Genomic DNA, 72,089 nt, shown 5'->3' with positions numbered 1-72,089 from the left:
GAACACGATGCCATATGGTTAATCGTTGACCGACTTACCAAGTCTTCCCACTTCCAAGCCATCAAGATGACCAATTCATTGGACAAGTTGGCAACGATGTATATCCGGTAGATAGTCAGATTGCATGGGGTTCCAGTGACAGTAGTATCCGATAGGTATCCCAGGTTCACTTCTCGGTTTTGGAATAGCTTCCAGCAAGCTATGAGCATCAAAGTTGTCTCTTAGTACTGCCTTCCATCCCCAGACTGATGGACAATCAGAGAGGACAATTCGTACGCTTGAGGATATGCTCTGAGCTTGTGTCCTTGACTCCGAGGGCCATTGGGACGACCATCTACCCCTGATAGAGTTTTCCTACAACAACAGCTACCAAGCAAGCATCGGCATGGCTCCATATGAAGCATTATATGGGCGCCCATGCAGATCACTGATTTGTTAGGAGGAAGTGGGCGATAGAAGATTGTTCAGCCCGGAGTTGGTAGAGGAGACCACATCCAAGATAGTTAAAATCAAGAAGAACATTCAAACAGCTCAGAGCAGACAGAAGAGTTATGCAGATACCCGAAGGAGAGACCTAGCATTTGAGAAAGGCGACCGGGTGTTTCTTAAGGTCACTCCTTTCAAAGGAATTAGTAGGTTCAGCAGGAGGGGAAAATTAAATCCCCGATATATTGGACCCTTTGAGATCTTAGACAGGATTGATACTGCTGCCTACAGACTAGCACTGCCTCCAGAGCTCTCCAGAGTCCACAACGTGTTCCACGTATCTATGCTACGTAAGTACAACCCGGACCCTTCTCATGTCTTGGCTCATGAACCACTTCCACTCCAAGAAGACTTGTCTTATGAAGAAGTACTAATCGGTATCACGGACCGAAAGAGCAGAATACTCCGCAACCGGGAAATATCATTTGTAAAGGTCGTGTGGCAGAACCACACGCCCAGGGAGGCTACTTGGGAGCTAGAATCAGAATTTAGAGCCTAGTATCCCCATTTGTTCGACCAAGAGTAAGAAGCAAATTTAGGGGACCAAATTTCTTTAAAGGGGGGAGAGTTGTAACACCCAAATAAAAATAAAAAATTTTATTTTATTTATTTTTATTTTTATTTATTTGTTTGATTTTTTTATTTAATTTAATTTAATGAAAATAAAAATAATAATAGTGATAAAATTGGGTAAAAATATTATTTGGATTTAATTGAAATTGATTCTGGGAAAAATGGGTGAAAATTTGGATTCTGATGGTATTTTTTTTAAAAAAATCGGAAATCGGGAGTCAAAACGCAATTTAGAAAAGTTGTGCCACGTCAGCAGCCATGTCAGCGGCCCGGTCAGTAGCCCCGGCCAACCAGGACGCGCCGCGTGGTAAGGCAACGCTGACCAGGGAACGGGCCACGTGGGTGATCCGCGTGCGCGCGATCAGACGGTCCAGATCCGTTCCCGCGCACACGGACGACCCAGATTCACGCGCACGGACGGCCCAGATTCAATCAGGCACGGATGACCCAGATTGCATCGCGATGAACGGCCCAGATTTAATCTCAATTAAATCGCGATCGAACGGTCCAGATTTAATCTTGATGGACGGTTGAGATTAAAAGGCAAAGGGTATAAATAACCCCACCCACACCTGACCACAAAAACCCTAGCCGCCAGTGCCTTGCCTGAGAAGAAGAACCAGACGCCAGAGGAGACGGCCGCCGCCACCCGCCGCCGCACCGAGGAAGTTTCCGACCACCGATCAAGGTAAATTTTCTCCCCCTTGCTCGTTTTTCGATGCTGAGTCCGCCTATGGCCAAATCGGAGCCAAACCACTGGCCAAACGGCCGGAAAACCCAGCCGAAATCCAGCAACATCGCCGCACCCCTCCTCAGTTTTTGCCTCCGATGAGGCCCTTCCCGGCCTCCGTTTGATGTAAATTTTATACCACTGTGATCACCGTTCTTTTTTCTACAGGTTGATCAGAGCCAAATATCAAAACGCGACTCACGCCGGAGGAGCCGCCATACCCGAGAGCATCGCCGCCGGTAAGTTTCAGTTTTTTGTGATTTTTCGGTCCACCGATGGCCCTAGGGTTGTTTAATCGCAGGGACCGATGCAAGTGTGGCCGAATTCGGCCGAAAACGGCCAACCCGAGGTGAATCGCTGCCATACCGGAATTGTGATATTGGCCGAAAGGGGCCCTAGGTCTAATTTGGGATTTTTTGGGACACGTGCAAGTACCAGTAGTGCGTTCCAGTTTCCCGAAAAAAATTTTGAAAAAATTAGGGACAGCCTGTAGGCGCACTATAGAGTCAAATTCTGACCCCGAAATAAGTAAGGACCCCTCACCCTATTTCCTATCACGGTATTAAAGCTAAATAAATAATTAAACTATACTGTGTGACTTTATAGATGCATAATTGATTTAGGGTTGCCAATAGAGCCCGAGTATGATACTGTGTTGGTCTGTTATTATTTGATTTAATTTCCAGTATTAAATGCAGTATGATGTTTGATGTAATTATATTATGGTCTCGTATGCATGAACTATGTTTCTTTTATTATGATTTGTATTATGGTGAACCCGGTACTGTATTGTCTTATTTGGTGTCAATTACTGGTTTATATATTTTGTATGATTGGATGATTGAGATTAAGGAAAAAGGTAAAAAGGTTATGTGAATTGATAAATGGATAATGTGGACAGCCTGACTAGATATCCTGGGAGATGGTGGACGGACCGGGTCCGTAGGGAACCCTACCAGGAACGTGGTCTCTCATACCGGACGGGGTATGGAGACCTTATGTGTTTTGGCGCCCATACCAGATGGGGTATGGGGACAACCCGTTTCACCCTCATACCGGACGGGGTATTGAGGTTCATGGTTTTGGCGCCCATACCGGACGGGGTGTGGGGACGGCCCTGGAATCAGGTTGTGAATGTTAATGGTTCATGTGTAGAGGGGACCCCCTATGGATCCCCAGGGATACTAGTAGGCTGGTAAAAGAGAAAATCTGTTTCCTGATGATTGAAATGTAAAGGTGTGATATATGTTGTGTTACAAAGTGTATATGATTTCATGATATTGTAAGTTTATTATTTTCATATGTTATTTTCATGGATCTCGCTGAGGTAAGTGGACAGTAAATGATTTTATTATTGATAAAAAAAATTTGTTATAAATTATGCTCTATTGGTCATTTTGTTTTATACCCACATTTACTTCCGTGACGGTGAGATAGTGTGATGTCTTTACTGGGCTGGTGTAGCTCATTCCTTATTTAACCATTTCAGATCAGGGAGATGTTGTTCCCGAGCCCGTTCCGCAGGAAGACGGCGAAGGGGACGCCTAAAGACTTCATAGTTATATTTATAGTTCTTATCTCGAGTATCTCTTTTAGTTAGTTTGTTCTTTCATAATTTGAGTACGTTTTGGTTATTGTGTAAGGGATGTTAATCAAAATTTTTATTACGCTTCCGCATTTGATATTTTTAATACATATATCTCATTTAAATCTCCGAGGCCGTTACAGAACCAGTCGCCGGAGAAGGGAGATGACCGTCATCCGCCGCCGCGCTGGAACCACCTCTAACCGCCCAAAAATGTAAAAAAATTTTTATCCGCTCGAAATTTGATTAAAAGCACCGTCATGATCAAATTAGAGCAAAAAGAACAATGGGTGAGCTGGAAACTGTGGGCAAAGCCCAACGACGCCACCGCAGGCAAAACCCCCCTTCTCGTTTCTCGATTCGTGCAATTTTTTCACAATTGTGTTAATTGTTCTTTTTTCTACAAGTTAACCAAAGAAAAACGTCTAGCTGCGAAGGTGAGCCGGTGGAGCCGCTGCAACTAAAAATTTCACAACCGGTAAGTTTCTATTTTTTAACTTTTTCCGGCCAATCGAAGCCCCATAACGTATTTTCTCACAAAGATGAGTATAAAACTAGTTGAAAACAGTCAGATTGAGGCAAACCATTGCCGCAAGCAGCAGTGCCGTTGCTGGAGCATGACAGTACCGCCATACCGGAATCCCAAAATTGGCTGAAAAAATATTTTTAACATAGATTTTAGATTTTTGAAGTATCCTTAGGTACGTGAAGCGTGTTTTAATCTCTGCAGAAAAATTCAGGGAACGAAGGGACAACCAGTGGGTGTAGTAGAAAGTTCGGTATTTCGGACATCGATTCGAGTAAGAATCCCTTATCTTATTCTTTGTTATGAAATTGAAGGTTAATAATCGATAATATAGTATTTTGTGTAATTTAAAAAATTTTAAAAATAATTACACGTTACTAATGGAGGCGGAACTTGTTAGTTCTTTATTTGTTATGTTTAACTGATTGTTAAATTTACAGTTTTAAATATATGATGATATACTGAAATGGTTAAATGATTCAGTTGTGCTTTCTTGATATATATATTGCTTATCCTGCGTGATTTACGGTTGATTTGTGAAATTAAAAATTAATATGCAAATAGAAAATGATTTGGTCATGTGAATTAATAAATTGTAGTCTTACTGGATATCCTGAAAGATGGTGGACGAACCGGGTACATAGAGAACCCTATCGTGAACGTTGCCTCATACTAGACGGGGTATCGAGGAATAGTATTTTTAGCGCTAATACCGGACAGTGCATGGAGACAACCCGATTCACCCTCATACTGGACAGGTATTGAGAGATGGTATTTTTGGTACTCATATCAGACGGGGTATAGGACGACCAGTTAGTTGACAATGTTGGATATTGGTTCACGCATAGTGGGACATCCCTATAGACCCCTTGGGATACCGATAGACAAATAAAAAGGGAATATTATTGTTCTTACTCACTCGAGTATGATATTAGTATGTTAATTGAGTTATTGTCTTTATATGTGGATTTTGAAAATCTCACAACAGTAAATATATGCAGTATATGATTTTCCTTATGATAAATGAATTTACTTAAATCAATAGCTTTATTGGTTATTTTTATAATTTTTACCAACTTTCTGTTTCTGTATCGGTGAGTAGTGTGATATTCTTACTGGTTTAGTATAACTCACACTTTCATTAACTATTTCAGATTAAGATGACTAAAATTCAGATTCCGATCAATAAGAGGGTTGTAAATAGTTCACCACCCGGACTCCCTTAAAAAATTAGTGAAAGTCGTCCTACAATGTTCTGTTATTTATCTTTTACTTATTTTTTTTTATTTTTTTTTATTTTTCTAGAAGAAACATTCTCGTAGTTCTATTGGGCACTCTAAATTATTATGTAAGAAATGTAATCCCTAAACTCTACTATTTTACTTTCGTATTTAATTTATGACCTTTTTTTTTTTAAATTCCGGACTTTTTACACACACACACACATACATATATATATATATATATGCATACATTACACACACATAGGTCATATGGGTCCAAATTGTGTGCGAGCGTGCACACATGTACAATTATAGAAATGAAGGGCATATAGGTGGAACTTTACACGTGCGCATATGCATGTGAGAGTATAAATATATATATATACACATAGAGAGAGAGAGAGAGAGGGCATATGGGTATAGAAAAATTGATTTGATTTTGTGTAGATATTTCACATTGGAAACTAAGGAGATTGCTTCTAATTGTGGGTGAAGATGTGAATGAATGGGACAGTGAAGCAGAAGGAATGGACTAAGGGATCTTTAATTTGAAAATTTATTTATGACATTCAAAGACTGAGTTTGGGATATTTTTATTTTTATGTTTTTAATTTTTATGTAATTAGAAAGCAAAATATAACATGGGATTTAATTATTCTTTGAAATTATTTTATTAATAACAAAAATTTTCTCTAGTGTTTAGAAAAGTTAACAATTTTCTTCTTAAAAATTATTAATCAACAAATATATAATCTTTTTAATAATTTTAAAAAGTTTAAAACTATTTACATTAATATATATAATTAATAGCATATATGTGTGTAGATTTTCCCAAATAAATAGTTTATAAGAATTCAATTAAAAAAAATAATGATCCATTAAGAAGGAAATTTTATATTCGTGAGGGGACATTAATATGGTTTGGAAATTTCATAAAGAAATGTAGGCATGAATTATAGGAAACATTTATATTCAAGAATATACGTATCATCTATGTCCTCAAACAAATAAGTAAAATATTAATTAATTATGCGTATATTTATTACGTGTATTCAAAGATCTTTGACTATCTGCTCTCGCCGACCTGAGACATACGCATGCTGCACATACATACATATAGATAATGTCATGATGCATGTCCATTCACACTTCCTTTATATATATATAAATTGATTCAGCACAACGAAACAATATATATCCAAATTAATTTCATAACTACAATTTATTCGGACAATTTGAAACACGTGACGCCAGCTTCTTACTGCTTGACTCCGAGACTTTATATATATATATATATATATATATTATGTATAACTTCCCTAGACCATGGTTAGTTGCCTAGTGAAAAATTATAACTTTATACTTGCCCACAGAATCCAAAGAGTCAACCCAACCCCTGTATGATTTACTCCTTCAGTGGGTAAAAATTAACTTTTCCTAAAAGTGGTGCGTTAAAAAAGTAACTGCTGACTATTTGAACCACCACTAATTAATTAACGAACCATTTTAATATTATTCTAAAATAAATTTATTAATTTTCTTTATGTTCTTGCTTCAACAAGCGGCGACCGAGGTGACATCATGTGAGGTGACATGACGTAATACTGTTCCTCGTACACCCGATTCCTAGACGAGAAGCTCAGCCGCAAATTCATCGTTCCTCTTTTCTTATTTGTCGTCGCCGCCGCAGCTGCTTCTCTTTCTTTCGCTCTGCAGACAAAAGCTTGGATTCTCTGCAGCGCGACATCCATGGTTTCCTCTTCCATGTTCGCGAAGCAAACCCTAAACCACCCCGGCTCCGCCACGTGGAACGAAGATCCCGGCGACACGTTCAGCTTCACGTCGTTGACGATGGTCCGCCACAGCTTCATTTCTGCATCAAACGACGTTGGATCTTCCAGGAGCCTCCGCAGGTCCATCCACACAAAAAGTCCGGCATTGCTTTTCAAGCACTTTATCCCCACTTGCTCCAGCCCTCTGGTGAGTTTATGGTGTCTTCTCGCCAGCCTCTTCGAGCTTTCCCGGAGGAAGTAATCGACGAACTCGTCGTCGGACAGCAGTGTCGCCAGGAAATATTGAGTCTGTGACGAGACCAACCCAAAGCTCGACATCCGCCGGCCGCAGCTTAATACGACGTCGTTGTAGGAATACACAATGCCTACCCGGAAACCGGGGAGACCCATATCTTTGGACAAGCTGTAGATGATGTGGATAAGGTCGCGGTTAACGTCCATTTCTTGGATGATCTCCGCGATGCTGACGAACTCCGGGGAGCTGAAGACGGTGGCGGCATAGATTTCGTCGCAGACCAGGTGGATGGTCTTGTCGTTGACGAAGTTGACCAAGCTCTGGAGTGTTTGTGAGTCTAAGGTGGTGCCTAGCGGATTCGAGGGGTTGGTGATGATCAAACCTTTGACATTGATGTTGGCTTCTTGAGCTTTCTGGTACGCAGCCTCTACGGCTTCCCGTGTTACTGTAAAATTGTTTGAGCTGCTGCATTGCACTGGAATTATCTGTACGCCGGTTCGCCATCTCAGGTCCCTATTGAATCTGTAAAAATTTGAATTAAAAGATTTTATTAGTATATTTAATTTATAATAAAATTATCTTTTAGCTTAGCAATGAACACCTACTTATATATGTACTTTTATCCAATTAAAAAAATAAAAATAAAAAACATTTTTCCAATATAGTATACAAACAGACACAGACACACAAATATATATAAATTATGTATTTTTCCGATTTAATACTAATTGATTAGGCTCAATTGGATAGGGAACATTTAGTATGTAGAAATCCACCTAGAAATTTCGTGGGTCATATTACTTATGAAAAATCTAAGACCAGCTACATATAAAAATTGAAGGTTGATTAAATTCTGGTAAAAGTTTGGGACTTGTAAAACAAAATTAGAATATGCGCATAAAATTTTGAAATTGTCCCGAGTAGCCTCAGTTGATCCAAGCATATACACCTATATATATATATATATGTAATAGTGCAGCAGATAATGCTTTGAATTTTAAGAATGGGTTTACTATTCTGAATGGAATAAAAATTTGACGTTCAAAGGTCAAATGGCAAATTAATTAAGTCCTCCAAATAAATTACTTTTCATATTTAACTAAGTACTTATATATACTACGTGGAATTAATAATTAAAGTAGGAAATCAAGATTATTTTAAGTTATTATTAATTAATTAGAACGTGGGATTAATAATTAAAGTTAGAAAAAGGATATAATTTTGATTTCAGACTAATCTAAAATTGCTTTGCTTCAAGGAAATTGATGAATTCCTGAAATCAGTGGTCCAAAATAGATTTGAGTTTGACCTAACGTATTGAATCAAGCAGAGAACTGATGCTATTGAGACCTCCAATTTCAGAGATTATGACTAATCTCTAAGTAGCTAGGCATGTTTTTCCAGATATTACTAAATCCTATTAATGTATGTTGAAACTTCTTTTCAATGCTTTCTAATTAAGAGACAGAAACAAGACAGCTAGGTTTCTTTCGGTAATTTCCTTTTCCAGACACTAACTTTATTCATAAAAATATTCTTCAAACTATGGATATATATATATACATAACACACACCAATCTGTATTTTTTATGATGAATATATTTATACTCTAAAAAATTAAATAGAACGTACAAATATTGAGCTTCATAAAAGTCTAGTTATGCATGTCATGTCCAAATATCAGTTAAAAGCACTTAAGATATCTCACTAATAAATACCACAGTTTAATATATGTGTGTGTGTGTGTGTGTGTATATTAAACTATATATATATATATATATATCAAACTGTAGGATTTCGTTTCTCACCAAAGGAAAAAAAAAAAAACTGTAGTTGTAAAGATGATCATATTGATAATTTGTAGGAAAAAGAAGGTCAGGCATTGAAGTCATGAAGGGTATCATCAAATAAAAAAGTGCGTAGAAGATGAAATTATTATATATATATATATATATATATATTTTTTCTGAAAGTAAGATAACTTTATTAACGAATAGTAGGGTTACAAACCAAAGACAGAGCTCATCAACCAAGAAGATGATATTAATTAATAGTAAAAATACCCGCCATGGAATGGTTGATATTTTATTTTTTCTTTTAGAAAATTCAAAATTATTATGTATATTTTATTTTATTCAGATCTCTGTTAAGAGATTCGTTGTATTATTTTTTATTAAAAGATTAATTATGTTGTTAATTAGTATATATATATAAGTGAAAAATGAAAAACTTGTAATGACAAAAAAGAAATTAAGAATTGAAAAAAGAAGATTGAAGGTGACATACGCAGGATAGTAAGGAGTGGGAACCAGAAAAGCATCGCCTGGATCCGCCAAGCAAAACATAATCGTCTCGCTGGCGCCTGTCGCTCCCCCGCTCATCACTATACGCTCTGGGTCGAACGTCACTCTGCCGCCTCTTGCCTTCCCCATTAACTTGGCAACTTCCTTCAACACCAAAATATTTTTAAATTTTCAATAATTATATACATGAATTAATATTAGTGCTGTATACACCTTATAGTACTACAAATAGAAATGGCACCTACATATATATATATATATGTGTGTGTGTGTGTGTGTCTATACCTGTCTAAATTCTTTCAGGCCATGATAGTCTTGGAAGTTGGCTATGTGCTTGAAGTTTTCAACCCCTTCAGCTGTGCAGATGGAAGCATTGGGATTCTTTTTAACCCACTTCTCGATCAAATCAAAGCAAAGCTGATACAACACATATATATTTAGAGAGCTGAAAACATAAGATATATATAAGTAGAAAGGGGAAAATTTGCATGTTAAGTTCATGCATGAGCTGGGATGGAGGTTGATATGAAGCAAACTAATTAACCTGATTTTCAGAGAGACCCATTTGGATAACGCCGTCAGGATTGCGAGTAGGATGAAAAGGGTTTCTGTCGTAAGCTTTCCATCCATCGAAATAAGGAGAATCCTCACCATGTCGATCGTTTGTTGCAATTTTAGACAACAGCGACTGATTAGTACCAAAACCCATTTGGCAAATTTCAATTACAAACAATAATAAAAATATATATGTATATGTGTGTGTGTATGTATGTATCTGCAGCTAATTTAGCAGTAGTGATATTGGGGAAGAGAAGCAAAGGGAGGGGAGTATTTATAATAACATGGAAGACAAGACAGATCTAGATAGAGAGAAGAAGAGGCAGCTGAAGCTGATAAAAAGAGAAATTACAGAGAAAAGTCAAATTCAAACTTCAAATGTTTTGAAAACCAACACAACTTAGTTTCCTTTTCTTTGCCTTTTTTTATTTTTTTTAAAAGTGCAAATGTTTCCCCTCCAACAAAAATTTATTCAAAGCGTAATTGCAAACGTGTTGATCATGACATCATGCAACAGAAACACACGTGTAGAAGAATAAAGCTGGAGTACTGAACTTGTTTTTGGGGATATATGTTCATACTCTCTGATATATATATATATACATATATAAATATATATATGTTCATACATGTAGTCTAATTAACGTATTGATTAAGGTAACTGACAGGTACGTAAGATAAAGCAAACGAGACATATCATATGTATTGGATAACTATGTCATATGAATTTGTATTAATCGTCCGCATTGCAAGAGTCAACATTATGTGATATAGTCGGTCGCCTATACAATTTGATGAATTAATATTTGACTCAAAGTTTTGTTAAAAAAATACTTATAATTGTAAATTTCTGATATAATTTTAAATTGAAGCAACCAATTAGTCTCAAACGACCATAAGTATACTTCATAGCAGCCCACTTACTGATCAATTACCAAATAGTAACTATATAATTATTTCTTACTGTGTAGTCATTATTATCTCTTGAATCTTCACTTCGTTTATGGTTGTAATGGAGACAGTACTAAATAAAAACATTAAATAATTAAGAGGTTTATTTTCATTCAATGATATATGGGCCCTACTTCCTCTTCTTTGCATCACTTTTTATTAAAATGTTTATTTGATTTTACATAATACAAAAAATATATTATATACATGTAAAGATAATAAAATAAAATAACAATACAATCAGTTATAACTAAAATAACATAATACTCTAATATTCCCCCTCAAGATGGAGAGTACATGTCAATAATACCCATCTTGCCCAATAAAGTGTAGAATTGCAGAAAAGAAAGTGCTTAGGTCATTGAATCTGAAATCTGATTTCGTGATGATACATGCATAGTTTTCAAGACCCCATCCTGAATTTTTTCTCTAACGAAGTGACAATCCAACTCAATGTATTTTGTCATTAAATGATATACTGGATTAGCCGCAATGTGCAAAGCGGTTTGATTGTCACAATAAAGCAAAGCTGGTCCTTGATGTTTCACTTGCAAGTCTCGTAATAAGTTTAGGATCCACACTATCTCAAATGAGGTGTTGGTCATAGAACAGTACTCTACCTCTGCAGAGGATCTAGACACAACCTGCTACTTCTTTGATTTCCATAAAACAAGAAAGGATCCAAGAAAGATACAGTACCCAATACGAGAACTTCTAGTGTTAAGGCAGGTACCCCCGTCAGCATCTGAAAAAGCCTTGATCTGAATAGAAGACGAAACAGGAAAGTGAAGACCTTGTCCTGGTGCCTTCTTAACATATTATAACATCTGTAGAGCGGCTTAAAGATGACTACTCCGAGGAGCAACTAGAAACTGGCTCAATCTGTTCACTGAATAACACATATCTGAATGAGTAATTGTCAAGTACAACAGCTTTCCAATTAATTGTCGATAGCCTGTGACATCTTGAAGTGGTTCCCCATCTTCTTTAGACATCTTCAAATTTGATTCCATAGGAATCGAGGAAGGTTTACAAGCTAAGTGTCCAGTCTCAGTCAATAGATCCAAAGCATACTTCCTCTGATACAATGGGATTCCCTCATTATTCCTTGCAATTTCTAGACTAAGAAAGCATTTGAGGAACCCAATATCTTTCATTTTAAATTGTTGCCTCAAAATAATTTTTAGATTATTAACAGGCCGATCATCATTACTGGCAATGAGAATATCATCAACATATACGAGAAGAGCTAGAAAAATACCTCATTTTTATCAAATAAAGAGTGATTACACTGAGACTGAGTGAAGCGTTCTTGAAGTAGAGCCCAAGAGAACTTGTAAAATCATTGTCGTGAAGGTTGCCTCAACCCATAAATTGACTTGTGTAAACGACAAACTGCTCTTTGTGGAAGAACCCACCCCCCCCCCCCGTCTCGAGGAGAATATCCTGGAGGAATAGTCATGTAAACCTCTTCCGGAATATCATCGTAAAGAAAAGCATTGGTGACATCCAATTGAGTAAAGGTCCAACCCAGAATTGCTGCAAGAGACAGTAAAACCTTAACAGTAACCAGTTTGTCAACCGGTGAGAATATATCAATGAAGTCATCACCAAACTGTTGGGTAAAACCCTTGGCGACAAGGCGGGCCTTGTGCCACTCAATAGTACCATCAGACTTATACTTAATCTTGTAGACCCACTTGCAATCAACTGGTTTCTTACCTGGAGAGAGAGACACAACAGACCAGGTGTCATTGCTCTCAAGAGCGCGCAACTCAGTATGCATTGCATCCCTCCAAACTGCCAACCGGACTGCCTTAAAAAATGACTAGGACTCAATGTGATAAGAAAGTGCAAGTACAAAATTATGATAATGAGGTGTGAGTCTACGGTAAGTGAGAAATGATGAAATAGGATATGTGACTGTGGGGGTATCGGTATGGTAGCAGTGATAGTCAGCCAAATAAGATGGAGGTCATGTGACACGCTGAGGACGAGTCAGAACACAAGGAAGAGATTGTGGAGCGAAAACATGAGAAGGAGGTGGTGTAGGGAGATCAAGGGAACCAGGTAAAACACGATATTGAAAAAACTCTAGATGAGGAATACTCGGAGATGGAGTAGAGAAAGGAAAAATAGTCTCAAAAAAGGTAACATCACGAGAAATATGGATTTGGTTAGTTTCTAGGTCAAGGAGTTTGTAGCCCTTGAACCCAGAAGGATAACTGATGAAGACACATGCACGAAAACGAGGAAAAAATTTATGACACTGACTCGTGAGGGTAGAACTATAACACAGGCATCCAAAAGTATGTAAATGATCATAATGTGGCTTTTTAGATGTCAGAAGCTCAAAAGGAGTCTTATGTGAGAGTAAAGGAGACGGAGTGTGGTTAATGATATAAACAGCGTTCAATATAAAGTCACCTCAATACACCAAGGGAACATGAGACTGGAAAAATAAAGCCCAGGAAACATTTAATATATGTTGATATTTACACTCGACAATAGAATTCTGTTGCGGAGTTTCAACACAAGAGTGATATGAAAGAATCCCTTCAGATTTAAAAAATAAATAAAAGCTTAACTCATGTGCATTGTCGGACCTCACAGACTTGATAGGAATCTTATATTGAATGAGAATAAAAGTATAAAAGTTAAGAAAAATGGTAAGGACGTCAGATTTCTAGCGAAGCAGATAAACCCAAGTCGTACGAGTGCAATCATCAACAATAGTAAAAAAATAACGATACCCCTCAATGGTAGGAGTAGAAAATGGTCCCCAAATGTCAATGTGAATCAAATCAAAAGGATTATATGCTAATTTATTATGAGAAATAAAAGGCCAATGTCGTTGTTTTGCAAAATGACAGATTCTACAATGTGAAATATCATAAATGTGTAAACTTTTATTAATATACTGAAGTTTGACATAAGATGGATGATCAATTCTAAAATGTCATAGCCTAATTTTAAAATTTATATGTGTGAAATTGACAGAATTACAACTAAAATTCCTAGAAGTTAAGTAATAGAGATTGCCAATCCGACTACCATTCCCAATCAATAAGTCCTGAGTGAAGTCCTAAATGACATAAGAGTGAAGGGAAAAATTAACAACACAATTGTGAGTGGTTGTTAACATACTAACACTAACAAGATTAAAAGTGAATTCGGGAACAAAGAGGACATCATATAGTAGAAAGGAATATGTCAAAGACACACTACCAATTCGAGTGACTATCACAAAGCTACCATTAGGCAAATTTACGTGTATGGGTTCAACATGCTTTAAGGAGGTAAAATAAGACTGTGTACAACAAATGTGGGATGTAGCACCAGTTTTCAATATCCAAAAATCATATGTGTGAGTAACTGTGGAAATGGAAAGACAGAAAGGGGAAGGTATACCTGCGGTGGCGAAAATGGAAGCATCAGTGGAGGCGTCGAGCATGACAGTGGAGAAGGGGTTGTGGAGGCGTGCCCTTAGGTGAGCAATGATATCCTGAATCTGAGAAGTGCTCAAAGCGAAAACGATGGCGGTAAAATTCAGCATTGACGAGCCAATGGAGGTGGAGGAAAAACCAGAGAAGTGGGAACCCGCGGTAACCGCTGAGGGAGACGATGCGGAATTGTTCCCTTTCGTGTGGCCTTGCTGCGAGGCTGGGCTGCTGCCCGAGTTGGGCTAGAGCTTGAATTCTGGACTGGGTCGAGGAGTGTGAGTGAAATAACGGGCTTCAATATTGTTGCGGGCTTGGGCATAGACTTGGACTTCAGAGACATTTGAAGCTTTATTAATGTCTGACTTGGTCTTGGGCTTGAGGCCCAGTGGATACTCGTGCAACTTGTAGCATCGGTCCACAATGTGGCCCACGAGCCCACAATGGGTGCACACGGGCCTCCTTCTTCCTCCCTGAGCTAGGGTAACAGTCTGTGTCGATTCCAATCGCGTGGTGGCGCTCTTCTTGCACAACTAAAGAGAAGACCTTCAAAACTGACATAATAGTTTCCATCATCAAGATTTGACCTCGAATTCCAGCATAAGATGGATTCAACCCCATTAAGAAGAGCATGATGAACTCTTGCTATTGATAATTGGTCCAAACTTTTATGTTCCTGCAATGGCAAATCGGAGCAGGCTGATACGTCTTCAGCTCATCCCACATCGTTTTATGCGAATATCATAAGCATTAATGGAGAGAGAGCCCTAAACCAGATTGTTCATTACTTGTTTGAGCTGAAAGATCCTTGGAGCGTTGCTTTACTGGAATTGTAGGTGGAGGTCAGTCCACATGTCCTTGGCATTCTCATGATACAATAGGCTGTCAGCGATGTCCTTGGCGACAGCGTTGAGGAGCCACGAGATTACCATACTATTACACCTCAACCAAGCACTGGCGGAAGGATTAGTGTTCACTGGCTTGATGAAGGTACCATCAACAAAACCCATTTTGTTCTTTGCATTGAGGGCAATTCTCATAGCCCTTTCCTACGTATTATAATTATTGTCGTGAAGAAGGGTATTCACCAAAACCATACTTGGGTGGTCTGCATTGTGGAGGAAGAATGGGTTCTGGGTTTCATCAGTTTGGGCTGATGAACTTTGCAGCGCCAGATTGAGTTCCATGGCTCCTCTGGTCATTGAAGATTAATGGAGTCTGAGATTTAAACAAATTTGCAAAAGAAAGATTGAATGGAGGAATCAAATTAATGAAGTTTTAGATTGAATTGAAGAATCAAGGAATTTGTGATCAATCGATCACAGTGAGAAGAACACAGAAGCTCTGATACCATATAAAGTTGTTTATTTGATTTTACAGAGTACAAAGAATATATTATATACATGTAAGGGTAATAAAGTAAAATAACAACACAATTAATTATACCAAAATAACAGAATACTCTAATACTTTTACCTTATCTACACTACATATAGTAATTGGATTTTCTTTTTCAAAGTAAATTTTTTAGAACTTCATGGAAACAATCTTATACTCTTTCACCAAGACTGTTCATTAGTCCGAAACCTAATGAGACTAGACCAAACAGAATTCTAAATCAAGGGAGGAATCCAAACTGAAAATTAAATTGTTTTTATTTCAATTCAGGCCGATTCAAATTAAAATAGACTTAATTATTATTATTTATTTTATAAAAACTATTCTACTTAAAAAATTAAAAAATTGTAATGGTTAGTTAAAAATAATCATTTATGTTATGTACTGATATAATTTGTTTAAACATGACATGTTTGTTTTTCCATCTCTAAGTCTATGATAATCTTAATTTACCATGTGCTAAATTATAAAAGTAAATCTTTTTTATTTAAAAAATAAAATAAAATCATTTATTTTTCACAAAAAAGCCCTTCCTTTGACAAATTAAATTTTTTTTTGAAATACTTTAAAATTTGTTAATGGATATTGGGTCGTAAGAGAGGGTTGCATGTCCAACTTCAGATCAAAAGGTGACGATTTATTAAACTCATACGAGAACAATGATGAGGTGCGAATGTGTTGTATGTGCACCCTAATTTGCTCCAGGTATAAATAATTCACCTTCTTCTGAAGGTTTATATAAGCAGATAAATACAAAACCATAAATAGGATTTTCTTTCTATGCATGTGGTTTCTCCAATCTTCTCTGATTTTTTAAGGTACTTTCTCTCATTTACTTCTAATTTTATCGATAGATCTTAATTATTAACAAGAATTTACATCGAAGTATTGTTTTAATACACGATATCAAAGCTTAGTTTGGGCTAGAAAGTGAAACTCAAACTAAATGACTAGTGAACAAAACCCTACACTTTTAAGCATATTCATTTTAGATCCCTCTAGCCCCAATACTCCATATTATATTAAAACAAATGAGAGCTCAAAAGCACTTTTAGTCCTATAGTTGCTTGAAGCCAACAACTATTACACATGGGCTAAATCCATGGGATGTGCCTTAAGGATTAAGAATAAATTATGGTTTATAGACAAAACCCTATAAGCATCGATAGATCCAGTTGATTCCTTGAAAGAACACTAGTTATCATGGACTGACATTATAATCACATGGATTTAAAATGCATTATTGTCTAATAATAAGGCCAGTACTTTTATGCGGAGACGACACACCATTCCTGGGTTGATTTTGAGTAGTGACATGCTCAATAAAATGTACAGAAGGTTTATAATGTTAAACATGCTATCGTAAACCTCATGCAAAACCAAAATCCTGTGAGGATATATTTTTTAAAAGTTAAATTTGATTGATGAACTGGTGAACTATAAAACAATACCAAATTGTATTTAGGGAGCTTTAAAAATTATTGTTGAATATCCAGAGAGAGATTATGTGATGAAATTTCTTATGGGTTTATGATGCAGAACTCAGGATCAATAATGTGATCAAATACTCACATAATAAAAATTAGCACCAAAAACTTCTAAGTAAACTCTTTCTACTTAACCCATAATCAACATGTGATTAGGACAAAAGTAATAGGGATAAATGAATTGATTAGAATACCATAAAAAAAAATTGATAAATTCAAATCAATTTAAGAAAAGAGATCGATGAAAATAACATAAGTTATCTTAATAAGTGATACTAAATCTCCACTCAACAAGCATATTGAAGAAAATTTCACTAATTGAAAATTAAAACTTTGTAATTTTATTATTCTCAAACTTAAATTATTATAATTGTGAATGAAAGACTTATTTATAGTTGTAGACCATGTGGATAATAAGGAAAACTATCTCCTAATCAATGGTATAAATTACATAAGAAATTAAATTTAGACTAAACTGAGAAAATAATAAAATTAAGAGAATTACAACCTAAAATAAGCTATATATGATCTCTCGTTGTGGAAATCTTTTTAAATAATGAATATCTTAGTTAATTGTGGAAGATTTAGGGAAACAAATTTTGGTAAGATAGTTTCCTCTTTCTCAAGTATTTTTTTTTTATTTTCACAGGATTTGGCATACAAGGAGTTTCATCTTTCTCGAGATAGTTTGTGGTTTATGAACAATTTTTTCTTTTGAACAATTCTCCCTCTTAAGGGGAAAGATTTCTTGTGGGAGTAGGAAAATAAATCTCGTGGGAAATTTCCCTTTTCATGACTTGGAGAAATTTTCCCTTATGGGAAAATTCTTTTCCATTTTCTTGCTTATTTCCTTCTTCCACTTGGATTGAGATGTAAGTATTATTATATCCTTGGATTATCGAGCTTACTGTCCTCTTCCTTTTATGGGTTTCCACCTTTGGCTCAAACATCTCTTCTTCATGGATCCATCCTCTGACATAAGCTTGAAAGTCTTTCTTAAATTTATTGGCCCATGATTTAGTGATACTCCATCCATAAAGCTCAAGTGCACTTTGAAGTAGACCCTTTAGAAACTTGTCTTTTTATGGACTTTGCATACCTTGAATCAGATCTTCCATTTTATTTAAATAGATCAAACTGTGACTTCCTAAGCTTAATTGGTTTCTTGAATAGTCCATGCCCTCTGTGCTCACGTCAGTTTAGATGAATCTTATAAGGCAATAAAGGTTCACGTATTGATAATAAAGCCCCTCTCTAGTCTAAATGAGGTTTATTCCATCATATTATGAGAGGAGAAACGAAAGGAAATCTTTGTAGACTCTATAGCAAACGAAGTCTTAATTTTTAGTACTAAGGAAACAAACAACGCAATAAGAAACATAAAATTTAATAAAGAAAATATCATTATTCGCATAGAAAGATAATTGGGCATTCACTAAAGAGATATTTCAATGCAAATCTAAGTAGAAATGTTTTGCTCTAATTGTAATATGCCAAGACATTATGTGAAACATGTTATAGGGTCAAGGACAATAAAAGAGATAGAGGTCCTATAAAGAGCAAACTAATCAAGAATTAATCAAGTTTTCTCATGTGAATCACCTAGGTAATCAAATGTAAATGAACAACACATACTAACTAAAGAATAATTCAATTAAATCATGACACTTATTCAACAAATCTAAGCTTCAGCCATGGTATAATTATCATCTACCTCCTCATAGGAACTCATTCTCATCGGATTTTCTAGTATATATTTATGTTTTAGTGTTCATTCATTAAAATTAGATGAAAGTACACATATTCCTTGAATTATTAACACTACTGCATCTAATCACATTATTTGTACACCACACTCATACACTGAGATTACTTCAAATATTGACTTGAAAGTAGTCTTGCCAAATGGAGAAAGGACAAATATGTCTCATACTGATGCGATTAAGATAAGTAATAAACTGATACTTTACTTGTGTTGTGTGTGCTTTCGTTCAACTTTAATTTAATAGTTGTCACTAGCCGAACATACTAGATGTTGTTGTCTAATATTTTTACAAGAACACTGTATAAAATTCAGGACCTTATAACTTTATAAATACTTAGAGTGAGGGAAGTTATAAATAAATTGTATCAGCTTAAACAATGTGTAGATTTTGAAGACCAATCTCAACAAGCTTTTTCTTGTGTAACAATTTTAGGCCCCAATAAAAAGGAAAGTGTTAATATATGACGTTATAAACTTGGATATATGACGTTACAAACTTGGACATCTTTTACAATCCGGATGAGACATCCCTTCAGGTGTTTTGAAGACTAAGAATTGCAAGTTATGCTTTATTTGCCATTTGGCTAAAATGCACAGACTTTTATGTTGTGGTAGTGATTATAGAGCAAATGAATTTTTTGATTTAATACATTGTGATATTTAAGAACCCTATAATGAACTTCTTATGATTAATACACATATATTTTGTAATTCTTAACGATTGTATTAGATACACATGAGTGTATTTGATGAACCAAGGTTAAAACTAGCTCTTATTTATAATACCTTTGTATTTTTGTTGAAGCATAATTTGACTGAAAAGTCAAAGTTACTCAAAGTGACAACGGAAAGGAGTTTGAAATGATAAACTTCTATTGTAAAAAAGGTATAATGCATCAAAAAAGTTGTTTAGAGACTCCTTAACATAGTGGAAGAGTAGGGAGAAGGCACCAACATATATTCAAGACATCCAAACTTTAAAATTCTAAAGTGAATTTAATTTGAGGTATTGGAATGATTTTGTTCTTACAACGGTTTATCTTATTAACAGGATTTATTAATCAATAGTAAGTCACAAAACTCCATTTGAGGTACTATATGGGAGGCAAACAGAATATAGTCATTTAAGGATGTTAGTGTGTTTAGCATTTGTATCTACTTTAATGAGAAATAGGCATAAGTTCAACTTTAGAGCGAGAAAGTGTATCTTTTTATGGTACTCTTTTGACATCAAGGAATACAAGCTACTTGATTTGGAGAAAAAGAAAGTCATCATATTAAGAAATGCAACATTCAAAGAAGCCCCATATTTTACCATAAACGAGGAATAATTCAATGAGTATACCACAAACCAGTTTTCCTACACACGCTCAAACAGAAGATTTACTACGAAAAATAGAGATTTAAATATACAAATTGAAGTACTAAGTTAGATAGTGGAAGTAAACCTATTTGAAGAACTAGGTAATAAATACTAAAAAGTATAATAGGTCCCTATACATGATGAAACACATTTTTGTGGAAATCTATCAAGAAAAAAGTGAACTAGAATGTAGAGGGCACCAACATACTTAAGGGACTGTATGTGTAAACAAATCCATAATGAAGTCCATGACCCATAAGATCCAAACAAAAAAGAGCCTCAATCAAGTGGAGTAGTATCTATACCTACAATGGTTGGATACACTAGACTTACGGGGATACAAAAAACATAAATTAGTTGTAGCCTCTTAGACAGAACCAAATACATTTGAGAAAGCAAGTGGCATTGTGATTGGAGAAATGCCATTCAAAATGAACTTCAAGCCCTTAAGGAAAATAAAACATAGAAGGTTATGGATCTACTTATTGAAATAAGGCAATTGTGTGTACATAGAAGTATAAGATCAAGTTCAAGGCAGATAGATCAGCTGAAAGATATAAGGTCAAGTTAGTGGCCAAAGGTTTTACCCAAAGATGATGTCTTAATTATCATGAGACATTTTCACCAGCTGTAAAGATAATATAAGTTCGAATTTTATTTATTTTGACAGCCATTAAGACTTGGCACATTTAATAGCTTGACGTCAATAATGTTTTCTTACATTGAGATCTAAATAAAGAGGTATGTATAGAATTACCACCTGGACATCCAAGGTGAAACGAAGAAAAGGTAAACAAAATATTAAAGAGCTTATGTGACCTTACGTAGGCATCAAGGTAATGACATACAAAGTTTTCAGACTTCATTATTAGACAAGAATTTATTCAATCTTAAGTTGACTGTAACCTTGTTGTGAAAGCATTATGTACTTCTTTTGATGACATAATTATGACAAGAAACAATAAGAATGTAATAGATAAATTGAAAATGAAAATCAATAGAGAATTCAAAATAAAAAAATTAGGAAATTTAAAGTCTTTCCTTAGAATCGAGGTTTCCAGATCAAAGAGATGAATACACATTTATCAAAGAAGATATGCCCTTAATATATTGAAGGGTGCTAATATATTGGGTGTCATAACTTTAACTAGACTAGAACATTAAGCTTTCTAACGATGGAAGAGAATCAATCTTAGATTCAACAATACACAAAAGGCTTATTAAATGACTTATATACATAGCACTCACTAAACTAAATAGCACAATCAGTTCAATTAAGCCAATTCATAAAATGTCCCATAGACCAACATTTGAATGTTGCCTACATGGTTTTGAGTTGTATCAAAGAAACACCAGGACAAGATTTATTTTACTCAAGTCTATTTGAGTTAAAACTAAATGCTTATACTGATAGTGATTAGGCAGGATATCCTAACACCAAGAATTCTATCACAAGGTATTATGTTCTCATTGGGAATTCTTTAATATCCTAAAAGTCTAAATAACAACACATTGTCTCTAGATCTTAAATTAAAGATGAACCAGAGTGATGACAAGTGTATGTTGTAAATCAACTTGGATTACGTATCTTCTGGATACACTTAAGGTTGATCATCTTGAAGCAATAACATTGTATTGTGACAATCAAATAGTCATACATATAGTTTTCAATCTCGTATTCCATGAAAGAACCAAACACGTCAAGTTAGATTGTCACTTGATCAGAGAAAAAATCTAAGATGAAATTGTGGTGATAAAAATGTGGGTAGCAGATAGCAATTTACTAATATCTTTACAAGAATTTTATTTAATAGACTGCTTAAACAAAATTTTTAGATTAGACTAAAAAATATTTACTCTCCATCTTGCGGGAGGCTGTTAATGGATATTGTTGCAGGAAATGGTTACATGCCCTAACCCATATTGTAGAGGAGATCAAACTTTGGCGTTCTATTAAACCTGCACGAGAACAATGATGAATAACATATGTGTTGTATGTGTACCCCAATTTGTCGAAGGTATAAATACCTCGTATTCTTCTAAAGGTTCATTCGAGCTGCTGAAAACGAAACCCTAATCTCTACAGGTGTTGCAGCTTCTTTGGTGTTCTTCGATGCTTTGAGATATTTTCTCTCCTTTTTCTCCTGTGTTTGTTGATAGATTTGATTATTAACAAAAATATACATCCAAGTATCATTTGTTATAAAAATGCACACAGTTTTACTGTAAAAAGAGAATTTGGTTTTTTAAAAAAATACTTTATTTTTTAGAAAAATAAATTTTTATATATAGGCGCTCACTAATGTTCGCTCGGGAGCCTATAGGGGACTCTGTCCAACAAATGTGTGTGTGTGTGTGTGTGTGTGTGTATATATATATATGTCCAAGTGTTAGAGTTAGACCTTCGGAATGTTAATGTGTGTGTACTCTCACCTTTTTGAATTTTGAGCACAAAGTAGTTTGCTTTTTGGTTTAATTTCGTTTGGGTCTCCGAAATTTCTGGAATTAAAATTATTAAGTGTGCAACACGATGCTGCTTGTTTTGTTCTATCAACATGGCAAAAACTTATCTCTGATTGTACACTAATTAATTTTAGTCAAATTGTCTCCTAACTTAAATTGAATATATATACATACATTTACATTTTTTTATATATAAATTCATTCCGTATTTCAGATCATTTCCATTATTATTTTCAGCCGTCCACGTTGATACACACACACATATATAATGTGAATAAATATATTTAGTTTACTATTAATTCGGTGCTAATTGTATTTTTAATTTAATTTATGTGGTTTTCTGCAATTCCCACTTCACAAAATTAATAAAATTACCTAAAATATATCTTCTGAAAATAGTCATACAAAAGTATTTCATTAATTCCATTTTATTCCTACTCTTGATCTACATACGTGAGTCACTTCTCTCCACTTCTCCTTATTCCATTTTATTACTCAACTAAACTCCCTTAACCCAATGCCCACATTCCACTTCCGTATAATCTCCTTTTCTCGGGGAGGCATTAAGTTCAACGGTGCATTGAATGGTTTTGTTTAATCAATATTCATGATCAATAAATTTAAATATAAACATTTAAACAATTTCCAAATAAATCTTAACATTTTATATATAAAACATATAATTTCCTCAAATACAATTCATGCATCTACTAAGTTTATAAGATAAGTGAAAGTACGCGACCACTACATTATAGAATTTAAGATATTTTGATATTTAATTATGAAAATTTTAAAAAATTATGGAGGTTATAATATTTCTTATATAATAAGTTAAAGTTATTATTACTCTTTATTATTTTATCATGAGAGCACAGTCAGTTACTTCTTAATACTCCATTATAAATCTTATATTCAAACTAACCGTTATTATAAGTCGATAAATGTCAAGTTTTTTTTTATAAACTAGTTAAACGTGTCATTGGAAATATCCCGCATCTCAATACTACCTACTTTCATTTTGCACTCTCATACTTCTTTTTTAAAAAAAAATTATTTTTTTTTTTTTTATTAATTTGAGCATCAATATAACTCCTTAGAGTAACTAGGGTCATTTATTTGCTCCTCTATGTAGATAACTCATATTATTAAACTTTATGACCATACCTTCTAAACTTGACATCTCTAATTAGTAGATGTGGTATCTTTACTTAGAATATTAACTAACTATCAAGCATGACAATGCTAGTTAATCAACTTAATTAACAGCACTTGAAAAAATGTATTACCGAATGTTACTTCTAACTTAGTCTAGTTTGTTGATTTTTTTTTTCCAATTAACCTAAGCAAATAATAAAAGAGAAAAAAAGGTGCTAATAGGTTTTCTCCACGCACAGAGACATGTTGATAGAGGAAAAAGATCATAAGAATGAAAAAGAAGTTTTGTTGGGCATTTTTTTTTTTACACATGCACGAAAACTAAAGAAAAAAAAAGTAGTTCACTTCAATTTTTTTCCTCTCACACTCTCACGAAAATTTAAAAAAAAAAAAACATGGGACTTGTCTTTGTTTTTTTCCTCTCTCACACACAAAAATTGAGAAAGGCAAAATGTTAACAAAGTTCGATAATTTTTTCTTTTTAGCTTTATTTCAGTATATTATCAAAGTTTGTAAGTAAATTTTGGATCAGTTTTGGAGGATTATTCTCTAAATTTCTTTGTGTGATAATTCAAAAAATATCAGATTTGTCTAAAGAGACACTGAAACGGCCCGCAAACTTAAAAGAAAATAAATACACAAATTGAATGCAGAAGCGAAATAATAGAGAGTTAGGGTTTCATTCCTTACACAATAATTTAGAATACTCAATAGAACTACGGAAATTACCCTTCTAAAAGAACAAGTGAAAAGTCAAGAAATAAATGAAAAGTAAACAATTAGATATCTTAGAATGACCTTTACTAGCATTTGAAGAGAGTTCGAGTTGTGAACTATTCACAACCCCCTTGTTGATCGGGATCTAGATCTTGGTTCTCTTGATTTGAAATTGTTAATAAAAGGGTGAGCTACACTAGCCCAGTAAGAATATCACACTACTCACCGATACAGAAATAAAGGTTAATAAAAATCATAAAAATAACTAATTGAGCTCTTAAATTAAGTAAATTTATTTATCATAAATAAAATCATTTATTGTATATTTACCGTAGCAAGATTTTAAAAATCGACCTATAGAAGCAATAACACAAATCATATTATAATCTCATATTCAATTAGCCAAAACAACAACTTTCTCTTTTTATTTGCTTACTGGTATTCCTGAGAGTCCATAGGGATGTCCCACTATGCGTGAACTCATATTAAAACTTGTCAACTAACCAGTTGTCTCATACCCTGTCCGATATGAGTGCCAAAAGTAGCATCCCTCAATACCCCGTTCGGTATGATGGTGAATTGGGTCGTCCCCATACCTCGTCCGGTATGAGTGACAATACTAATTCTAGATACCTCGTCCGATATGAGGGTGAAACAGGTCGTCCTTATACCCCGTTCAGTATGAGCGCCAAAAATACTAATCCTCAATACCCTGTCCGGTATGAGGCGACGTTCACGTTAGAGTTTCTTATGCACCCGGTCCGTCCACCATCTCTAAGGATATCCAGTAAGGCTATCATTCATTCATTCACTTAACCAATTAATTTTTTGTTTACATTTAATTTTCAGTTTCACAATTTAACTGTAAATCACGTAAGACAAGCAATACATGCATTAAGAAAACACAACTTCATTATCTTACCAATTACAGAGTATTATCATGCATTTAAAACTGTAACATCAAAGAATAAGTTAAAATAGGATAACAAATAATGAATAACCAGTTCTGTTTCTATTAGTAACCTATAATTAATTATCGAAGTTTTCTAAATTTTGCAAAATACAGTATTATTTATAATTAGACTTCAATTCCATAACATGGAATAAGGTGGGAGATTTTTACTTGAACTGGTGTGCGAAATACTGAATTTTCTACTGCGCATACTGTCGGTCCTCGGGTTTTCTAAATTTTTCTGCAGAGGTAAAAACACGCTTCACGTACCTAAAAATACTTTTAAAAACTCAAAACCAGTGTTAAAAATCTTTTCAGGCTAATTTCATAATTCTAGAACGACGGTACCACCATGCTCCCGCGACGGCACCGCCGCTCCGGCAGTGGTTTGCCTTAAACTGGCTGTTTTCGGTCAATTTTGGCTGATTTCGGCCGATTTTATACCCATCTTTACGAGAAAATACGTTAAGGGGTCTCGGTCGGTCGAAAAAAGTCAAAAAATAAAAACTTACCGGTGGCAGATTTTTCAGTGCGGTGGCTCCATCTTCCTTAAGTATGGACCGTTCATCACGTTTGATCTCGACCATCCGATCGCATTTAAAAAGAAAATGAATCTGGACTGTTCATCGCGATTTAAACTCGACCGTACGATCAAGTTAAAAAAAATGAATCTAAGTCGTTCATTGTGTTTAATCGTGATCGTCCGATCGCGTCTGAGGAGGGAATGGATCTGAACCGTCTACGTGCGCAAGAACGCATCTAAACCGTCTGATCGTGGCCACGCGGATTGCCAAGTGGCCTCCCACGTGGCACCGAGTCAGTGTTCCTTACCACGCGACACGCTCTGGTTCGTCGGGGCTGCTGACTAGACGGTCCTATATGGTGCATTTTTTCTTCATTGTGTTTTGACCCTCAATTTCTGATTTTTTTTTTCAAAAATACCACCCGAACTCAAATTTTTACCTTTTTTTTTTCAAAATTATTTTTAATTTCATCCTCCACCTATTTTTTTCTAATTTTACATTAAATAAAAATTTATGAATTTAAAAATTATATTTATATATTTTTTTAATTTTAAAATTAATCACGAACTAAATTTCGGACCGAGTATTACAAAAACTTACGTGTTTTCTCTATTATTGATGATCTAAACTTGATAATATCTTGTACTTGTTTACTTTAAAAGTGGATTTAACTCGAAATTTGATTTGTGATTTTTTCCTTTATATTGAAGGATTTTTCACGTTAAATTTTGTCTTGTTGCTTTTGTGCTCGTTTCTTTGTATTATACTATTTTACATAGTGGTGTAGAGATTTAATTTGAGATATTGATTGACTTGATATTATTAATTAAATCCCATAGATTGATTATGTGTTTACCTTAATTTACACAAGTAATTGTAATTTTTGAAAAACCCAACATAATTATCCTAGTCAATCTTTTGTTTCTTTCAAATAGATTAACAAAACTTTAGTGCATCTAAGTGAAAATTATTAGAGATACTTCCTTGGTGCAAGTGTAGTTTTATGCAAGAATTAAACATACACATAAAACTTAATTGATTTTCACTCGGTTTTAGAGCAAGTTGCTACTAGACAAATTGCACATACATTAATACATTACCATCACAAGTTTATTTTTGTCAAAATCCTTTCCAATTTTGAGCTCCAATATTAGATGATAAATTCTAATTTTTACATATTTTTTTGTTTAGATAAAATACATGCATAAATCTTAAACATGGAAAAAGAGCATTACAATTCACGATCTGTTTGTGATAAATAAATTCTACAGAATAATGTAAAAATTTATCTGTATATTTTTTACTAATAAAAATATGAATTTACAAATAAATTTTAGTTAATATTTATTAATTAATTGATGTTTTCTAAAGTAAACATGGCCTTAAAAAAATTAAGAATTTGGAAGGGTTGGTGTGGCTCAACAATATTCAAAGTGTATACACTAATTAAACCAAACTTAGGTGTACTTCATTTCATAGAATTGATTAACTTTTTTAAAAAAAATTTCGTTGATTTAGATCTTTAGGTCAAATTCGCATTAGTCAAGTTTCAGCAAATATTATTATGAGTAGTGTAAATTAATTAGATTGAGTTAAGGCATGGTTAATTAATAATTAAACAAGTGGAGCGGCTCGACTTTATAGAGATTATGTTCCTTAAAAGTGCTTAATTAATTTCTTTTTAAAAAGAAACCCTAGCTTTTCTAAATTAAGAGAGGGGTGTGTGTGTGTGTGTGTGTGTGTGTCATTTCACACTAGTCTATCAAATTTTCTGCCATTTGGGTTTTGACCTTCAACTAAAATAAGGAGAGAAAAAAAAAAAAAAAAAAAAAACTAAAAAGAGAAAGAAAAGTTTTCATTTTAATTTTTCTTTTTCTTCCTTGAAGAGCAAGTTTAAGTTATTGGGGGTTGGTGGGCATGTACTCAATTGAGTGGCTTGGCTTTACATCATCCATGTTCAAACACTCCTTATCATGAAGATCTTAATTCTCAACTACTCCATTATATATATACATATATATATATATATGTATGTATATGTGTACTTATGTTTGTATCTGTAAATACAAACGTGATTATTCAGTTTCGCAAAAGGACGTAAAAAGAAATCAACCTTAATTTATATACCACAAAAAAAAAAGGAATTTTAGGTAATATTTTTTGACCAGCCACCTTATTAATTTTGCTGAATTTTGAGACCATTTAATGTATACAAGAACATATTTTAATTTTTACTTTCTACATATATATATATATATTACACACAAAAGTATTGAAATTAATTAATGACAAAAAGAAGAGTTGATCGATCACAGTCTAGTCTCAACTTCACGTGCCTCTGAGAATTTGTGACTAACCCAGAAAAGAAAACATCTAATAAACAAGAAAAAAAAGAACTCTGCAATTTCTTGGAAATTAACTCGTTGAAAAGAAGATTATACAATAATGCAAAATGAAATTTGACCTCCCAGAATCAAGTAAACTATAAGGAAGCATGAAGGAACTTCTCAGATCGGTGGGCTTGAATCTTGATTGACCACAGATATTATATACAATCAAGGGGTCTTACCGATCTAATATTCAACGACGCCGTATCAATCTCAATATGTATATATATATACGCTCCTTCAGCGACGCCGTATGTTGTTATACTTTTAGTTAAATGTATATACCTATGCGTAGGTCGTAGATACCGGTAGGTATACTTCTGCATTTAATCCTAGTCATTATTATAATATAATTATTCCTCTATTACATTATTATATGTATATATATATTTACTGCTTAAAACAAATATTCTTAAAACAAATATTTTTATATATGTAATCTACCAGGCTAAGAAAACTAGAATAATAACTCTAATGGTTGGGAGAATGTTTATACCACCCTGCTTATTATATGTATATATATATTGATAGTTCAAGACAAATATTTTTATATATGTTATCCGTTATGCCAAAGAAACCAAAATAATGACTGTAATAGTTAGAAGAATGTTTACCACCCCCCTTATTATATATATATATATATATTGACAGTTCAAAACAAATATTCTTATACATGTGATCCACGGGGCTAAGTAAATCAGAATAATGACTGTAATGGTTGGGAGAATGTTTATACCATCCCGTTTATTATATGTATATATATATTGACAGCCTAAAACAAATATTCTTATACATATGATCCGCAAAACCAAAGAAACCAGAATAATGACTGTGATGGTTGGGAGAATGTTTATACCACCCTGCTTATTATATGTATGTATATATATATATATATATATATTGATAGCTCAAGACAAATATTCTTATACATGTGATTCGCGAGGTCAAAGAAACTAAAATACTGACTGTAATGGTTAGGAAAATGTTTATACCACCCTGCTTATTATATGTATATATATATATATATATATATTGACAGCTCAAGACAAATATTCTTATACATGTGATCCGCGAGGTCAAGGAAACCAGAACACTGACGGTAATAGTTGGGATAATGTTTATACCATCCTGCCTCTTTATGAAAGCCTATGTTTCAATTATTTATTAAAAAATACATACCGGCCTCATATTTATATATATATGTATATTCAAAGAAAAATTATCAATTGCGATAATCTACATATTTTAATTTCTCTTGATTAAAGTTTAGAAAAATTAATCTAAAAAGCAAAAGTTAAGTTTTACATTGAATATTCTATACCAATACAACGATTACAATATTATGATTTAGTTTCTAAAATTTAACTATTTAATTAGTAGAATTCAGTCATGATTTTAATATATACTTTCACTAATTTATATTATATGTTTATTTGTTAGTAAAAAATTTATTAAAAAAATATTTAATTAAATCAAATTAAAAGTAAGATATTATTTTTGTTAAAGTTTTTATTTTATTCTTATTCTATATATTGACATTTGAACTTTGACATAAAAGTCAGACTTGGAAAAATAATCGCATGCGGAAATAATTCCAGTCCCTCAACTTTTCCATTGGAGAAGAAACAGAAGATGGCTTCCACAAATTTAATACTTAAAAGGAATTCAGATGAGAAAGTCAAACTCATAGTAAAAAGAAGATTATAAATCAGATTTCTTTAATATTTTATACGTTGAAGATTAGTTAGGAGACTAAAGTCGGATTAAGAAGGTTAAACTTAAACTCGGTGTAATCCACAGACTAACCAGATTTCTATGGATAACGATTATTAATATATATATATATATATTAAAGTCTTTGAAAATGAAAATAATATTATTTCTAAGAATTACTTTATTGTATATATACGTATACAAATAATAACCCCAGTTGTCTTCATTTTTTTTTGTATAAATATATACCACTAGTTGTTAAAAAATAACTTTTTAAATACATAAATTATTTAATAAGAAGTTAAATATTATTAAATATAAAAAATAATAATATATTACCTGCTATATATAAAAATCTATTTGAATACATAAAAATAATACTTATAATTTTCATGTACTACAATGTTCATATTTAAGAGAATTTTTAAATATACATATTATATCGTGAGAAGTTAGATATTATAAATATAAAAAATACTTTATTATATATTTGGGTATTACTAGATTTTATATGATTAAGAGTTATATTCTTTAAATAAAATTTTACTTAACTTAAAAATTTTTAAATTATTTTATATATATTATACAGTGTATATCTAGTGCCATTTTAATGCTATAAAAAATTTAAAAATTAACAACAAAATCAACATAATCCATTTTAAAAAGTATATAAAATTATGATAGTACTACGTAAAAATCACTCAAACATTTTTTTATATAAAAAATATTTTTAATTATTCTAAAATTTCAGTACGATCAAGTGTTGAACTGAATTAGTATTTTATTTTTAAATTTATAAATGTATTTTGCTTTTTTTTGTAATTTGCCAAATTTTTCTTGTTGAATATTTATTTTGAAAGTTGAGCCAATAAAAAATGTTACTTGTATTTACAATATTAGAAATTCAAAAAGAGAATAATAAGATAGAGATTGACATGTCAGCAAGCTGTCACACGTGGTAATTTCAGTCAACGATTTATCCACCCAATAGATTGTGCCCATAGAGGCATTAGTCAACTAAATCGGTGGCTGTTTTGACTTTGGTTGCCACCTTAACAAAGATTTCCCTAGGTGTCCGCTTCGACCAGTGTGTCTGGTTGTCTTCCATTGCATCAAAGATTTTCTCAATTGCTAGAGATGAGACACGTGGTACAAATATATTTGTAAGCAGACACATGTGCTGGATTTTGTCTGTGAATAAATATTACTTTGGAAAAGTGGAATTAAAATGGAATACACTAGTTCAAAAGTTTATACTAATTTGGCATTTATAAACACGTAAGTATGACTAAATCTTCCAAAGAATTTCATAAAGTATAAACTAAATATCTTAAATAATTTTAAATTTACTTAAACTCATTTTAAGTCAATATTCAAATTTATGAGATAATACAACATAAATTTTTAGTAATTTTTATCTTAAAGAATTTTGTTAATGAAATAATTACAAGCTTTTACTGGCAAATTAAATGGAAATATACCTAATTAATTTTTTATTTCACACAATCTACCATATCAATTTGTATACAATTTTATAAAATTCTAAAACATTATTTACTTTGTTGAAGATATTATTCAACTTACCTCTCGCACAACTATAATTTTTCTAACTATCACTTTATTTAAACCACCATATTTACCGCCAAGCATAACATATGCGGGATAATGTTGAATATGGAGAAACCAAAGGATGAAAAAAGCAAAAAGATTTTCTATCCCTTCATTAAGAATTCGTAATTTAGAAAAAAAAAAAAAAAAAAGTAATGGATAAATTCTAGCATTTTACCCCTTCATTCCTCTCCATTTCATAGCTTTTTTTTATTTATTCAACCAAGTATACTAACATAAAATTTATTATAAAGTTGATGACTAAAGTTTGAGTTACATGTCTCATTTCAAAAAAACTTTGTAGTTAGAAAGAAGAAAAATAAAACTTAAACGCTTAAAACTAATTTTATTTATATATTTAACATATTCTTAAAAAAATCTAGTCACATTATTGAAAATCTTAAAAGAATATACATATATTCCTTGTTGTCTTACTTCTCAAACCAAAAATATCTTATTGCTCTTCTGTCTAAAGAATATATTATGGTTCCTAAATTATCCTCAATTTTTGACACTATTCTCAAATAATTTAACTACTTTAACTACCAAAATCGTTTTCAAATTAACAATTATTATAGTTTTTGAATAACCCATTGAGTCTCGCCTAATCATAAGTCATCAAACTTGCTTATGATCTCAAAAGTAACTTTATGATTGAGTCTTTCAATCACTTATAAGTTCACAGTGCTAACATCTATTTTCTTATACTGTACTTAACTCCTAGGCCAGCTTGAAGTCTCTAAATTATCTTCGTTACTAAATATTCACGAGTTTCTAAATTAATCTTAAATATCACAATTACCTCAAACTCGAAAGATTAATTAAAAATTAAAATGTCACAAATAAATTCTTTAATTTCGATAATAAACTCAAAATTTAAAAATAATCAGAATTTTAAAATCATTCTAAGATTCTAATGTGATCCCTAATTCTTATTGTTATCACTAGACTAATGATGTATCATCGTTGAGTCTCAAAATCATCTCATGTCCTTGGATTGCCATGAGTTTCAAGACTAGTTGTCTATCCATAAATCTTTTCCAAGTGTGGAAATAAGTGAGCTTTCTCTCAACCATCCCTAGTTCCTAATATCATATTTGGAATTAAATCACTATTTAATATATAGATTTCTTTAAGTATCCGTACTATTTTAAAATTTAAGGTACTTTTGATACTATATATTTTTTAATTTAAGAGCATTCAAAAACTTGAAGATTACTTATTTATATAAAATCTTTTTAAATTATATATTTATTTATATTTTAATTAATAGTTTTATAATTTGAATTAAATATGATTAAAAAAAAATGTCATTTTGTTCTTTATAATAATCCTAAATAGAAAACAAATAATGAAATAGTAATATGAGATAGTAATAAAGTTGTGAAGTACCAAAATCTTTTATAAACATTTAAAATAAACTTTTTAGAAATCTTACTTTTCTTTTTTTTTATTTAAGATAATCAGTGACTAAAACTTCGAATTCTAAGTTATTAAATGATTTTAACGGGAATCTCATATTTTAATTGTAACACCCAAAATTTTTATTTTACTTTTTTTTATTTTTTATTTTTTATTTTATTTTTATTTTATTTTAATTTTTATTAAAATTTTGTTTAATTTTATTCTATTTTAATAGTTAATTTATAAGGTTTTAATTTAATTTAATTTAATTTAATAGAAATAAATAATAATAATAATAATAATATAGGGTAAAATTATTTTTGGGATTTAATTGCAATTGATTTTGGAAAAAATGGGTGAAAATTTAGATTATGGAGGTATTTTTGAAAAGAAAATCGAAAACTGGAAATCAAAACGCAATTTAGAAAAATAGTGTCACGTCAGCAGTCTCGGCCAACCAGGTCACGCCGCGTGGCAAGGACGCTGACGCGGGAAGCCACGCGGGACGGAGACACGTGAGCAATCCGCGTGTGCGCAATCGGACGACCCAGATCCGTTCCTGCGTGCACGGACAGCCCAGATTTGATCACACACGGACGGCTCATATCACATCGTGATGGACGACCTAGATTTATTTCTAATTTAATCGCGATCGAACGGCTCAGATTAAAAGGGAAAAGTTATAAATAATCGCATCCACACCCAACCCCAAACCCTAGCCGCCAGAACCCTTGCCGGAGAAGACGACCCAGCCACCGGAGGAACCAGCCGCCGCCATCCGCCGCCACACCGGAGGATTTTTCGGCCGCCAAACGAGGTAAAATTTCTCCAGTTAACTCGTTTTTCGATGCTGAACCTCCCCGTGGCCAAATCAGAGCTAAACCACCAGCCGATTGGCCGAAAAACACCGCTGAAGTCCAACGGCACCGCCGCAGGTTTCCTCAATTTTTGTCTCCAATGAGGCCCTTCCCGGTTCTCGTTCGATGTAATTTTTATACCACTGTGACCACCGTCCTTTTCTCTACAGGTTGACCAGAGCAAAACACCAAATCGCAACTCCCGCCGGGGGAGCCGCCGTACCCGAGAGCTTCGCCGCCGCTAAGTCTCGATTTTCTGGAATTTTTTGGCCCACCGAGGGCCCTAGGGATGTTTTATCACAGGAACCAATGCAAGTTTGGCCGAAAACGGCCAACCCGAGGCGGATCGCCACCGTGGGCGGCGGTGCCGTCACCGGAGTACGGCGGAGCCACCGTGCCGGAATTCCAAAATTGGCTGAAAAGGCCCTGGGTCTGATTTGGGATTTTTTGGGGACATGTGCAGGTACCGGAAATGTGTTTCACTTTTCGGAAAAAAATTCAGGGAATTTAGGGACTGCCCGTAGGCACAGTGAGAACCCGATTTCAGACTCCGAAACAAGTAAGGATCTCTCACCATATTTTCTATTACGGCATTAAAGCTTAATAAATGATAAAATGGTATGTTATGAATTAATAGTTATGTATAATTAATTAAGGTTGTTAATGGAGCCCGAATCTGATGTATTTTTTGGTTAGGTGTTGTTTGATTTATTTTACAGTTTTGAATGTAGTATGGTGCCTTATGTATTTATTCTATGGTTTCGTATGCATGAATCACAGTTTCATTTATTATGGTTTGAATTATTGTGAACCCGATGTTGTGTTGCCTTATTTGGTGTCAATTACTGATTTACGTATTTATGTTTGATTGGATAATTGAGATTAAGAAAAATAAAAAAAAGCATGTGAATCGATAAATAGATAATGTCGACAGCCTAACTAGATATCTTAGGAAATGGTGGACGGATCGGGTCCATAGGGAACCCTACCAGGAACGTGGTCTCTCATATCGGATGGGGTATGGAGACTTTATGTGTTTTGGCGCCCATACCAGACGGGGTATGGGGACGGCCCGTTTCACCCTCATACCGGACGGGGTATTGAGGTTTATGGTTTTGGCGCCCATACCGGACGGGGTATGGGGACGATCCTGGAATTAAGTTATTAATCTAAATAGTTCACGTGTAGTAGGGACCCTCTATAAATCTCTATGGATACTAGTAGGCTGGTAAAAGAGGAAATTTGTTGTCTGATGATTGAAATATAAAAGTATGATATGTGTTATATTACAGAGTGTGCATGATCTTATGATGTTTATGATGTTATGGTTTCTCATAAGTTATTTTCATGAATCGAGATAAGTGGACAGTAAAGATTTTTATTATTGATAAATGAGTTTGTTATAAATTATGCTCCATTAGTCGTTTTTGTTTTCTACCAACATTTATTTCTGTGACAGTGAGATAGTGTGATATCTTTACTGGGTTAGTGTAGTTCATTCTTTACTTAACCATTTCATATCAGGAGCACTTGGTTCCCGAGCCCGTTCTGCAGGAAGATGGCGAGTAGAAGCATAAGAATTTATTAGTTTTCCTTATAGTATTCATTCATAGTATTTCCTATACTTAGTTTATTCTTTCATACGCTTAATTCGTTTTGATTATTGTGTAAGGGATATTAATCATAATCTATTTTATTTCGCTTCCGCACTTAGAATAAATTTATATATATTTTTTTAATTTCTGAGACCGTTACATTAATACTACTTTACTATTTGTTTCTTGAACAATTAAATTATTAAAATGAAAAAAAAAAAGGATATACCAGAATCATAGTTGGCTTTCACAACAAATTTTGTTATAGTCATTGAAGAATTGAACATTGAATTTCACTCTTCCACAAACACCTGCTTTCATTATATAATTTAATTACAGTGTAGTTTAACGAAATTAATCAATGTAATTTTTACTCATTTTGTTGTTATATTTAGCAAGTCGCCAAAACATAACAAAAACTTGGTTTTTAACTACAGATTTTTTTCAATCAATATCCCCATGGCTATTATTAGAAGACGAATGAGAACTAAGTCAATAGATTAACACGTTTTTCGAAAACATATAATCAATTATTGAATGAGCTTCTTGTCAAAGAATTAAAACAGTGAACGTCACGAGAAAAACCTACATGGGCTCAGCTACTCTTTATTTGACGCTGTAGTTTATCCACGACAGCCCAGACCACATTTGCCAAAGTTTCCCTGTTTCAAGTAGACAAATTTTGAACTAAAAATTCAAAATTAAGTTTCACGTGAATCCACAGCCAAGACTGGAAAAGGCTGGTCATGGCCATAAACCATTCAGAAATTAGCGTTTGCTAGTACAATAATTGGGGGGAGAAAACCTGGGAAACAACATTAAAAGAATTATGTACATTAAGCTCAACATCCAATCCAAGCCTTTTCTTTTACCCAACTAATCCGGGCAACAACATTAGAACAATTATGCACATTAAGCTTAACATCCAACCTAAGCCTTTTCTTTTACCCAGTTGAGTTGCTGGGATTCTCCAAATCCTATTAGAAGTAACAATTATTACCAACTTGTTCATTCTCCAGTACCCGGTTATCTTTACATTTTCAAAGTTTTGTCACTCCTTCAGACCAAATATTGGTTTCTCTTCTGACCTATGTTTGGGGTATCAATTAATCCAAGATTCAGACTGCGGGAAAAGACCAAAATAAAATTTAAATCTAGTATCCAGAACTTTCAAGATTTCCTGGCCAGAAAATAGACTAACAAATAAAATCATACTTTTCATCTACTTGTCCAAACATAATTAATTACTTGGCCATTACATTTATGTTTCCTTGAATCTAAAGACATAGGAAACTTCCTGTATGTCCACACAGTGACCTCTGTCGTAGACTTGTAAGGCATTTGAAAACCACCACGCGAAGTGACATTATTCTGCATCATTTTGCACGAACATGAATCAAGAATTTATAAGCATAAATGAATGTTGGAGTCTTCAGGATGATGGTAGCAATAAGCACCCAAAAAGAAAATAAAAATTTCATGGGATATTAGCATTTAAAGGAAAGGAGAAAAAACATATATAAATTTACTGACGTCTAGTTCTCTGAAACAATGCATCAGTTTATATGTTTTTCCAGTTCCTTTCCTCCATTCCTCAGCAACAGGAAGCACACCCTTCAATTTATATTAGAATATATATGCATATATATATATATACACACACACAGCATATACCATACATGTAGCGCAATTAAGAACTATGATGCTCCCTATAACTTCTGTTTCAAGCTAATTTGAAAAGGATTGAAATCATAATAATAGTACCCCGTCCAGTTCTTGTGTTACCGTACACCCTTCCAATATTGCTACTTGTTACAGAGGGTAGGCCTCAAAGACTTGATTAGATCCTGGACTTCAGCAACCTCTCCATTTGGAACACTACAAATAGTGGACCACAAAAACTGCCACAGAGGGATAAAGTGGCTTGCCAAAATAAAGATTAATTCATTCTCCTCTTGTTATGAAAAGACCAACTGCTTTTTCTGGGATGCAAAAGGCCACACTTGTCAGTTACAATGCTCAGAACTTTTAATATTTAGCTATTGATTAACCTTCCCAAAAAAATGTTCAATTTGTAGGCATCCTTGAGACTGCAAACCGCTAGTTCTGGAACCACATTTAAATCTCTTTGCACAAACATTCTCCTTTCCATCCTGCACCAAGGACAGGAAAGACTCTTTGTAACATGGCCCGCAATATGCACGGTAATTATCAAGATTAGGTCCATCAAGAAATAATACTAACCAAAAGAAAAAGCACCACATCCTACTCTCAGGCAAATGCAAATAGTTATCAACATAATAATGTTGCCAATTAAAACAATGTCCAAAGAACTTGTTGCTTCATAATGTGAGGAGTGGAAGGCAATAATTACGAACTCAAGCTAACAAAGCAAGTACTAGGTTGCATAAATTCTTAAACATATAAAAACCAAAAAGCAAACTAACTTTGGATAATTACTTCTAGGCAACATAGGATATTCGTTACAGAAGCACATTTACTAACCAATGATTACATAGGATATTAGTTATCGAAGCACATTTACTAACCAATGAAACCTGACTTGAAGGTCTTAAGATTTTAATTCTACCACCTCTCCCATCAGCTCCAATAGCAATTAAATCACCACTTCTTGGAATAGAACCTTGGACAGCCACAGATTCCTTGCTCTGGCCACGTTTGCACCATTTTCCTAAATACCGATTTGTTCCGTCAGGACCTAGCAGTCCACCAGAAAAGCAAATGTTCCCTGCATGTTTGTAAGTTAAAGACATCATTAGAATCTAGATAACAATTTTTGCAAATAATAATTATTCAAGGCAACCAGGACCAGTTGGCTGGATAAATTAACTTAGTATTGCACAAACCATTGCTGACAAACATCACATCAAGATCATACCAAACTATTACATAAGAGTTACCTGGTTTGGAAACTGGAACTGAAGATGGAGACTCTTTCCTGATGTTGAACACCATATTATTGTCCATAGGATTAGCAGGAGCATTGCCCTGACTATTGGCTCCAGTTTGTGAACTGAAAGGAAGAATGACATTAGCCAGCCCCAGAACTGCAGCTTTAATCTCAGAAACTCCATCTAATATTGGATGAGAGGACTCTTGAGCAAATTTCTCACTAAATTTGTCCTTTAAATCAGCATTTCGAACTTCACAAAAGGCTGTACAACCTTTTGGAGTGTTCTCAACAATCAGTGAATTTCTCTTCTCATTAAGAACCGTAGTATTTGGATCTTTTGTGGGACTTAAATCTATTTCATCAATGGCAATGGTGCCTTTTCCTTTCTGGAAATCTGGTTTATCATCAGTGGTGGTTCTAGTCCTTTCCAAACCATTCAGAGGTACAAAAAGTTGTTTCAATTTATCTTCTGAATCAAAGTTTGCAAATAAAGTAGAACTCTCATTGGTGCAATTCAGATATTCTCTTTGCCTACTTTTTTTTGAAGCTTTCAGTGCTCTTAGAACTTCATTGTCTTTTGCTTCAACAACTGCCTCAAGTTCTTTGACACATTTCTGAAGATGCCCACATAACAAAAAGGAATTCAGAGCAAACTCAGGAATCATACACAAAATAAGATATAGTAAACAGATTCATAATTAACTTACCTTTAGTTTCTCTATCTTTTCTTTAGCCTTCTCAAGTTTCTGAGATGCACGAGCTTCACCTCTACCAAGAAGGTTGCATTTGGCCATCAATTCTTTGTAACTCCTATTATTAAATGTAGAACAAGTAACACTTAATGACAGATGAGAATTAAAAAATATGAAGATAAACACACCATAAACTGGAGTTAATCACAGAAAATTTTGAAAAACTAGCTAAAGAGAAGCCATGACAACTACAGAAGCAACCTAATGTAGCAAACAAGGGAAGAACCCTGCAACTTACAACAAAAGGTACTGGCAATTGAGGATGGGGACATACGCCCAATGTTTGACCGTTATGGTCCATTTGCATCCATGTCCAGTAAGATTAACATTACCAAGTTCGTTTTTCAGATGGTAAAATCTTGAAGCCTCGAATCAATTTTGGGAAAGGAATTCTACGCATGAGAATCAGTAAAGGACAGAGTATTTATACATAATCCAAAAAGAATAGGTTCCACCCATCTAAAGTGATTTACAAAAAATAAAGTCACTCACTTGTTACGGATGACTAAGGACTTTATCAGGGTGTCTATTGTATCCTCTTTTTTTCCACCATTGCCCAAGGATGCTAGCTTCAGAACCTCCTCTTCCCCTATCTCCAAATCAGATACTCTAGATATCAAAGCATGTCAGCATACTAGCTATGACAGATCAGAACAAGAATTAATGCTAAATAATAATTACTTGATCCCTTAGCAAAACCACTCACAATTTAAGTGCTGCAAGCTCCTTGGCCAAGGCCATATTCCTTTCTTTCAACCTTAAACATTCTGAAGTCAATTGACCAAACTCCTATGCAATAAATAACCAACTTTGTTGAAATGGATTAGCAAAATAAGCCATCAAGGAGGAAAAATATCTCGATCATAATACAGAAAATTGTTAACCTCCGATTTCATTTGGAGAAGTTGATGAATGGCTGCTTTTTCTCTCAAGGCTTCATCCCTCTGTGCCACTTCCTTCTTAACTTGGTCCCTGCAGAGAGACAGCTAAAACAAAATTTCCTTAAGAACCATGTCAGATAGGCCAAACTTTAAAGCAAATTTAAGTAATTAACTAACATAAACCCCAAATTGAAGAGTTTACAGATGCATAGATGTTCTAAGATCTTTCTATCTTATGTTTTAGCCAAGATCCAGGCACTAAAAAAAGAGTTACGCTGGAGTGCAAGTGGATGATTTCCAGAATGTAATTCCAACAACCAAAGCTGCAGTTGATATGAAAAGGAATACAGCAAGTACTTTTTAAGGCAATTTAGCAAAGGGACTTGTGATGTTTAATTATGCAAAAATATGATACACGAAAAACCTCCCTTAGATTTTACTCTTTTACTTCTTTTCCTAGGGGAAAAGGATCGTAAAACTCCATTTCATACGCATTTGCAGTCAAAGATACATTAACGGCAATATCAGTTCAAACATACATTAATGCATATTTTGAATCACAGTACATTCACGAGCTCAAATGTCTAAACTATGGCAGCCACCGTTAAAGAAATCATTTCCAGAACTATTGAACAAATTTTCAATTCGATCATTCTGGTCAGAAACTTTTCCATGCAAACAAGAAACCTGCCTAGATCCAACTCCGGAAACTTCTTAATCATCATTTTCTCCCAATTAAAACACACCAGCTAGTCCAATCCTGATTGAGATTTATTTCCCCTCGCTTTAGCTCTTAAGCGGCAAAACGAACCACGCAATACTACCTAGCGTTTGGACCCTACAACTAGATGCATGAATAACAAGTCACCAGTGATGGCCGTCTCATTTCGGTCTCTTTCCTTCCCTACATTTTCTCGTATCCAAAGCCGATTATGAATCAATTAATTACCTCCTGGTTGATACCCTCGAGCTCCTTCTCTGAACGCTCCAAATGGGAACTGAGACCCGAGGCCTTCACTTCCAGTCGCTTCACTTCTCTTCTCAACACATCTGAATCCTCTTCTCGATCGAGAAACTTCGAAAAGATCGAATCTCTCTGATCCCCCACGGACTGGAAATAAAGCCGGCCGGCATCTTTCGCCGAACAGCTTTGCTTGCACACAGGACAGTTGCACTTCTTCGAATTCGAACAATACTCGAACCATTGCTGCAAACTAGGGTTTCAAGCACAAAACCTATTAATCGAATATCAGTTAACTTTTAAACACACAATCACACGCAGGAACGCATACAAATATCTCCTTGTGCAATTATGGAACGGTACTGACCATAGTTCATGGAACACGTGACCGCAAATGGAGATTGACTGGAGGTCTTCGACAATCGGCTTGAGATCTTCGTAACAGATCGAGCAAATCGTTTTGCCAATTGCACTGGCTGTACTCATGTCTCTCTGGCCGTCTGTCTTCGATCTCCACTTTTTCCAGGCCCTTGTTTTCTCTATTCACTTTCTCGCTCCTGCTCTTTTTCTCGAGAAAACATGGAGCGAAATTTGAAAAGACAGGAAAACAAAACAAACGGGAGCGGGAAGAAGCGAAAATGTTTCGCTCCAATTCCAAACTTGTGAAGAAGCGTGTGTAGAAGCCACGTGTTCTTTTGTTTTAGATGAAGAAGTGTAATCAGTAACATGCGCCCTAAATTCGATAGAGATTAAATGTCTGAATACATTCGAATTAATTTTATAAAATTTTTTTTCCTTGTGATTCTTTTAATTTTGAACATTTTTAAGATCACTCTATATCCAATAATTTGTGTTAATATATCTGTCATGTGTTATTAAATTTAATATAATATATGATATTAGTTAATTAAATATTTGTTTAATAATATATAAAGTGACATTTAACGTGAAAATAAATTATTTTTTAATCAAATATTGAAATTAAGTTTAAAATATTATTGTCTTGTTGTTTCACGCAAAAATCCTGTTAATTAAATTTAATATTTATTTTATTTTAATTATTTATTATTTTATAAAATTAATAAATAATAAGAACCTCCTCTACAGAAATTATACCTATCATCTATAATGGCCATACATATATATAGAAAGTTGTGTCCGTCTATTTGTTGTAATTTATCAATTCAAATATTTATAAATTAGTTAAAAATTAATATCAATGTCTAATTTTTTCTCATCTCATATGGGTTTTTTCTTATTTTTCTTCTATCGAGTTACAACAATTGTATTATAATCTTTTTATATTAAAATATAACAACTTTATACAACAAACAATATATAAAGAGAGAATAAGTTGATCAAACGAACTGAAAAATTAATTGGGGTCCACATTGATGCCAATATATATATATGACTTTATTAATGTAATTATTAATATGTTAAACTGTTTTGTGATGTAAAGTATTTATCTATATGTGAAGTATATATATATATAAATATATATAAAAGGAAAATAAAAGAATTTTTGTTGATCCACATTTAATAATTTGAGCTATTGGTTTAAATACACTGTAAAAATATGTTTAGAACAAAATATACATGTACAAATGTATTATAATATCTATGAGCATATGTTATTGTACTGTAAAATTTTTAACAATTGATTCTATTATTATACTTTAAATTCCATGTATATAGTTATATATACATAAAATAGTTGTGTTTAAAATATTTGAAAATTTAAAAATATTAGATTCTGATACCAGAACAATATAATATTAAAAAAATAAAAATAAAACAAACATGTTAAAAAGATAAAAGTTAAAATTACTGATTTCAAAAGAAAATAAAAATATGCATTAAACTAAATAATAAACTTAAAAATAATATGTACATTTATTTATATGTATCACCATTTTATACGTATTCTAATAATTCAAAAATTACCCTTCAATATTCTAATAATTTATATTGTACACGTATACGTATATTTAAACACTAATATTTATTTTATATTATTCATATAATTATATTATTTTAATGTAATAATAGCAAAAATTCTCCATTTTTTATTAGTATACACGCATTACTTACTATATTAGTATAAAAAAATACAAAATTACTCATTAAAATTTAATATAATTCTCTCAATAATTTAAACGATATAAAACAATGGTAATTTTTTAAATTATCCAAAATTATTTTATGTCATTTTTTCAATAATTATTTTAAAAAATACGATGATAAATTAGAATATTAAATATATTTAAATTAAATTAGATATAATATATTTAAATAAATAATTGCATATTGGGAGATTATTTTAAATATAATTGCACTAATGTAATGAGACAAGAAGACGTATGTACTATTTGATCATTATCAGTCAAATAAGTGAATACAAATTATAACTTGTTCATAGTGCTACAAAATGGGGCCATGGTAAATAATTTTGTTGGATTCATATTCTGTTATCTTTTATATAAGATTCTATGAATCAATAATATAGCCTATACTTTATAATGTAAACACAGTTAATCTGCTACATAATAATTTTCTAAAATCTGCTACAAAATAATCTTTCCAAATGGTTCTCTAACAGGTGGGCTTACCCAAGCGCACCATAGCGGCGAAGAAAACAAGAAGTGTATCGACACGAAATCTCTAAAATACCATCAAAATTATCGCCTGGTTCTTTGGCAACTGGAGGGTAAGATGGTCATTTGGTTCAGGAAGAATTTCATTGAAATTTTCGTTGAAGAACAGTCTGTTCTCTTCTCTCTTCCTCTTTCTCTTTCATCTTGCTCGATCTAGCCAACCGAAGCTTAGAAGAAAAGGCGAGCTCTTTGACAATCTTTTATTTGGCGCTGTCACTCATTTGTTAAACGCGAAGAGGTACTATCTCTCTCTTTACAGTTTTCCGTTTAATCGCTGTACGAGATCGAGGTAGAAGAAAATGGAAACAAGTAATTGTCTTCTAATTTTAATATCCTTTTCGCGTTGTCGCTTCATTTTCTGCTATAGGTTGTAGTTCCCATTCGATTGGTTGATTTTGGAGAAACACAGAAGTGAAACTGTGGAATTGAATCCCAAACGTAGGTCGTTCATTGAAACGCGATGTTTTTTTTAGCTGAATTACTAATTTAGCTGTGATTAGGCATCTAATTGAAGATACGAATTTCGTTTACTTGGTTGTTTGGTTCCCGAGAAAATTGAGGAAATTAATCGTTTTGTCTTGCATGTTTTTTTTTTTTTTTGAGATAAGATTGGTTATGCAAATTAGTTGATCAAAAGTACAACAGTAAAATAGCATAAATCTGTGAAGTTGTTCAACTGATCCAGTTAGAAAAGAAAAGGATAATGTTACAAGTGAAAAAGGACTTCCTGGTTAAAATTAAGAATTGTCATACGGATGTAGATGTGACTTTCATTTGCCTATTATTCAGTAGTTGGGGCTTAAACCGAGAGCTGCACGTCTACTATTCTTTTGCTTTAACTGTTTAATGAGAAATGTATTGTGGATTGGGTTTCTTCTCTTGACTTCTTTTGAAGTATTATATGTAGTCTATATCTGCAAATGGTGATCTTGTTGTAATGTTCTCTGAAGATACTTTCAGCAAACAAGATGAAAGATAGTAGAGATGGAACCAAGACTGATAGAAAGTCAAGAACTTCGTCTGTTAGCTCCATGCCTCTCATTCTAGACATAGAAGACTTTAAGGTACTGTCTCGAACTACAGATTCTCATATCTCTTTACACAAATGTTGCTAGTTTCCACTGTATTTTTTTCTTTAATTGGTGAAATGATTAAATGTCAAAATCCATTGTGTAGGGTGATTTTTCCTTTGATGCATTGTTTGGAAACTTAGTAAATGATCTATTGCCATCTTTCCAAGAAGAAGAAGCAGATTCAACAGAAGGACATGGTGGCATTGGTGATGCTTTATCGAATGGTCATATCCGTGCCCCATCTGATGCTGCCAAATTTTCACAGGGACTCCCTTCCCCTTTATTTCCAGAAGTAGATGCTCTTTTATGTCTGTTCAAGGATTCGTGTAGAGAGTTGGTGGATCTCAGAAAGCAGGTAAATCTTGAACTAAGGGAATTGCTTACCTGTTAATTTATATTTTGCGTTGGTGTTTCCTTTTTGGTTTTCTTTTTCTAATTTTGAAACCATTTTGGGTTGAAGATTGATGGAAGACTGAATAATCTTAAGAAGGATGTTTCTGCGCAAGATGCTAAGCACCGTAAAACTCTTGCTGAGGTCAGTTACAAATATGCCAGTCAGTGAAAATAATCTTCCTAAATATATTTTTAATTACTTCAAAACCTTTTCTTGATCTGGTGGGACGGATATTTGAAGATGTAAATAGAATGACTTCACCAATTCTATTTATCAAGAAGTGTCAAGCATCTTTTCAAATCTGTATCAGTCCCTTTTTATCTATTAATGATTGATTTTTTAGCTATTCATTTGAATTGCTGTGCCGAATTTAAGTTGATTATTTTTCGTATCTTACTTGGAGAAGATCAAACAATTCCCAACTGGTCAAATGGTTCTAAATAGGTCTATTTCAGATATCAAACCGAAGGTTCTTTAATGATTGAAGTACTTATACCATAGAATACTGGATGATCCTCTATATGATCATTAATTATTGTTGACTTATGATTTTGATGGAGTTTATTGTATATCCTGTTTCTGCTGGAAAAAGGTGTGGATGGTCCTGATGGAGTTTGATATGATCATGGATGGTTTTGATGTACTTGTACCATAGAATATCATATCCGCCTCAATATGAACATGAATTGTTGTTGACTTATGATTTTGATTGAGTTCATCAAATGTCATGTTCAGCTGGAAAAAGGTGTGGATGGTTTGTTTAGTAGCTTTGCAAGGTTGGATGCGCGTATTTCGAGTGTCGGACAGACAGCTGCAAAAATAGGAGACCATTTGCAGGTAAAAAATTGTCCTGTGCTCAATAGCTCTCTTGTATCATTGAACTGCACCAACATGTTGTTTTCTTGTCAGAGTGCAGATGCTCAGCGGGAAACTGCCAGTCAAACAATAGATCTCATAAAGGTGCCAAATCTCATATATGTATATATATAAATATATTTCTGATAAACATGTGATATTGGTATATTTTGTTTTTTTCATGTTGGTCTGACACATTTTATACTTAACTATTGCAGTACTTGATGGAGTTTAATAGCAGCCCAGGTGACCTGATGGAACTTTCACCCCTGTTTTCTGATGACAGCCGTGTAGCTGAGGCTGCTTCAATTGCACAGAAATTGCGTAAGTTGGCTTTAATTAAATGTTAAATTTTACTGATTATGCATGCCTGAAAGCTCAATTTCACTTTGAAATTATAGCTTTTATATGGAGATCTTAGTTTCTCTTTTATCTCTACTGAAGTTATCTCATGAGTTCTTTATGAGCTGAGCTTGTAGGATAAGGTTTTGCAGCTTCTCTATTATGGTTCTAGTTTCTTTCGTTTCTACTTAAATGTATGGGTAAGACCAATCCAAATAAACCATAAGGAGTCTTGAAGTTTTCTTCTATAAGTTGATCCTATTCTCATTTGAACCAGTATCTGCTATCTGGTAAACCATATAGTATAATTCCAAATTGTTTACATCCACTTATAAAGATATTGAATGTACTTTTCTTAAACTATCACTGATTCCTGCGGAGACTAGGTAACTGTGCTTCGTGTAGTATATCGCTGCAAAACATGAAAGCATGTGTTCCCTCACCAATTTCAAGTAAATGGAAACGATATTCCCACAGTTTATGCTACCTTTATATTGTTGAAAAACTAGTTCCAGTTGTTGGCTTGACTAGGCACAAACCAGAGAAATAAATGGAAGCCATCAAGATGCACAAAAGAAAAATGGAGGCAAACTAACTAATGCGGTTCTGCTCTGTAGCTAATTTCATGTACAAACATGAAACTAGCTAACACAGTTTGACTTTATATCCAATTTCATGGACAAACATGATAGAGAAACTTTACCATAAACTTGGAGGATTAAAAGAATGGTTTCAGATACTATCATTCTCAAACCCCGGTCTCAAATACATCACTCTTATGAAGAAATCGTTTGAAGATATAAGTTTCACTGGTTATACACACTAGAGAGATTACTACCTTTCTTGATCACTCTACATCACCACTCCTTCACTCTTGTTCACTTCATTTGTGGGATCACTTTTGCCCATGCATTTTTGTGCAAATATACCTGGGCATTATAGGAGAAAATCACAAATTCTAGCCTCTAATTATGCTGAATGAATTTCTGCTGCCCTCCATAAATCTTGCATCATGAATGTTTTTGGTCCATCTGCCATGGCAATTGTCACCACCTAGTATATCTCAACTGTGGATCTCAACAAAGAAAGAGCCAAGTGATGGAGCATGAATTTTGCTTCAAGGTAAGAGCTGAAAGTCTGATGGCCATTTCCTTGGTTTTTGCCAGCCAGTTCACACGGGCACTGGTCCAATGACTTTTATGGCCTGTAAAAGAGGCCATTAGATTATAGCAATATATTTGTCAATTAATTTGTTCCTTTTTGAAATAATATTTTTCAATTAACCCATATTTTAACCCTGTTTCGTTTCTATTATTGGACTTTGTAATGGTTTATTTTGTTGTAATTAGTAGCAATTATTCTTACAAATTTTTTATAGGAAGAATTCTTGCTTTCAAATGTTTGCATGAAACAATGGATCATGTGATTAATCCTCAAATTATTTTGGTAATGTCGTTCCTGCAATGGAGAGTAAGTTGTTATTTATATTAGCCTTCAAATATCTGTCTCATGATTCTCTGGCCAAATTTCTTCCTTCTCTATTTAGGATCATTTGCTGAGGAAGATATTGGAAGACAAAGCATAGCTGTGCCATCTGCTGTGGGTAATGCAACTGCTAGCAGAGGATTAGAAGTTGCAGTTGCCAATCTTCAAGACTACTGCAATGGTATAGTAGCTTCTCTTATAATGTTTGTGCTTGTTATTATGAGGAGGCCATAAATGCAGGAAAACTATCTCTAAACATGCATCTTTTATTTGAAATATAAAGTGTGAAGTATATTAATATACGGCACCGAAGGGGTGCCAACATCTATACAAAATATTTACAGATCTACCAAAATATCAATGAGATCTCCTAGATCCTTCATAGAGTTTAGAGGATGACCCAATAACAAGAAAGTAAGGATCTAAACATGCATATTTAATTGATCGATATGATTCAAGTAGGCATTTGTTAAATAAGAAACTGATTATATTTTATCGGGGTAATATTGAAAAGCACCTGAAAGTTTTGTATTTGTATTAGATTGCACAGTTCATTTTTAATTGTAATAATGTGCATCTTACATTATACTCTTATATCAAATAACTCCTGTTAATAGAAAACTGTTAAATATAATTTTTTTATATACATGGCACTTTGAGCAAATAAAAAAAATACATGTCTAGGGCATTTTGTCCAATAAAGATATTTATAAATTGGAAAAGAAGTTTAAAATATATACAACGCAAATATCCACTTTTGCAGTTTCTTCTTCTTTGTCTTCCAACTGCTCTCTCCTCTTTCTCCTTCAATTTATGAGAAACATATCTGAACAAAAGATACATGATTTGAAGTACTTTCTTCTTCAATTTATGAGAGACATGTAGTGGAACAAAAAACGTGTTTTGAAGTACTTCCAGAATGTAGCCTATTAAAAAAAGAATTAAATATATCAGTTTATTGATAGAAGATTACAACCAAGGACACATCGTCTCAACAAAACCTGAACCCAATCCACAAACCCTCAACACCTGAGAGCAAAGCAAAGGTAAAACAAAATTCTAACAAATTACAGAGTCCATGTAACGTAAGCCAAGGGCTCTATATATTTCTGAATCACAGTTTAGAAAAACATGTACATTAGTCCTGGAAAAAAATTATAAAGATCTAGACTCAAAAGCTTCAAAATACAAAAGCAGCTTCATCCATTGAGTTTTAGATTTGGCACAAAGAACAAGTCTCATCGAAAGTTGTCTGGACCACAAGGCAACCGGAAATATAGAAGCAACAACCCTCTGAAATTTCTTTGGCCAGAATGCCTAGAATAAAATTCGCTTGAGCACTAATTAGATTTGGGCAAGTATGGGGAGCAACAATAGGAATCATCCATAGAAAGGTAGAATTTTGTCCAAATCAATCCAGATTTGAGCAAGCTAGTCCTCTCATAGCTTTCATGTTTTTTCTAGCTTGCAAAGAATATCTGTTTCTAACAATAGAACATGACACAAAAGTAGTTGAAGTAGATCTCTGCTAGAATGATAAGAAGAAGTAAGTGATGATAGCTGGAAAAAGAAGAAGAAATTGTGAAAATGAATTGATGGTTTCTTTTTTCTGTGAAATTATTTTTTAATATATAAACATTTTTTGGACAAAGATATTGCTCAGAGTGTCACATGTACAAAAAGGTTAAAGTTAATGGTTTTACTTAACGGAAAGGATGGTTTAATACAATGTTACGGTGCAGGATGCACATTGTTACATTTTAAAGTGTAGGTGTAGAATTTGGAGAAAAAAATAATTTTTATTCTCACCCTTTAAGTTGTAACACCTGGGTATTTATAAAGTCTTTAAACTACAAATTAAGAAATAACTATTTTATTAGAATTCTAATTACATGATACCAACTAATAATTAAAATACTTAAATAATAAATTATACTACTCAAACATTCCTCCTCAAGTTGGTGCAGGGATATCTCTCATGCCCAACTTGCAGTTTACGTTTTGATGAGTCATCTTGCAATTTACCAGTGTCAATCTTCTTTTGTTCAAAGATTCTGATTTTACTAGATTTGTTGCCTCTGTAGTTGATGAATAGTTAAATTGAGACAGAATACGCTTCAGGGTTCGAATCTCTTCATTCAAAAAAGCTCCAATTGTTGGTATGTCAGGTATTTCACTTTTCTCAACTAACTTTTCTTGAACTCTCGTAGGTCCGCCATTATTTCTCTCACTACCTCTAGTTGGCTTTCCATGCAACTTCCAGCAAGTCTCTCTTGTGTGTTTTGCCTTGCCACAATAGTCACATCTCCGTAGGTACTTGGATTGTTCAGACTGAACAACTAATCCAAGTTTTTCGACTGGTGTTATATAAAATATGACATTCTTTCTATTTTTTTCTTACTGGACATAGACATAAGTTTATTCTAATGAAGGAAAATGATTTTTACCAAGCATCTAGATCCGTATTTGATCATATTTGGTGTTCAAACCAGTTTAGAAATAATAAATTCGTTCTTTTTCTATCAATTTCTGAAATTTAATTGCATATGTAAGACAATCTGCTTGAAAGCCTTGATAGTAATCTAATTTCTGTCATAATCCACTCAGTTCAGAAAAATATCGTGAAATAATCATCTTTCATTGATTTGGACCATGAATTTTATTGCGGAGTTTATAAATTTGGACATCATTATCCACTTGTGAATATGTAAGAGATGCCGGGTTCTATATTTTTGTTGAATATCGAGTAATAAATATGTTCGTGCAATATGTGGTTGCATGGAATTGCTTAGCCAAGACATTGCCAAAGAATTTTCAGAGTCCCATATGTTATATTTCAAATCATCTACTTCTGGTTTCTTCATATCACCTGTAATGTACCCCTGCAATCCTCTAACTTTGATGAACAATAAATAAGATTTTGATCAAATAAGATAATTAGTTCTATTAAGTTTTACAGAATTTGTAATTTGCACCAAAATAGCAAAAAAAGACAGAAAATACTGAAATTAGATATGTCTGTCTCGGCTCAAAAAACGACTTGGCTTAGCTCAGAAAACGGCTCGGCTCAGCTGAAACTCGGCTTGGCTTAGTGCAGGTGGCTCGGCTCAGGCTGAAATTAGCTCGGCTCAATGCAGCTGGCCAGAAAAACTCCTTGCGCAAGGTCTGCGTGCGGTGAAGGGGAAAACTTGTGCCCAGTAGAAGGCCGGTAGGTCGCGGCTAGAGGCTTTGTACGATTGGAGTGAGGCAGATTCTCTGCACGCGGAGGATGAAGAAACCAGAGGTTGTCGCGCAGCTCTGCGTGCGGCTGAAGAAGAAGGAAATATTGGTGCCCTGTGCGACTCTGCGTGTGGCTGAAGAGGGAATTGGGTTGTGTGTCTCTGCGCACGGCTGAAGAATAAGGAAACCTTGGTGCCCTGTGCAGCTCTGTGCACAGCTGGAGAAGGGAACTAGGTCGCGCGTCTCTGCGCGCAGCTGAAGAAGAAGGAAACTGAGAGTGTCTTCACATCTCTATGCATGGTGGAAGAAGGAACTGGGCCACGCGGCTCTGCGCGCAGTGGAGGAAGAAATCGGCTCGTCCTTTGTGCGGCGTTGCACGCGGTTGAGGAAGGATCTGGCTGCCTTCTCCCTTCCTCTGATCTTTCCTCTCTTCCCCCTTGTCTGGCTCTCTTTCTCCTCAGCTTCCTTTTGTTGTTTTAGGGTTTTAAAAAAATCCTAAAAATAAAACCTCAAAATACCCTTATTTTGCTCTAATACCATGTAGAATTTGGAGAAAAAATATAATTTTTATTCTCATCCTTTAGGTTGTAACACCTGAATATTTATAGAATCTTTAAACTAATAATCTGGAAGATGATTTGTCCATTTCAGAACTGGACAGGAATAGAGTCCTTTTGAATTACATGGGTTTGCACCCCTTGGTGCCTGTGAATGAATACTGTTTTTATTTCAAAAAAATGTTAAATGAGTGTAGAACCTTTGAATCCCTTTGAAAAATACGTTAGAACCTGAAATACTCATCTACATGAGTGGGATAGAATAGATTCATAGAGTAGCTTTAATATCCTTATCATTTTATAGCCTTTTTCATCCTTTCTGATGGTGTTCTATGTCCATCTTGTAGAACTGGAGAACAGATTGTTGGCTCGTTTTGATGCAGCATCACAGAGAAGAGAACTGTCTACCATGTCAGAATGTGCTAAAATTTTATCTCAGGTATTTGCTTAGAAGGGTAGTTGGTCATGTTTTTGCCTTATTGATTCCACCTTCTCCGCATAATAATCTCTTATGCTGTGCATCTATTCATGTGCACATGTTTTCTTTCCCCAACCCCGGAGTTATTCATTTGAATATGAGAATCAATTGAACTTGGTAGATTCGGCCCTTGGTTTTAATTTGCATTTTTAATAAATCTCTTGCTACTAATTCTGTGCAAACATTGGACTTGGATGTTAACATCACTATGATATTTGCCTAATCTTTTAATTAATTTGGGATACTTGCTGCTTGGAAATCATCTTGTTGGTTTTATGGTCCTTCTTCTCTCCCCTTTCTATTGATTCTTTTGGGCCTTGGCCTTTTTCTTGAAAGAAGCTTTTTTGTAGTGAAATAATTTTTTGGGCCGTGGCTTATTCTTTAGAAGTTTCTAACTGCACATATTTCTATTTATTGGTAAAAAAATGATGTCCCAGGTGTTTGTAAGTGATTTTGAAGAAGTTAAAGAAGCTTGTTATATCATATATATGATGCTACAGAAGTAAATCTAATCAGGACACTCTTGGCTCATTAAAGTTGAAGATGAAAATATAATATTGTTACCTATGTTGTTGTTACCTATATGTTGCATAGGTATTGCTTCTCTCAGAATGGTTCTGTTCTACATTACTTGCATGGATGTCTAGAAATATGCTAGAAGAATCATGCTGTTAGTTCTGTGGATCTGCATACTGAGATCTGAATAATGGAAGGAAATGGATGCAAAGGAAATGTTTTAATCTCTATCCTTTTACCAGATCAGTAGAGTTGTCTGTCTTTGCTTACTTTTTTACTTTTCAAAATTCAGTTTAATAGGGGAACTAGTGCTATGCAACATTATGTGGCAACCCGTCCAATGTTCATCGATGTGGAAGTCATGAATGCAGACACCAGATTAGTCCTTGGTGACCAGGCTTCTCAACCTAGTCCCAGCAACGTTGCTCGTGGACTCTCTTCTTTATACAAGGAAATTACAGGTTTGGAGGATAATTGTTGTTCCAAATGCAGATTCTTCCAATGGATTTGTCATATTTTGTTCTTTTCTTGTAGATACTGTGCGAAAAGAAGCTGCCACAATTATGGCTGTTTTTCCTGCCCCTAATGAAGTTATGTCAATTTTGGTTCAGGTACGCTGCAAGGCATTGATCTTTATGGTTTTCATGTTATTCACTCAAATCAGCATGGCTTAAGACAGTTGTGTTTCTAATTATATATTTATAACTAGTTTTCAAATCTTGTGTGCAGCGAGTTTTAGAACAGCGAGTTACAGGTATTTTAGACAAATTGTTGGTGAAGCCCTCTCTTGTGAATCCACCTCCTATGGAAGATGGGGGGCTTTTGCTAGTGAGTAGAATCACTGAGCTTCAACATTTTTTCTAATTAAAATGCCAATCAATCGAGAAAAAATAATGACTTCATTCATATTTGACTTGAGGCTTCAGTATCTTAGAATGCTGGCTGTGGCATATGAGAAGACAAAGGAACTTGCTAGAGATCTACGAACGGTTGGGTGTGGTGATTTGGATGTTGAAGGTAAAAATTAAGTTTCTTTTTATTTCCAAAAGAAAAAGTTCCTTTTCCTTGTGAATTTGAACTTCCTTCCATTATTGACCCTATGGCTTAGGAAAATGCTCATTCCACAGAAAAACTATGAGCCGAGAAAGAGATTAGTTTTCTTATAAGTCTGTCAGTATTTTTGCCTCATAACAACTTGTCAGTGAGCTTTATGCTTATGATCTATGATATTCAAGAGTATGTTTGGTGGAGGGAAGGGGATGGAAAAGAAGGCAAATGTAGGAGGCCTTGCTTTGGAGATTTTTGTGCTGGAATGAAGTGGAAATGAGGAGATTACCTTACTCCCCTGCAAATCTTCTCCCTCAAATTCGGGGAGAATGGATTTGGAAAGTGTAGGGAACTTAATTTTTTTTTTTTTTCTGGTGATAAACTATCTTTTAGATATCTTTAAAACCCAAAATTCTCCACCTGTTCCCTTTTAGAAAGAAAAAGGAGATCTTCCTTTCTGCCCCTCATTCAACTAGAGAAAACTAGTCGCCTCTCATTTGCATTCCATTCTTTCCCAAGTAATATTACTAGTTTTCATTCTGTTCCTTCCTATTCTGTTTGAATACTTACCTTCCCTCCCTCAAACAGACCTCAAGGAACAGCAATGCGCTTTCTTTATGTTTGGTCTAACACTAACAAGTCTCTGATTGGGTTGATTTCGTCCTTCCGAATTTAGTAGCAAATGTGGAGCAAGTAATTTGAGATCATAATTATCTTACTGAACGCTAATCTTTTTGTGTTGAAACAAATGTGAATATGGTATATGCTGGTGTTGCCATATCTTGGGTTTACAGAATCTAATTTTATGCTTGAATACTGACCTCCTTTGTTGATTCAGGCCTCACAGAATCTCTTTTCTCTAGCCACAAAGATGAGTATCCTGAACATGAACGAGCATCTTTGAAACAACTATATCAAGCAAAGGTTTTGATCAATTGTTTAAACATATTGATTGAAGGTACCATTCTCATTTGGGTTTAGCGTAACGACCTTAGATGTAAAACTACTATTTCTTGCAGATGGAAGAACTACGTGCTGAGCAGCTTTCTGAGTCAACCGGGACAATTGGGCGCTCTAGGGGAGCATCAGTAGCATCTTCCCCTCAGCAGATATCTGTTACAGTTGTGACGGAATTTGTCCGTTGGAATGAAGAAGCAATTTCCAGATGCACATTGTTCTCTTCTCAGGTTACATTTATTACTGAGATTTTGAACTTCTTGAATATGTATTATGCTTTTCAAGCAGGAGTTGTTTAGACATTGTCCTAATAAAGTGTCTATCTATAGGTTTTCAAGATGAGAGGTTAACATTATGGACCTTTTCGAATTTCTTTAGTTGAGAGAGAAATCTAAATCTAATACCTAGCTGTTAGACTAAGTTATTATCTTTGACAATTTCACACTCTGTATCTTATGTCTTTATTAATTTGACTTCTTAATGTCCTTCTACAGTCTGCCACCCTTGCAGCTAATGTAAAAGCAGTATTCACTTGCCTATTAGACCAAGTAAGTTGTTTAATTAAATTCTTAAAGTCTTTGGGTTCATGTCATAGATTCTCAATTTTTTCCCTCTGCAGGTTAGTCAATACATTACGGAAGGACTTGAACGGGCTAGAGACAGCCTGACTGAAGCTGCAGCTTTGAGGGAAAGGTTTGTGCTGGGCACAAGTGTTAGTAGAAGGGTGGCTGCTGCTGCTGCCTCTGCTGTAACTACTCGATCACCCACTTTTTTGCAGAATCTTTTCTGTAGCATCCCCAGAACATTATGAATGCTATAACTGAAATTGCTTGGTTGATTATAGGCAGAAGCTGCTGCTGCTGCTGGTGAAAGCAGTTTCAGATCTTTCATGGTTGCTGTACAACGTTGTGGTAGCAGTGTGGCTATAGTTCAGCAAGTATGATCATTTCCTTTGATCTTGTTTGTTTATAATTGTGCTAGCTGGTGATAGAATTATCCTTTACAGGAAAAGAAAAAAAAACTGGTAATAGAATTCTCTAATATTATGATATCTCAATCAATCTCTACTTTTATCCTTAGTATTTTGCAAATTCTATATCGCGGCTCTTACTACCTGTGGATGGTGCACATGCTGCTTCCTGTGAAGAAATGGCATCAGCAATGTCCAGTGCAGAGGCTGCTGCTTATAAAGGCCTTCAGCAATGTATTGAAACTGTCATGGCTGAGGTCAGTTATTGGCTTCCTGTAACATGCTTATTGTTTGATTATTTTTGAAATATAGCAGATCAACAAGGATTTAACTTAATGGCCATTTGCACCATATATTTCTTATTATAGTTTGTTCTGTTTTCAGCCTCTGAATTCTGAATTTCTGTGTTTTCTAATTCTCAGGTGGAACGGTTACTGTCAGCTGAGCAGAAGGCAACAGATTATCGGTCACCTGATGATGGTATTGCTCCTGATCATCGCCCAACAAATGCCTGCACAAGGTTTGTCTAACTGACATCTAGGTATCTATTTTGAGCATATCAGTCTCTTAAAATCACTAGGATTCTGGAAACTGCTTGTGAAGTTACTGTCATCATGAGCACCATATATTATTTTGATATTCTTTCTTGATGTAGAAAAGTAGTTTTTTTTATTATATATTTCTGCAGTGTGAAAGAAACACATTTAATTCATTTGTTTTTCTCATTTTAAGTGACCATTTGTCTTCTATTGTCTAGAGCTGTGGCATATCTTTCCCGTGTGCTTGAAGCTGCATTCACTGCACTGGAAGGCCTTAACAAACAGGCATTCCTGACTGAGTTGGTAAAGTGTTTTATCAGTTGAGATTTATCTTGGTCCATTTTTACTTTTGAGATTTCTCTTGATTCTTGTGTATGTAATCCAACAACTTCATTCATCCTCTTTCCCAGCATGTCTTGGTCTTATATATACATAAGAACTCCTTTACACATCTATGTTTCTTCAATAACGTATAATCACTAAAATTTATGATAGAATCTTTACTACCTTAATCACTTTAAAAGGTTGTTGAGATTCCATTTATTCTTCTACTTTTCTTAAAAGAATATTCTTGAAATCTTAGTTACATTTATTCACCACGAGCAAGGACTTGCAAGTAGTTTTAACATAGTGAAATTTGAAGTAATAATCTGCCATTATATTCAAGAGAATAAAATGATAAAATTTATTATTCTCAGGGCAACCGATTGCACAAAGTGCTGCTTAGTCACTGGCAGAAATTCACATTTAATCCCAGGTAATTTCCCTCACTCTTTCCATGAGCTGTTGAGTTTTCTTCAATATAATACGTCACGTCACAATAAAATGCTGTTGCTCTAATGCTTTGGTTGTGACTGTTTTCTGAAGAAAAAAGCATAATTCCTCTTAAGGAATTGTAAAAGGTTTTGACCGAAGTTCATAGCAACATAGTTAGAATATTTATCAGTTAAGATGAACTAGACACAAGATAATGTCAACTGCATTCCATTTGATGAGACTGCTTAGATTACAAAACTTTTCGTTCAATCATTTTCATTTCTTCTTTCAGTTGTTTTTATTCCTATCCAATTCAGCCACCTCAACCTTCCCTATCCATCAATCTCTCACTCCACAATCATTTCTCTGTTGTGGTGAGAATCTTTCTGTTCTCTGCCGGTAGAATTTGAGTTACCATTAGTCTGAGCATGGACTTTCTCTCCTGTTTAATATAGGAGAAATGCACTCTTACAAGTAGAGTCTTGTTTTGTTTTTCTTTTTCAACTTTTTTCAGCTTTTCAGTTTTAGTAACTTCCCATGCTTATAATTGTCAATAATCTGCAAGTTTTTTATTGATTTCCCCTGTAAATGCAACATGTTTAGCTTCAAAAGCAGTTGGGTTTTTTTGATATTCACATTCTTTAGGCAACCAATATGTTTTATTTTGTTATATGTAACACAAGGGAAAAGATTGACTTGCTTCTTCTAGGTTCTCCTTCATTTATTTTTCCATGACTGGCTGTTTGCAGTGGAGGATTGCGGCTGAAGCGTGACATAACAGAATATGGAGAATTTGTGCGGAGTTTCAATGCTCCATCCGTTGATGAGAAATTTGAATTATTGGGCATGTAAGTCACAAAAGGTTTGCAAAATTCCATCCTTCATTTTAGCTTTGTATATAATACTGATGACTTTTGATTCCAGCATGGCCAATGTCTTTATTGTCGCTCCTGAAAGTCTATCTACCTTGTTCGAGGGTACACCCAGTATTCGGAAAGATGCACAGAGGTATAAAGATATATGAATGTGTCGCACATTGATATCCAATATGAATAATTAATGAGTTCTTCTTGTGAAAAAAAAGGAAAGAATAATAAACGGCCTTGATTTTCATTAGGACACAACAAAAGTTGTTCTAGAAAACTTTTTTGATCGATAAATGCATATAAAAAATACTTATGTTAACTACATATTTAGTGTTAATAGTAGTTGAGGGGTGATTCTGTACCTTTCGGCTTGAGGGTGTCTACAAATAGCATAGAAATATATTGCTGATACTGTGATACTTCCTAGTTGCCTTCAACCAAACATCAAGATGTAGATAATTTATGCTGACACCCTCTGCAGGGAAGGGAGTTACTCTTCTTCCAAGAGTTTATTAGTGTGTTCTTCATGTAATGACAGATCTCTTTGTGCATATGTGCATGTACACACATGATCTGTCTCTTAGAGGCTTTCCTTTTCTCTGAGATGCTTTCTGGTCAACTTCAATACAGTGAGATGCCTCTCAATAGTGCTGAGTTTCTTAAAAATGATTGAATATACAGGTTTATTCAGCTTAGAGAGGACTACAAGAGTGCAAAACTTGCATCAAGACTCAGCTCACTCTGGACGAGCTGAGATTGATAAAGTAGGTGGCATGTTGATGTGTAGATAGCTTCCAAATTTTCTCAGGCAGTTCTCTCAGAGCAATTTGTAGCTTGCAAGGCAAGAAAGTCAGAAACTTGAAGTTGAATAGTTTTGGGCAGCATTAAGATGAAGTTAAAGATCCGTTTTGAAGTTTTAACAGCAGAAGCTTATGAGCTCATGACTGGATAGAATATGGGGGACATTAAGAGTTTCTTTCTGAATTCTTTTTCATAATTTCTTTTTCTCCCTCCATTTCTTATTCTTATATGTGGAGTGTATATTTTGAAGATATGGGGAAGACGGAAGAAGTGCAATAGATGTGTAGTAATTCTAAAGGCTTTTTAAATGTATTTTGTAGGTTTGTGATTTTTGTTCTGATGAACCAATGAAAGGTCTAATGTTCTGGATGTGTGCGTGCTCGCCCTTGTAAATGATACTAATAGGGGATCAGTAATGACAGTACGGGGGCCTTATTGTTAGTTTGCAATCAATATATTTATATGTATTTTTCAACATCAATTACATTGAGATACTGTGGGGAAACTGGTCCCTTGAGAGTGTAAGTTCTCAGTAATTTAGCAGTTACTACGGGATCAGGTTTGGCAAACTTAATTGAAGATTTCATAGATTAGAATCAATTCTACCAAATTGATACAAAATTTTATTCCCTTGAGCTTTATAAATTGGTTTTCTCTTACGAATTTGTGTAACCTTCTTTTTGGTAGGACTAGAGTTTAGGGTTGGGAGTTACTCCAAATTAGGTGGGTAGATTAATGGTATAATTGAGACAAGGAATGGGAATTAAATAGTTAATTAATGCTAAAACTGAGCTGGACATGTCTAGCTGATTGCTTAACTGGAGAAGGTACCAGATTTCTAACATGTGTCTTAGCTTGTTACTAAAATGATTAAACGATCATTGTTTGGATTTTAATGTTAAAAGATGAAATATTAGATACCCAGTTATTTTAATAAATTTAACAATCAAGTAGTGGATACAACAGCACTTGCCAAAAATATAATACAATGTTTTCTTAGTGGGTCAATCAAGTTAATTTATAATTTTGTTATTAAAGTTTTATCTACAAAAATTGAATATATGCACGCACTTTTTCTTTCAATAAATTAACTATTGACAATAACTTTTTTCCCAAAAGACCCTTGCGGATAATTTACTAAATTCCGAAGTTTAATTTTTTTTTTTTTTTTTTTAACTCTCTTCTATATTACCTTTACGTTAATATTTATTTTATTTTAGTAATTTTTTAATCGGATTTTGAGTCATTAATTATTATGAAGATGTCATCTTATTTAATCTCTGAGCTTCCTACTTATCTTAACAATTTTAAACAAACGTATATTTTATAAAAATATTAGAGGAATAAAACAAGTCCACGCATACCATTAAACGAAATTAAAAAAAAAAAAGACATGTTACATGTTACAAATTGGAATAAAGACTAATTAACTACAATATCTTAGGCACAAACAAAACTCAATAATTAAATATTTTGTGGCAAATAATAAATAATTTATTAAATTTTTATATGTTATCGAGTTATCCCCTCTGTTGGGTACCTTAAGATCATGCTCGTACCGATTACCCTGGAAGAAATAAAATATTATATACTTTGACTTCTTAGATAGAAATAAAATATTAAGTCTCAAATTTATTTTAATTGGACTGGACGTCAGGACTACACGGATAAGAACTCATCAATTTTATTAGATATTATAATATTTTTTTAAAAAAATATTAAAATAAATTCTTTGATCACAAAAGAATTTTGTAAATTAAGAATTTACTTCTGTGAAATTAACCAGAAAATAAGTTATGGCGCCCCCTCATGTTGGTTCTGAGAAATTTGTTTCATACTGTTTTTTTTTTTTTTTTTATCTTAATGTAATCATAATCGAGTAACATTAATATTATATGATATTTTAATATTCAACAAGAATAAAGTTTATAATTATTTGGAATCAATAGAAGAAAAAGGACAATGTACATGTGAATTAAGCGCCATAACTTTTCCGATAAAACGACATCTTTCTAATGATCTTGTGAATGGACGTTTTTTAACACCACACGAAACCCATCTCACAATACAATATAGACTCTAATGATGGAAGAGGCACAAATGAAGGCTCAAATTTGAAACATACAATATATATATATATATATATATATATATATATATTTGAAGTTCATGAAACCACAAATTATTAGAAAACTACTCATGTATATTAGTTTGGTTGATATGGATGAATTTTCTTTTTCCTGAATAACAAAAGTTCAATTTGTATATCTAATATTTTAAAAATAAAATTTTGAATATACCGAATTAAGATGTAAGAGTGTATATCTAAAATTATATAGAAAGAAATTCGGTTTAATTATCGCTGTAATAATTGACTCAAAATATTTTTTTCAGTACTTATTAAATTTGATCATATTTTATTAATATTTCAAAAATCATTTATTACTATAAACTTAAGATATTATATCAAATAATTTATAATATATTAAAATAATAGAAAAACTATAATAAAAATAAGCACAAATACGTTTAAAAAGTAACTTGAACCAGAAACAACAATAAAATTACAAGAGAAACCCTAAAAGAAAAAAAAACAAAGAAGTGTTGAGCGAGTGATTTAGACACTTGGCAGTGGCGTTCTTTCTCTTGGGGATGTGTGTGTGTGTGTGTGTGGTGGTGGGGTTCTTGCTAGTTCTCACTAGTGTGGCTCCTCCCACTAAAACCTGACATGTGAGAAGGATAGAAAAGGAGAGTTTAAATATTGATTGTTGAATTTATAGCTTAATGGAAGTGGAGGGATTGGAGTTGGACCATCTATTTGATAGCAAACGAATCTCTCTTCTCTATCACCACCACCATCTTTTAATTCTCTCCATCATAACATACATATGTACATACATTTACACAGAAAATATTGATTACAAGGTGGTGCTGTATATAGTGTTGGACAGAGAGAAAGAGACCCACAAATTTAAGACCCACTACATTCATGAACATGTTTCATGTTGTGGGTGGTCGGTTATATATATATATATATATATATATACCGATGAGTCAATACTCATGACATATATATGTATATGCATACCCATGCTATTTATCCCAAAAATCTTTTCACGTCTCTATAGATCGACCCATGATGCCCATCTAATCTCTAACGTAGTAAACTCAACTCATCTATCTTCAAAAAGACTAGTACTCTTCATATCTCTGTCTTCTAACTAGATGATGAGAAAGATTCTACATATATATATATATATGTATATAAGATATACATAATGTAATATGCATGTGATCCAAGTAAACGGATGGTGGGATTCAAAAGTCAAGCGGAAGTATTTCTAGGGTAGGCTCTAACTTATCCAAGCTTAAAACATTTCCCTACCAACCAAATCCAATCTCCTCCCAAATTCTAATGTATCCGAATATAATCATGGCTTGTTAGTTGTAGGGTCGGCTTTGGGGAGAGAAGAGGAGATAATTTTGTTATTATAATATATTATTATTTATTCTATTAAGTTAATTTTATTTCACCTTTTTTTCTTTATGATAATCATTTATATATTTAAAAATTAACATGGATATATGAGCATTAATTGGTGACTACTAATTTGCGAACAATAGATGATGCCTTTATAAGGTAAATAATGATTATTAAATATTGAAAAACGTGTAAAATTTACATTAATATAAAAATAAAATATGAGGACGTGTAGTACCAAGATATTTAATAGTACCATACACCAAAGTTCTCAAAAAATATAAAATATTTAACTAAAAGAATAACAATAATTGACCTTTAAAAATATATGAAATTAAACAAAGAGAAACTTTTAATCATAACTTGTACATCCTTTTAATTTATTATTTCTCCATTATACTTCTATGTCACCTTACTAGCATAGGTTGTGATCCTAAAGGGCAAAATTTAAGAGTGCTTAATTATTCATTTTCAAATATATGTTACTATATGTATTTTCTACTTGTTTACTTTTTAAAATTGTGTATATTAATTGATGTCATTTATTAAAAGGAAGAGCAAACATGATAACTAAAAAATATTCACCCAATCTACAAAAACAAATTATTCAAAATGAAGTGAGAAATCCATCTTGCTGTGGATAGAATTCTCTAAGTGGAAGTGCGGGATATCCACTTCCCCATGATGTGGTACTCTAATAGGAAAATGATAACTTTATTAAGGCCATCGAGAGAAGAAACCCATCTATCATATCTCTTGAATATCAATAAGTATACTTTAAGGAACTATGTAACTTCTTATCGAGTAATGTTCATTAGATTTAAAGAAAAATAATGAACAAACTTGATTGAAAAAAAAAAAAAAACTTGTCGATATCTTTAAGAGAAGTAAAATCCACCTAAAAAAATTCTACAACTAGATCGGAGATCCATCTAAAGAAACTTGAGGGTCAAATATGATTAATTTAACCTTAAATATAATGGTGAGACCTTTTTAAATATGAACTCAATAATAAAACTTGTCTCCATTAAATTTTTTTTAAAACTTAGACCATTATTATGAAATAGAGGAATTTGTTGATCATTTAAATTATTACAAAAATTTAAAGATTTCTATTGGAAGTTTTAGGGCCATGTATTGTAGAGAGTTCATACACACTTTCAATGTTTATAAACATGCAGATCAAACAAGCTATGGATTAGTCCTTGCCACACTTCATCAGTGAACACAAATTTTATGCCACTACATAATAATTAAACAAAGTTCTTTAGAATAGATAAACTAGATGAAGAGTAGAGTTATAACAATTATAGATAACGAGGTAAGAAGTCATAGTTTCTTTTTTTAAAAAAAATCTAAAAATCCTTCATAAGAACTTTTTGTTAATAAAAAAAAATGAATACATGTCAAGTAATAACTATAATAGTGAATGAATAGAGTTAAGAAACTTACCTAGCATCTCTTTTAACAATATTGCTAAAAAATCATTAAAGCATTCATAATAACGTGCATGATCGTATCTGCTAATTCATTAGTAGTTGCACATCAAATATTATATGAATCGTAATATAAAGTTATCAATTTCTTATAAATAAGTGATATTAGATTAAAAAAAAATATTTTATATTTTTTTAAATTAGTAATGTTTACTATTTTTTATATTTACTGATAAATTTTGAGATAACATTTAAAATAATTTATTTGGTAATATGTGAAGAATAACTAAGAGTAATTAAGTCATATGAAATCAGATAAGTTACTGATTAATATTTAGTACAAAAAATTAAAGAAAACTAATTTTATTTCTTTCTTTCTCTGAGTTAGCTCTCAGAAAAAAAAAAAAGTTTTATATAAATTCATCCAATTCAAAGGGAATAAGCATATATCTAGTTATAATTTAATTATTAATATAATCACAAAAAATATATAATTATAAAATATAAAACTTTTAAGGAAAATGCAATGAGGTATTATTATAAGAAGGTGTTATTTATATTAGTTTGGATTTTGTTAATAAATTATTTGGTATAAGTAAAAGACAACCATATATTTAATACTTTATGCTTAAAGAATAAATCAAACTTTATACATACCATGGAATGTTAAGGAAGACGTAGAACATCTAATCAAAGATTCCTTCATCAATCATCTCCTTCAATTACAACCGCATCTTTTTAGCTACAAATCCCATCATCACTCCACCACTCAACTAATTACCACTCAATGCCATATGCACATTATATATATATATATAGAGAGAGAGAGAGATAGATACATATACATATAACCTATAGTTATAATTCCAAGACCTACTACATTTTCCCTAATCTTTTTCAAAACGTCAAAGAATATATACATAATGTTGTTTGCGATAACTGTATCAATTATTTCTATTCTTTTTTTTTTTAATTGTTTCTTGAAAATACTTTCCCACTTGTCATACATAAACAAACATTCACTTTAAAACTTATAATTAATATTTTTTCATTTTCAACGACGTATATATGTATACATATATATATATATATATATGTATATGCACTCTGTTAGGAGAAATTATGATACTTTAACTTAACCCATATTACTTGTTGAATCAAAATTTGAATGAAAAATTAAAAAAAAAAAAAAAAAAAAAGAAAAGACGCTAATTTTTTTGAATCGAGAGTCTTGGATTGAATTGAATTGAATTGTAATGTTTAAGATATAAATCATTAATTAAAGTTTTTATTATATTGCAATATATTAATTTTTAAAGAAACATATAAAAAATTACTAAAATGTTTTAAAATTTTATAGTAATATTATAATAACTAAAAATATTTACTTTTAAAATAAACATTGTAAATATTATATCAATATCTAAATAAAAAATAAATTATGTAAATATTTTGATATATTTAATTCTAGGTGAATTTAAGTGAATTGTAAAGATTCAATCGAACAATGCAATTTATAATTAATTTTTAATAATTGTTTCAAATTCATAATATTCAAATCATATAAGTTGTTTAGATTATAGTAACATCTTTGGATCGCTTTTTAAAATACTTCAAATTGTAGAGTTTTCACTTAAAAAAACCTTAAAGTGGAACATTAAAAGCTTTATATATATATATATACACACACGCACACCCCGAATATCTCTTACCAAGTCAAAATATTACAATAGATAAATTAAATTAATATCGACCCTTTTCAAATGTTTTAACCAAACTTTTTAGCTTAATATTTATTAGTATCTAAATATTCTTTAGTTAGTGCACAAGAATTCCAATTATCTTTCAACATTATCACATTCTCATTCAACAAACAAATTTTTTTCTTTTCAATGAATCCAGTCTCACCACCAATTTAGGATAATATAACTACTAAAGTCTATGGTATGATATATCTACATCTTTTAGTAGTTATAAAATAAATCCTTTTTGGAGGTTGGAATATATTTCAATTGCATATACTTATATTTATATTTATATTTTATTATTAGTTATGTAGTTAGTAAAGAGATGTGCTTATTGCATCTAATAACCTAAACTTAATTTTCGTAAGTAGCATTTGAGAATAAAATATTGAATTCTCCATGTAGATATAAGAGTATATCCTTACTTTGGAAACCTAGATTAATTTACATAAGTCATATTATAGAATAGAATATTGAATTTTCCATTTTGATGAGAGAGTATATTTTTTTAAATATACTTTTAAACTTATATGAAAAGAAGAATATCTCCTTACAAACCTAACACAAACTTGACTTATTGCTTAAAATATTAACTGCTAACATTGTTTGAATCTTAAGCACAGATACATTCATTTGCACTTTTGAGTTTTTTGGCTATAAATATTATCACGGTCACCCCTCTCTTATAGGGCGTGTTCGGACCACACTACACTTTACACTTAGTTAAATGAAATATAACAAGTTTTTATTAATAAAAAAGTTCAGAAACGTTATATCTCTTGATATATGTACATTAGATACATGCAAAACGAGGCTCTAAATTTTTTTTTCTTACATTACAAAATAAAAGTACAAAATACTGATTTGAGTTCTTATAGAGCCTAACTTATAAAAAACTTCTCTACTATTACCGCTTACTCTAAAGTGATCACTATAGGATCTGAAAATGATAAGAGAGTGAGATATATTATCCTAATAAATAGATATTATGATATACAACGTAATACATCCAATATGTATAGCTTTCACATACATCAAAACATATATCTTATACATTTGTAAATAATAGATAATTGAATCAGAAAATAGATAACTAAATCATCACATTCATTTGGCTATATTGTACAATGAGTTATGCTTCATCACCATTATGGAGAGTTGTTCACATCTTTCTACTGTCATGCATGCATATGCGCACACTTAATATTTAACACATCCTCATGCACCCGAAAATGGAACATTTATGCATGAGCACATAGAAGTCTAGCATCGTGCAAGTGCTTTCAGAATGATTTACCTCAATAACAATCAATGCACACTTATTAAAATAAATTTTTAAAATATATGAGCAAAATAACACTTAAAACACAATAGTAATTTTACCAAAATACTTGCACTTTATATATGAAAGTACATACAAAACAGTGATCACTATAGGATCTGAAAATGATAAGAGAGTGAGATGTATTATCCTAATAAATAGATATTATGATATATAACGTAATACATCCAATATGTATAGCTTTCACATACATCAAAATATATATCTTATACATTTGTAAATAATAGATAATTGAATCAGAAAATAGATAACTAAATCATCACATTCATTTGGCTATATTGTACAATGAGTTATGCTTCATCACCATTATGGAGAGTTATTCACATCTTTCTACTGTCATGCATGCATATGCGCACACTTAATATTTAACACATCCTCATGCACCCGAAAATGGAACGTTTATGCATGGACACACAGAAGTCTACCATCGTGCAGGTGCTTTCAATAACAATCAATGCACACTTATTAAAATAAATTTTCAAAATATATGAGCAAAATAACACTTAAAACACAATAGTAATTTTACCAAAATACTTGCACTTTATATATGAAAGTACATATAAAACAGTGATCTCTATAGGATCTGAAAATGATAAGAGAGTGAGATATATTATCCTAATAAATAGATATTATGATATACAACGTAATACATCTAATATGTATAGCTTTCACATACATCAAAATATATATCTTATACATTTGTAAATAATAGATAACTGAATCAGAAAATAGATAACTAAATCATCACATTCATTTGGCTATATTGTACAATGAGTTATGCTTCATCACCATTATGGAGAGTTGTTCACATCTTTTTACTGTCATGCATGCATATGCGCACACTTAATATTTAACACATCCTCATGCACCCGAAAATGGAACGTTTATGCATGGACACACAGAAGTCTACCATTGTGCAGGTGCTTTCAGAACGATTTACCTCAATAACAATCAATGCACACTTATTAAAATAAATTTTCAAAATATATGAGCAAAATAACACTTAAAACACAATAGTAATTTTACCAAAATACTTGCACTTTATATATGAAAGTACATATAAAACAGTGATCTCTATAGGATCTGAAAATGACAAGATAGTGAGATATATTATCCTAATAAATAGATATTATGATATACAATGTAATACATCCAATATGTATAGCTTTCACATACATCAAAATATATATCTTATACATTTGTAAATAATAGATAATTGAATCAGAAAATAAATAACTAAATCATCACATTCATTTGACTATATTGTACAATGAGTTATGTTTCATCACCATTATGGAGAGTTGTTCACATCTTTCTACTGTCATACATGCATATGCGCACACTTAATATTTAACACATCCTCATGCACCCGAAAATGGAACATTTATGCATGAGCACACAGAAGTCTAGCATCGTGCAGGTGCTTTCAATAGCAATCAATGCACACTTATTAAAATAAATTTTCAAAATATATGAGCAAAATAACACTTAAAACACAATAGTAATTTTACCAAAATACTTGCACTTTATATATGAAAGTACATACAAAATAGTGATCACTATAGGATCTGAAAATGATAAGAGAGTGAGATATATTATCCTAATAAATAGATATTATGATATACAACGTAATACATCCAATATGTATAGCTTTCACATACATCAAAACATATATCTTATACATTTGTAAATAATAGATAATTGAATCAGAAAATAGATAACTAAATCATCACACTGATTTGGCTATATTATACAATGAGTTATGCTTCATCACCATTATGGAGAGTTGTTCACATCTTCCTACTGTCATGCATGCATATGTGCACACTTAATATTTAACACATCTTCATGCACCCGAAAATGGAACGTTTATGCATGGGCACACATAAGTCTAGCATCGTACAGGTGCTTTCAGAATGATTTACCTCAATAACAATCAATGCACACTTATTAAAATTAATTTTTAAAATATATGAGCAAAATAACACTTAAAACACAATTGTAATTTTACACTTGCACTTTATATATGAAAGTACATATAAAACAGTGATGAAAACACTTGAAAACTGTGTATGCTATGCGATCACAATATCTATTTACCTTGGGTTCTATGCAATCTTGATTTGGGCAGAATCCCCTTTTACACAAGCTCTAATCACTCTACTCAATTCAGTGGAGTTTTTTCTTATAAAACCTTTAAATTTATCAGTTGACACATGCAGAGTCTCCCCTTAGTTTATCTCAATTTTTTACCAAAATTTCAACAATGTCTCCCCCTTAGAAATATTGATAATTTTTAATCCAAAAATACTCTTTTCATATGAAAATTACTTTTCTAGAAAAAAGAGGTTTAAATAGGCTTACTTTGTATCACTCACAACCTTAACTCCGACAGACTTCCTGTTTAATTTGGAGTCTTTTTCTTTAAAAAATTCGATAGAGTTTTGGAATTTTTTTGAGCTATTTCTAACATCAAAAATATCATTCACAATATTTAGAAACTAATATCAAAATTTTAAGAGAAATAGAACACAATTGATGGAGAAAATTTATCTTAAGCTTACAGGTTCCCTTATGTTGATTATGAGTTTTTTCCCTCTTTTTATCTCTTTTCTTTTGGTTTCTTCATTTTTCTCCCTTTTTCTCACAATTTGGGCGAAGTTTCCTCAAGGAAAGACTCCCAAATTCCCTCATTTCTCTTAGGTAGGCACCATTTTTCTCTTTTTCTTCTATTCTCTCGCTCTCTCTCTCTTCTTTCTCTTTTTAACTTTGCTCTACTTCATTGCAGAATGCATTTCCCATCTCTCCACCCCTATTATAGGGGAGGGAAGCCCAAAGGGTTGGCCAAGTGGGGTTTAGGTGGCAAATGGTTAAGTTGTCATCTTAATTCCTCAACCTTATCCATTTTTCTCTTTTTTCCCTCTTCCTTCACCCTTAAGTAATTCTAAAGTATTCCATCCTTATCCAAACCCACACACATCCTTATCCTCCTTCCAGGAACTTCCATGCCAAATTTGGGTCCTATTCAAGTTGTTTCGGACCGACTTAGGCCCACCTAAACCTGTAAGGCCCAAAACTACACTTTATACACATGCCTTCACTTCAAAACTCTATAACTTGCCTAATTCTCAATCGTTTAAGAAAACTTATACTTTATGTGTTCCTTAAACAGGTAGTTATCACATGGTTTTTGTTTTGGCTTCATTTGAGTCTATTCGACCCATTTATGGCCCAATAAAACCCAAAAGGTCAAAACTATCTTCCATGTACATGCCTATCGGGTTTGGCCTCATTTCTCCCAAATTTTCTTCTATGGATTAAGGCTTCTTAGGGAAGTTCCTCCCTCATATGAGGATTTCTCTCTCGATTCTTTACACAACTATTTTATTATATTTCTAAAGTATTTTCTTTTTTTTTATGTTATTGTTCTAGTCTCGAGAAATATTCATGGGTTAGAAAACTTGATTTCCTCTATTGAGAGAAAAACTCTTCTTAAGGGATTTCAGCTATTTGAATCTCATCGTTTTCATTTCGTTTAGTTTGGAACTTGATATGTAAACTTAAATTATGATTTTAATCACACGCACACATATAATCATACATATCATATACTCGAGACAAGCTTATGGAAGAGTCGGGTTATCACAAATATATACTATACTTTTTCTCATAATATTGTCAACACAAAATGAGAGATGTTATGATCCCATTAAATTTAAAATTATAAGTTTATTAAAAAATATAGATTTTCAATTAAAACAAATTTAAAATACACATGTACTTCATACATAAAAAAAATTACATAAGGTAAAAGAACTTTGACTGCTCCATCTTAAATATGAGAAGAAAAGTCTTTTTCATCGATATTTAGTGATAGATACAAATTCGTCGTAGATTAAGTTTCATGAATGAGAATTATGTAGTTTTAGTGCGCAGCTAAAAAATTTGTTTCTATATCTGTTATTATTCTTTAACATGAATATAAAAAAATATATTAATTTATCACAAGATGTATCCATTTTAATTATATTGTTGAGGAACTAACAATGAACGTAATGATCATCTCTCTAATATTTAATTATTTTTATATATAATATAATTATACATAGATATTATTTTTTTAACGCAAAAAATAGACAGATACATTTATAAACATATTTTTGTTAATAAAAATACTAGTTCAGATTTTTAATATATTATGAAATTTTAAACTAAGAAATTTAAACATTACATAATTTTATTTTTATTTAAAAATTTAATATACTCATATAGTTTAATTTAACTATTATAATTTTATTAATATATTAATAAAATAAATTATTAATATGCCAAGTAAAATGTTGTAAATCGATTATTACTTATTCATAATATATTAATAAAATAACCAACTATATATTTTTAATCAGGTTAGAAATAATTTCCTTCAAATATAACACAAAATTGTTACCTACTAGTTGACCACGTTGTTGGTAGAAATTGTCGATTATATATGTGTATAAATATAATTTATACACGTGCAAGGTGGTCTAATGTGTGATATGATATTAAATCCTGACACAAAAATAAAACTTAGGTAGTCATGCATCCCAACTTATCCTGTGCACCGCCAGCCGCTTGATCAAAAGTTGGTTTCTTGAAGTTTACTCGTATATATAAATCTGAACACAAACTCCAGTTTTAGCCGTTGATCTCGGCTGATCGTCAACCCTCAACTCCCTTCGAGTATGAAAAACTGTGAACTCGCTTGCTTTAGAGTGACGCGTGTATCGACTTTTATGTTTTCATTTTGTCGGCTTTATATTCCCAGACCCCAGTTTCTCTCCTTCCAGTGAGTAACCGTAAAGAAAAGAACCGGGTAGTGGAAGAAGCAAATCTTGCGAGTGGAAATAAAAATTATTCTGACACGTGTCACCATCTCTTAATCAGATATAGAAATTTTTTAAAAAGAATTCCTTAAATTCTTTTTCTTTTCTTTTCATAATTTTAGTTTTAACTGAAAGAAACCCAACTACATTAAATAGAATATTTTAATATTAAATTCAATTTGATTAATGATGTTATGTTGCTTATATTTACTCTTATTCACTTGTCATGTTAGTTAATTGCAAAATTAATTATACTTAGTAAAATTCTTAATTAAACAAAATGAGACTTTTGAATATTTAATTTACATTTTTGCAATAAAATTCCTAACTAAAACATAAATACATTTTCCAGTTTTTTATAGAAAAATATTAGCAGCGTGGAGAACAGGGGACAAAGTGCACGCGCGTG

The 72,089-nt window shown here is 32.8% G+C and overlaps 3 protein-coding genes and 1 long non-coding RNA gene across 9 annotated transcripts; 1 reads left to right on the top strand and 3 right to left on the bottom strand.

Annotated features, from left to right (window-relative positions):
• Positions 1–6,627: 6,627 nt before the first annotated feature.
• On the bottom strand, positions 6,628–10,293 carry LOC110811354 (1-aminocyclopropane-1-carboxylate synthase 1). Its single transcript, XM_022037840.2, has 4 exons — positions 9,999–10,293; positions 9,740–9,871; positions 9,438–9,598; positions 6,628–7,673 (listed from the first exon to the last, which is right to left on the bottom strand). Exons 1-4 carry the CDS (start codon positions 10,161–10,163, stop codon positions 6,665–6,667), a joined length of 1,467 nt encoding a protein of 488 aa, XP_021893532.1. The 5' UTR covers positions 10,164–10,293; the 3' UTR covers positions 6,628–6,664.
• Positions 10,294–22,167: 11,874 nt separating this feature from the next.
• On the bottom strand, positions 22,168–22,710 carry LOC148253719 (uncharacterized). Its single transcript, XR_015819287.1, has 2 exons — positions 22,445–22,710; positions 22,168–22,375 (listed from the first exon to the last, which is right to left on the bottom strand). It is a non-coding gene; the product is annotated as an uncharacterized LOC148253719 (long non-coding RNA).
• Positions 22,711–36,915: 14,205 nt separating this feature from the next.
• Positions 36,916–41,971, bottom strand: LOC110807104 (RING/U-box superfamily protein). Of its 2 annotated transcripts, XR_002538399.2 has the most exons (10): positions 41,667–41,971; positions 41,288–41,552; positions 40,342–40,443; positions 40,164–40,246; positions 39,950–40,066; positions 39,413–39,515; positions 38,713–39,319; positions 38,341–38,540; positions 37,556–37,944; positions 36,916–37,162 (listed from the first exon to the last, which is right to left on the bottom strand). XR_002538399.2 is itself a non-coding variant. In XM_022032129.2 (9 exons), the coding sequence occupies exons 1-9, from the start codon at positions 41,783–41,785 to the stop codon at positions 37,831–37,833; spliced, it is 1,710 nt and encodes a 569-aa protein (XP_021887821.1). In that variant the 5' UTR covers positions 41,786–41,971; the 3' UTR covers positions 37,256–37,830. The 2 variants fall into 2 exon arrangements, 1 of the variants encoding a protein (XP_021887821.1); XM_022032129.2 differs by lacking the exon at positions 36,916–37,162 and having other exon boundaries at positions 37,256–37,944.
• A 2,064-nt stretch (positions 41,972–44,035) lies between these two features.
• On the top strand, positions 44,036–59,292 carry SEC10 (exocyst complex component sec10). 5 transcript variants are annotated; one of them, XM_088219534.1, is made up of 26 exons: positions 44,060–44,194; positions 44,324–44,394; positions 44,917–45,020; positions 45,133–45,384; positions 45,490–45,564; positions 46,159–46,260; positions 46,333–46,383; positions 46,497–46,602; positions 48,167–48,286; positions 52,229–52,320; positions 53,168–53,336; positions 53,410–53,486; positions 53,605–53,703; positions 53,802–53,892; positions 54,761–54,846; positions 54,942–55,109; positions 55,374–55,427; positions 55,499–55,627; positions 55,724–55,816; positions 55,960–56,106; positions 56,272–56,369; positions 56,607–56,691; positions 57,087–57,145; positions 57,894–57,992; positions 58,069–58,152; positions 58,692–59,292. In XM_088219534.1, the coding sequence occupies exons 3-26, from the start codon at positions 44,925–44,927 to the stop codon at positions 58,762–58,764; spliced, it is 2,505 nt and encodes an 834-aa protein (XP_088075660.1). In that variant the 5' UTR covers positions 44,060–44,194; positions 44,324–44,394; positions 44,917–44,924; the 3' UTR covers positions 58,765–59,292. The 5 variants fall into 5 exon arrangements, with proteins under 5 accessions (XP_088075656.1, XP_088075659.1, XP_088075660.1 ...); XM_088219531.1 differs by having other exon boundaries at positions 44,907–45,020; XM_088219530.1 differs by lacking the exon at positions 44,324–44,394 and having other exon boundaries at positions 44,036–44,194; positions 44,907–45,020.
• Positions 59,293–72,089: the final 12,797 nt, after the last annotated feature.

This window comes from Carica papaya, chromosome 5 (genome assembly GCF_054855325.1).
Source record: "Carica papaya isolate Zhongbai chromosome 5, ASM5485532v1, whole genome shotgun sequence".
Classification (NCBI taxonomy): domain Eukaryota; kingdom Viridiplantae; phylum Streptophyta; class Magnoliopsida; order Brassicales; family Caricaceae; genus Carica; species Carica papaya.
This window is presented reverse-complemented; position numbering and strand designations above follow the sequence as displayed.

Excerpts from the sequence above, each read along its gene's own strand:
- SEC10 (XM_088219530.1), top strand. The coding sequence starts at position 44,925 with ATGAAAGATAGTAGAGATGGAACCAAGACTGATAGAAAGTCAAGAACT. Across the intron at positions 48,287-52,228 it reads TCTTCAAGACTACTGCAATG|AACTGGAGAACAGATTGTTG; the intron begins GTATAGTAGCTT and ends TCCATCTTGTAG. Across the intron at positions 52,321-53,167 it reads GTGCTAAAATTTTATCTCAG|TTTAATAGGGGAACTAGTGC; the intron begins GTATTTGCTTAG and ends TTCAAAATTCAG.
- LOC110807104 (XM_022032129.2), bottom strand. The coding sequence starts at position 41,785 with ATGAGTACAGCCAGTGCAATTGGCAAAACGATTTGCTCGATCTGTTAC. Across the intron at positions 40,444-41,287 it reads TCGAGGGTATCAACCAGGAG|CTGTCTCTCTGCAGGGACCA; the intron begins GTAATTAATTGA and ends ATTTTGTTTTAG. Across the intron at positions 39,320-39,412 it reads AAAAGATAGAGAAACTAAAG|AAATGTGTCAAAGAACTTGA; the intron begins GTAAGTTAATTA and ends GGGCATCTTCAG.
- LOC110811354 (XM_022037840.2), bottom strand. The coding sequence starts at position 10,163 with ATGGGTTTTGGTACTAATCAGTCGCTGTTGTCTAAAATTGCAACAAAC. Across the intron at positions 9,599-9,739 it reads GCCTGAAAGAATTTAGACAG|GAAGTTGCCAAGTTAATGGG; the intron begins GTATAGACACAC and ends TTGGTGTTGAAG. Across the intron at positions 7,674-9,437 it reads CCCACTCCTTACTATCCTGC|ATTCAATAGGGACCTGAGAT; the intron begins GTATGTCACCTT and ends AAATTTTTACAG.